Consider the following 72089-nt stretch of genomic DNA (forward strand, 5'->3'; position numbering starts at 1 on the left):
CTAGCTCCATCTTCTCCTCTGGCGGCTGTAGCAATTAGTTGTCATTACTGAATAACGAACAGTATTGCGAGACGTTTTGGTTGCGCTACGTCAGCGTACTAACAAGGGAACCTCCCCATCGCACCCCCCTCAGATTTAGTTATAAGTTGGCACAGTGGATAGGCCTTGAAAAACTGAACACAGATCAATTGAGAAAACAGGAAGAAGTTGTGTGGAACTGTGAAAAAATAAGCAAAATATACAAACTGAGTAGTTCATGGGTAGATAAGCAACATCAAGGACACAGGGACCGCAAGAGCGCTCTGGTCTCGTGGTAACGTGAGCAGTTGCGGAACGAAAGGTCCTTGGTTCAAATCTTCCATCGAGTGAAGACTTTAATTTTTTATTTTCAGTTTATGTGACAAACTCTTATGTTTTCATCACTTTTTTGGGAGTGATTATCACATCCACAAGAAAACCTAAATCGGGAAAGGTAGAAGAATCTTTTTACCCATTCGCCAAGTGTACAAGTTAGGTGGGTCGACAACATATTCCTGTCATGTGACGCACATGCCGTCACCAGTGTCGTATAGAATATATCAGATGTGTTTTCCTGTGGAGGAATCGGTTGACCTATGACCTTGCGATAAAATGTTTTCGGTTCCGATTGGAGACGCACGTCCTTTCGTCTACTAATCGCACGGTTTTGTGATGCGGTCGCAAAACACAGACACTAAACTTATTACAGTGAACAGAGATGTCAATGAACGAGCGGACAGATAATAAATAACTATCCTAAAATAAAGAAAGTAAAATTTTCTCTCGTGGGAAGACTTGAACCAAGGACCTCTCCTTCTGCAACTGCTCACGCTTCCACGGGACCACGGCACTTCTGAGCTCACGTTTTCCTTGATGTTGCCTATGTAGCCCATGGACTACTCAGTTTGTATATTTTGCTTATTTTTTCACAGTTCCACACAACGCCTTCCTGTTTTCTCAATTGATTTGTGTTCAGTTTATCAAGGCGTATCCACTGCGCCAAGTTATAACTAAATCTGAGGGGGGTGCGATGGGGAGGTTCCCTTGTAAGTCACATTTGCTGCTGAAGGGGGTAGCCTAGTCACAGACCCCTGTAACTTCAACACTCTGCAGCGTAGATGAATGATGTTTCCAGAGACGGTTTCCTGTCCCTGATTTGGTCCTCAAGACACTCTTTACAACCGTGAAAATTTGTCACAACGTTTTTGGGACTCTCTGTGCACACTGCCTGACAGTAAAAAACTAGGGAACTACTGTTCCATGCACAGGCTGCCGTTAACACAGTGCACTGGCCAGGAAGCATTAACTGCTGATTAATGCGTTCACTGATGAATTGCTGTTCTGAACTGTCACGGATGATTATCATTAAGAAGTATTCCCCACGACCGGAGGAGAAAATGGGATGATACTTCACGGACTGAGAAGGTATGTGATGTTATTTCAGTCATTACAATATGGAGTTTAAATTTGCAAAGAACTCGGGGAAAGGAGTCCAGTTATCAGTAAGCTGTGGCCACCTATTTGGCCTGTATGCATGCACTCGTTCAACTGGGAAGGGTGTCATGCAGTTGAACTGTTGTAACTGGTACTTGACATCCTGGCTACTGAGTAAACCTACGTAATGGTCCTAAACACGTTCTATTGAGGAAAGATCTGAGGGTCTCGCTGGCCACGTGAACACCTCAACATCACTCAGACAGTTCGTAGGACGCGCGCCGTGTGTGTGTGGGCATTGTCTTGTTGGAAATGGCACTACGATATTGTTGAATGAGAAGTGACACCTGAGGACACGGGACATCTGTGAAGAACCACTGTGATTTCAGAGTTCCCTTAATCGCTACCACCTGGGACATAGCTCTCCACCCCATGACGACAGGAATATCAACGCTGTGCCTCTCCAAATCACCGGAAGAATGGGACATCTCCCCGTGTTGACGCCATACTTTGGAATGATGATCATCCGGGATAGTGCAGTACAGAAATTCATCTCTGAACCCACTAATCAGCACTTCATGCTGTCTGGTCAGTGCAATGTGTTAACTGCAACCTGTGTCCGCCTGCTTAACTGGGTGGTAATGTGCTCGCATCCCATGCAAGCGGGCCCTGGTTCGATTCCTGGCCCGGGTTGGAGATATTCTCCGTTCGTCCGTTCGGGGACTGGGTGTTGTGTTGTCATCATTTCATCCTCATCACCGATGCGCAAGTCGCCCAATGTGGCGTCGACTGGAATAAGACTTTAGCACTTGGCGGCCGAACTTCCCTGGATGGGGCCTCCTGGCCAATGACGGCATACGGTCATGTCATTTCACGGCAACTTGTGCTTGCGAGAGTAATTCCCTAGTTCGTCTGCTTCTAGTCTCCGAGCAACGATGCCAAATGACAATGTTACCGGCAGTGGATTATATGTGAAGAGGCTATGATGTGTTTGCTGAATAATACGGGGATCATCCCATACACCACGAATACGATACACTGTGCACAGCCGGTGACGGAAGAGATGGCAAAGAAACGGAGAGAAAATAAGTATCGCCCAGACGTTGTACGGGAAACAAATGCAGTGCATATCCTAGTCTATCCATAAAAACGTTTAGGAGTTAAGCTACATTTGTAACAAACTACGTAGCTGTATCTAGCATAGTTCCTTAGAAATAAAGTTTTATAGTCATGGAAAGTTAATAAGTTCGAAATTTTCTTTATTTGAGGTGTGATTTTTCGTGAGAGATAGATGAAATTATTAATTCTGCAAATTGAGATCAGTGATAGGGGTCTGTAATTCAATGGGTTACTCCTATTAACGTAATACCAAAAATCAGGGAACTATATAGGTACACCTAAGTTTGCATTTCCTTATCCTACTATTTTCGCTCGATGTGGGTGTCCTCTATAAGACAACGGTGTCATATATACTATCTCACTGCTGCATATTTACTCGTGAGATGATTACGAGAAATCTATATCGTCTGCAAAGGTGGTTTAAGGCTGCCTTTCCAGCGAATACCATCAGTTTCATAGAGGACGTGCGCATCTACAGCAAAGAATAGCGAAAGAGAATTCACACTTAGTTGTATCTAGTTAATTCCCAAATTTTTCGTATCAGGTCCAGTTTGACAACGCGTGAAAGTTTGTTCACCAAATGCTGCTCATTAGTGTGGTCGACTGTTACTGGAACCGGACAGTGTTTAATCAACAAGTAGCTGTAGTAAAAATATTTGTACTTGTTCTAAGATTTTATCATAGTGCAGTCGTAGAGTCGCTGTGCAGTAGACCATGGCCATAGATTAAGTTGGCAGTTAGAACAGAACATAAGCAGAATACAAGTTGGGAGAACTGTTTTTTACAGGTGCGCGACTGTTGTTTAATTCATTTTACTGTTCGGTAATGTTTAACTGCTTGGGTGCAGCTGATGAAAACAATCACCGAGCGGTTGTAGGCGCTTCAGTCCTGAACCGCTCTGCTACGGTCGCAGGTTCGAATCCTGCCTCGGGCATGGATGTGTGTGATGCCCTTAGGTTAGTTATGTTTAAGTAGTTCTAAGTTCTGGGGGATTGATGACCTCAGATGTTAAGTCCCATAGTGCTTAGAGCCATTTGAACCATTTAAAAACAATCTAATGCGATGTGTAGAGTTCAGATGTATTGTTTGTCTTTAAAAAAACGGTGCTGTCAACAAAGAAACGTATTTTCTTGTCGAACCGGCGTTTCGACTAAGACGATAACTACAGGGATTTACAGCAGGAGGCATCTGCAGAAAAAGTGCCGGAAACAGGCTCAGTGTTAGATGCCGAACGAACTAAATGACAAACTATACGAACATATGTGGTTGGACACTTATGAGACCACGCAGCTGAAAAAAGGCAAAATCATTACGCAAGTCGGGAAAAGAAAAGATACCGGATTTGCAAGCGGACATCAAGCGGTTAGTCAAATACTGAAGTTGTTCCCGTAGGTGCAGCAGTGCGATAGTTGAAAGATGCGCAACATGGAAAGCGAATCTGTTACTGCAAATCTTTTACATCTCTCTAGTCATGTTAGCACACAAAACATAGGATTATGGTTAACGGAGACTTGTTGTGCTGTGCTTGAAACGCCATTGCACGTTGAGAAAATTGAGCTGTCGCTGGAAGCAACCAGCAGGCACGTCATTTGACCTGTTTTTTGAAGAAATCGTGAACAGTGAACGTCATTGGTCAATGAGCCACGATTTCATTGATCCGCTAAACGAAGACGGAACCAACTACACGAGGTTTCAACAAGTTGGTGCGACTGAGCACACAGCTAACAACACTATGCATCTTTTGAAAGATTTTTCTTGCAGAACGTGCCATCTCAAAAAATCTATGGCCCCTCGTTTGCCGAATCTTAGGGTTGTTAGCTGGGCCAAGTTTACGAACTACAGCAAAATAAAAAAAATATGACGTACCACAATGAATTATTGAATGGGATGGAAATTTATGATGTACATGTACAGACAAACAAATGATTACAATTGTAGAACAGTTGGATAATTTATTCAAGAGAGAAAGAGCTTCACAAACTGAGTAAGTCAATAACGCGTTGGCCCACCGCTGGCGCTTATGTAAGAAGTTATTCGATTTGGCATTGATTGATAGAGTTGTTTGTTCTCCTGAGAGACAGCGTGTCATATTCTGTCCAATTGGCGCGTAAGTTCGTCAAAATCCGGCGCTGTTTGGAGGGTCCTCCTCACAACGCTCCAAACTCTCAATTGGGGAGACATCCGGAGACGATACCAGCCAAGTTAAGTTTGGCAAGCACGAAGGGGAACAGTAGAAAGTCTTGCCGTGTGCGAGCTGGCGTAATGTTACTGAAATGTAAGCCCAGGATGGCTTCCCATGAATGCAACAGGACGGGGCGTAGAATATCGCCGATGTATCGCTGTATTCTTAGGGTGCTGCGAATACACTACTGGCCATTAAAATTGCTACACCAAGAAGAAATCCAGATGATAAACGGGTATTCATTGGTCAACTATCTTATACTAGAACTGACATGTGATCATATTTTCACGCAATTTGGGTGCATACATCCTGAGAACAACAACCAGGACAACCACCTCTGGCCGTAATAACGGCCTTGATACGCCTGGGCATTGAGTCAAACAGAGCTTGGATGGCGTATACAGGTACAGCTGCCCATGCAGCTTCAACACGATACCACAGTTCATCAAGGGTAGTGATTGGCGTATTGTGACAAGCCAGTTCCTCGGCCACCATTGGCCAGACGTTTTCAGTTGGTGAGAGATCTGGAGAATGTGCTGGCCAGGGCACCAGTCGAACATTTCCTGCATCCAGAAAGGCCCGTACAGGACCTGCAACATGCGGTCGTGCATTATCCTGCTGAAATGTAGGGTTTCGTAGGGATCGAATGAAGGGTAGAGCTACAGGTCCTAACACATCTTAAATGTAAAGTCCACTGATCAAAGTGCCGTCAATGCGAACAAGAGGTGACCGAGACGTGTAACCAATGGCACACCATACCATCACGCCGGATGATACGCCAGTATCGCGATGACGAATACACGCTTCAAATGTGCGTTCACCGCGATGTCGCCAAACACGGATGCGACCATCATGATGCTGTAAACAGAACCTGCATTCATCCGAAAAAATGACGTTCTGCCATTTGTGCACCCAGGTTCGTCATGTCTGTGATGCAGCGTCAATGATAACCGCAGCCGTGGTCTCCGAGATGATAGTCCATGCTGCTGCAAACGTCGTCGAACTGTTCGTGCAGATGGTTATCGTTTTGCAAACGTCCCCATCTGTTGACTCAGGGATCGAGACGTGGCTGCACGATCCGTTACAGCCATGCGGATAAGATGCCTGTCATCTCGACTGCTAGTGATACGAGGCCGTTGGGACCCCCGTATTACCCTCCTGAACCCACCGATTCCACATTCTGCTAACAGTCATTTGATCTCGACCAACGCGAGCAGCAATGTGGCGATACGATAAACCGCAATCACGATAGGCTACAATCCGACCTTTATCAAAGTCGGAAACGTGATGGTACGCATTTCTCCTCCTTACACGAGGCATCACGACAACGTTTCACCAGGCAACGCCGGTCAACTGCTGTTTGTGTATGAGAAATCGGTTGGAAAGTTTCCTCATGTGAGCACGTTGTAGGTGTCGCCACTGTCGCCAACCTTGTGTGAAGGCTCTGAAAATCTAATCATTTGCATATGACAGCAACTTCTTCCTGTCGGTTAAATTTCGCGTGTGTAGCACCTCATCTTCGTGGTGTAGCAATTTTAATGTAGTAACCAATGGGGTCCAGCTATGAAGAGGAATGGCGCCACTCATGGCTGTCGGGCCGGATGATGGGCGAGCGTCAGGTTAGTATCCCTCACTGCCCACCGGACCTCCAGACACAAGTCTTCGCTGATCACCTGCGCTCAGTTCGAAGCGGCACTCATCAATCAAGGTCCTCCAGTCAATCAGATTCCAGGTCGAACACGTGTATGGAGACGGCCCGGATAGCCGTGGGATACCATCGCGTTTGTCGTTCGGCGTACGGCTCGACAGCCAGGAGTGATGATCGGGGTTGCCATTTCTTTTCATAGCAGGACCACTCTGGTTATCATCCGCAACACCCTTACAGCACAGAGGTACAAACCACCCTGATCTTGTATGAATGCATGGTTTCGCGGCGATATGAATCAATAAAATTTTCTCGGACTTCCAGCCGCGTCAGGTGGTGAAAACCCCACGAGCTTTCGACCGAGCTCTCCCCGGGCACTGTCAAGTGCTGTGTCCCCGTGGCCGCGTTGTTATATAGCCGCACTGCAGGTTGTGACGTCCCTTTTGCTCTCTTCCTGGCCATATATGGTAATGTTTTCATCCCGCGTCCGTCGCGCCCGTTTTAACCTCGCGATGGCCGGGTCCCAGGCTGTGCTGAGCTGCAAACCTCCGTCCTTGTTGATTGTGTTATCAGGGGTTTTTACTTCAATAGCTTCTTTTATGACGCTATCCCAAAATCGATTCGCCCTCATGACAGATGTTTCGTCGAATAGAATTCCGTGTCCATTTTCTAAGGCGTGTTCTGCGACGGCTGATTTTTCTGGATAGCGTAGGCGTAAGCACCTCTCGTGTTCCGTCCGGAGTTGCTCCACAGAGCGTACTGTTTCGCCGATGTAGTAACAGCCACACTGACATGGTATCTTGTACACTCCAGGGATTCTAAGCCCTAGAGCGAGCAAGGAATGGTGCCATTCCTCATCACCAAGTGATTTACATGTGTTTGGACCACTCAAAGACGCAGTGGGAGGAAAGAAGTTCCGTTCTGATGAAGAGGTACTCCACGCGGTGCATGAGTGTTTGCGCGCTCTACCGAAAGAATTTTTTTCTGAAGGAATTTATACACTTTGTAAGCGCTGGAGGACTTGCATTGAGCGTGGGGGAGATTAGGTTGAAAAGTGATACAGCTTTGCACTACTTCTGCACAATAAATAATATTTAAAAAATATTTGAGGTTTTCATTTGACTCACCTTCGTATAAATCATAATTCTTTCTGAAATTGTAATCATTGGTTTGTGTCTACATGAACATCGCTCCAGCGACTTCCACCTCATTCGAGTAATTCGTTTGTGCTTAGTATAATGAGACATTGACAAGGTGATTAGATAACATTATAATTGATGTACAGGAGCGACCTCCATGTCTATGGCTGCAGGCCGGAGTGCTGGAAAAGTCTGCAGAAGGTCTTTATTCAGCGTCGATGATATATGGAAATGCTGTGTGGCTAGGGCTCCCGTCGGGTAGACCGTTCGCCTGGTGCAAGTCATCTACATTTATACTCCGCAATCCTCCCATCGGTGTGTGGCGGAGGGCACTTTACGTGCCACTGTCATTACCTCCCTTCCTTGTTCCAGTCGCGTACGGTTCGCGGGAAGAATGGCTGCCGGAAAGCCTCCGTGCGCGCTCGATTCTCTCTAATTTTACATTCGTCATCTCCTTGCGAGGTATAAGTAGGGGGAAGCAATATATTCGATACCTCATCCAGAAACGCGCTCTCTCGAAACCTGGACAGCAAGCTACACCGCGATGCAGAGCGCGTCTCTTGCAGAGTCTGCCACTTGAGTTTGCTAAACATCTCCGTAACGCTATCACGCTTACCAAATAACCCTGTGACGAAACGCGCCGCTCTTCTTTGGATCTTCTCTATCTCCTCTGTACGGATCCTACACTGATGAGCAATACTCAAGTATAGGTCGAACAAGTAAGCCACCTCCTTTGAGTCTTTCGAGTTGACATCACTTCGGCGACTTCCGTGTTGATGCGGATGAAATGGTGATGATTAGGACAACACAACACCCAGTCCCTGAGCGGAGAAAATCTCCAACCCATCCGGGAATCGAATCCGGGCCGTTAGGTACGACATTCCGTAGCGCCGACCACACAGCTACCAGGGGCGGACAGCTTCGATGATGACTGGATTACAGCGCATACCTACACGAAGAGCTGGCGAAATCACTGCAGCTGGTGTGTTTCGCAAGATGTGTGCAGCTGGTAGCGGCATCTGGCTGAGTGACGTAATTCTGCAGGGTGTGACAGTAGGCGGGTACCCGCTCTGTGTATTGCCGAACATATCGTGGTGACAGGTGATGCCGCTGCGGGCTTAATCAGCTGTAGGGAAATGTTGCTGAGTCTGCAGATACTGGCTGAGAATGGCGCGTTTCTTTTCGTCGCTGGACGAAGACTTAGTTACCTTTTTCTGAAATAAAATGATACGTGTCTCTCCGTAGTAACACTGAAAGAGACTAAAGAACACCTCGTCTGATACTCTATGAATACACTACTGGCCATTAAAATTGCTACACCACGAAGATGACGTGCTACAGACGCGAAATTCAACCGACAGGAAGAAGATGCTGTGGTATGCAAATGATCAGCTTTTCAGAGCATTCACACAAGGTTGGCGCCGGTGGCGACACCTACAACGTTCTGACATGAGGAAAGTTTCTCCAGATTTCTCATACACAAACAGCAGTGCACCGGTGTTGCCTGGTGAAATGTTGTTGTGATGCCTCGTCTAAGGAGGAGAAATGCGTACCATCACGTTTCCGACTTTGATAAAGGTCTGTTTGTAGCTTATCGCGAGTGCGGTTTATCGGAGCGCGACATTGCTGCTCGCGTTGGTCGAGATCCAATGATTGTTAGCAGAATATGGAATCGGTGGGTTCAGGAGGGCAATACGGAACGCCGTGCTGGATCCCAACGGCCTCGTATCACTAGCAGTCGAGATGACAGGCGTCTTATCCGCATGGCTGTAACGGATCGTGCAGCCACGTCTCGATCCCTGAGCCAACAGATGGGGACGTTTGCAAGACAACAACCATCTGCACGAGCAGTCCGACGACGTTTGCAGCAGCATGGGCTATCAGCTCGCAGACCATGGCTGCGGTTACCCCGGACGCTGCGATGGTGTACTCAACGACGAACCTGGGTGCACGAATGGCAAAACGTCGTTTTTTTGGATGAATCCAGGTTTTGTTTACAGCATCATGATGGTCGCATCCGTGTTTGGCGACATCGCGGTGAACGCACAGTGGAAGCGTGTATTCGTCATCGCCATACAGGCGTATGGGGTGCCATTGGTTACACGTCTCGGTCATCTCTTGTTCGCATCGACGGCACTCTGAACAGTGGACGTTACATTCAAGATATGTTACGACCCGTGGCTCTACCCTTCGTTCGATCCCTGCGAAACCCTACATTCCAGCAGGATAATGCACGGCCGCATGTTTCAGGTCCTGAACGGGCCTTTCTGGATACAGAAAATGTTCGACTGCTGTTCTGGCCAGCACAGATCTCTCACCAATTGAAAACCTCTGGTCAACGGTGGCCGAGCAACTGGCTCGTCACAATACGCCAGTCTTTACTCTTGATGAACTGTGGTATCGCTTTGAAACTGCATGGGCAGCTGTACCTGTACACGCCATCCAAACTCTGTTTGACTCAATGCGCAGGCGTAACAAGGCCGTTATTACGGCGATGGTGGTTGTTCTGGTTGTTGTTCTCAGGATCTATACACCCAAACTGCTTGGAAAGGTAATCACATGTCAGTTCTAGTATAATCTATTTGTCCAATGAATACTCGTTTATCATCTGCATTTCTTCTTGGTGTAGCAATTTTAATGCCCAGTAGTGTATATTGTCAACAAACCGAAATACTGCGTCCTCTTAGTTAAGGTGCAGCTTGTGCCAGAGGTCAGGTCGGTTGCAATTATAATGTGGCAGTAAAACTTGGTACATAGTCTAATGCGTTAATGCTGAGCGCATGTAAGCAGGAAAAAATTAATTCCAGTTGTGGCCATCTGGTATAAAATCTGGCGCTGTAGGCTGTATGACGGTATGGCATCCACACTGCCATTTGACAAGCCGTAACGAGAGTGAACGGCATGGCTATCGAGAAGTGGGACCTTGCGCTGTTGGTGAAACTATGTGAACTGCAGCAATTACTGTGCCGCATTGAGATAGTATCGGCAAATGAAAGGTCTGAGGAGAGGTCAGATGTCATTAAACGGTTTAAGAAAATGATATTGAAATTCGAAACAGAGGTGAGCTGGGTTTGTCGCATCGAAGAGGAAGGTGCCCTGACTGGCTGTAAGTTATTGACAAGGATGCTGTTGTTGTAACTGACCTTGCAGCACGTGTCACATGTGATGCTAACGCTCGTAGAGTGTCACGAGAATTGCCCATCCGTGATCAACTATGTCGAAAGTTTTGCTGTTTATTTTACAATGGCACCCGTACAAGGTTCAGACGGCATAGTAACTAAAACCTCGTGATCTGCAGCAACGTTCTGAATTTTCTCTCCTAATTCTAGCACGGATGGAAGTTGGTGAGGCAGGCCGGGGTGGCTGAGCAGTTCTAGGCGCTACAGTCTGGAACCGCGCGACCGCTACGGTCGCAGGTTCGAAATCTGCCTCGGGCATGGATGTGTGTGATGTCCTTAGGTTAGTTAGGTTTAAGTAGTTCTAAGTTCTAGGGGACTGATGACCTCAGTAGTTAAGTCCCACAGTGCTCAGAGCCATTTGAACCACTTTCATATCAGCGCACACTCCGCTGCAGAGTGAAAATGTCATTCTGGAAACATCCCCCAGGCTGTGGCTAAGCCATGTCTCCGCAATATCCTTTCTTTCAGGAGTGCTAGTTCTGCAAGGTTCGCAGGAGAGCTTCTGTAAAGTTTGAAAGGTAGGAGACGAGATATTGGCAGAAGTAAAGCTGTGAGTACCGGGCGTGAGTCGTGCTTCGGTAGCTCAGATGGTAGAACACTTGCCCGCGAAAGGCAAAGGTCCCGAGTTCGAGTCTCGGTCGGGCACACAGTTTGAATCTGCCAGGAAGTTTTATTTATTTATTGTTCCGTGGGACCAAATTAAGGAGAAGCCTCTATGGCCATGGAACGAGTCAATACATGAAATTATAACACGATAGTAGAATCAGATAAAATGAAATACAAGAAACGTATTCAGGCAAATTCGTAAGTTTAAATAAAGAAAATCGACAATGTAACACTTTAATTTGCTTAATTTTTCAGCTCTTCCAGGAGCTCCTCGACAGAATAGAAGGAGTGAGCCATGAGGAAACTCTTCAGTTTAGACTTAAAAGCCTTTGGACTAATGCTAAGATTTTTGAGTTCTTGTGGTAGTTTATTGAAAATGGATGCAGCAGAATAGTGCACTACTTTCTGCAAAAGAGTCAAGGACGCGCATTCCACATGCAGATTTTATTTCTGCGTAGTATTAACTGAGTGAAAGCTGCTAACTCTTGGGAATAAGCTAATATTGCTAACAACAAACCATATTAAAGAAAATATATACTGTGAGGGCAATGTCAAAATTCCTAGACTATTGAATAGGGGATGACAAGAGGTTCTCGAACTTACACCACATATAGCTCGAACAGCCCGTTCCCCCCAGTGAAAATACTTCGACCAAGTCTCACACCGCAATCCACTGCTCACGAACCTATGGCAAAGCCCACACTTCTCACTCAAGGTCAAATTATAAGGTTATTGAAACAAGAAAACTACTTTATCTAAGTTCCGCTAGTACAATAAGAAGATGTTAAAAAACTGACTACAATAATCACAAACTCACTCTACAAGGGAAGTAACTAGTACTATTAACAGTATTAATCAACAGCAAATGCGAATATAACAAAAGACTAACACAGAAAGAAAACCAAACGTCTAATGACACAGTAACGAAACTGAAAACAGTTGCCAAAAATTTCTTCTGAAATTATTTCACCAGAAAACACCAAGAACACCGGTTGAAGAGTACTAAAGTTCCTAAATAAACCACTATACACAAACAATTAATTACTACTTAGCTTTCGATGCGCCGCTACAGCTGCAACTGGTCAGCGCGGAATGTAAGCACAGGTAAGAGGTTAAGTTGCTCGATGCGAAACACTCACAAATATCAGGTCACAACACAAGAAAGGCGGAGTTGAATGAAGGAACCACTAATAAGTCACTTATATAGTAAACATTATCACGAAAACCGTTAAAATATGTATCTGAAACCTAAAAATAGGTGAAAACGTAGAGAGCGATCTCACATGCAGTCACGCGCTTATGACGTCACACCAAAGACCACTCGTTCCATTCTTCTTTGAACAGAATACACCCATACAGCCTGTCAGGTGTACCGTGACGTCTACAAATTACCGATACCTCCTTGTACAGCATGTGATTACTGCTTTGGAAGAACAGAACTGACCCAGTGTTTGTATGCAAGATGGGCCAACACTTCATGGAAAATGGAAATTTGTGGTAAGTTCCTATGGGACCCAACTGCTGAGGTCATCGGTCCCTAGGCTTACGCACTACTTAATCTAACTTAAACTGACTTAAGCTAAGAACGACACACTCACCCATTCCTGAGGAAGAACTCGAACCTCCAACAGGGGGAGCCGCGTGAACCGTGGCAAGGCGCCAAAGACATCGCATGGCTGCCCCACGCGAACACTTCATGTCGTTCGCCTAGCGAAAGATGGGTTTATGCAACCTTACGCGACCGCATTATCTCCAGAGGTTTTTCAGAAAAGTGGCCTGGAAGCTCACCTGATATGAATCAATGTGGCCTTTGGCTCTTGGGATATCTGAAAGATCCACTTTACCAGGGACACGTTTGGTCTCTACCGTATGTGAAGGCCGGTATACAGGAACACGTGGCTCAGATTCCACTCAAACACTTGCAATTAGCTGTTGATCACGTCGTATTACGGATGCAGCCTGTCGTCCACGTCTCCAGTGCTCACAATCAACAAATTTTGTAAGTGGCGGTTGAAATACACTTATGCCTTTCCCACTTGTTCGACTTTCTGCCCACATTCCGTTCCTAATCCACGACATATGGAACCATTTCTTCACGTCTTTCTTGTATCTGGGCAACACCCTTGCCGCAGTGGATACACCGGTTCCCGTGAGATCACAGAAGTTAAGCGCTGTCGGAAGTAGGCGGATTGGATGGTTGCCTTTTTTCGGGGTGCTCTCAGCCTCGTGATGCCAATTCAGGAGCTACTCGACCGGCTTCGGTCAAGAATACCATCACAACGACCGGGAGATCGGTGTGCTGACTCCATGCCCCTCTTATCTGCATCCTCCCCTGAGGATGACACGGCGGTCGGATGGTCCCGGTAGGCCACTCGTGGCCTGAAGACGGAGTGAGTGCTTTCTTGTATCCCGGGCGCCAGTTCTGCACATAAGACAAACAAACACCGTCCGAAGTGGCCTTGAACGCCCAAGGGTACCAACCGGCCGCCGCGTCATCCTCTGACGAGTCACCGAATTCGGATACCGAGTGTCATGTGGTTAGCACACCAGTCTCCCTGCCATTGCCTGTTTTCGTGACAGGTGTCGCTACTACTCAATCAATTAGCTCTTTAATTCAGCTCATAAGGGCTGAGTGCACCCTGCTTGCCAACAGCAACCTGCAGGCCCGGACGGTGACCCATCCAGGTATTGGTCAAGCCCGACACCGCTTAACGTCAGCGTTCCAGCGTAAATCGGTGCCACATTAACGCATCAGAAGGTCTACCAAGTTTCGTTGCCATACAATGATAAAAACACACACTGGACTTGACTGATTAGTTGTACTTTAATTATAACTACCTGTTACGAAAGCATTGAAAGAGATTTATTTGAGACACTGAAGCGCCAAAAACAAAAAAAATGGTTCAAATGGCTCTGAGCACTATGCGACTTAACTTCTGAGGTCATCAGTCGCCTAGAACTTAGAACTAATTAAACCTAACTAACCTAAGGACATCACACACATCCATGCCCGAGGCAGGATTCGAACCTGCGACCGTAGCGGTCACGCGGTTCCAGACTGAAGCGCCTTTAACCGCACGGCCACACCGGCCGGCCCGCCAAAAACACTGATGCGTATTCGAATACAGAGCTTTGTAAACAGGCAGAATACTGCTCTGCGGTAAACAACGCCTGTATAAGACAACAAGTGTCTGAAGCAGTTGTTAGACCAGTTACTGCTGCTACAATGGGAGGTTATCAAGATTTAAGTGACTTTGAACGTGTTGTTACATTGGTGCACGAGCGATGGGACACAGCATCTCCGAGGTAGGGATGAAGTGGGGATTTCCCCTTACGACTGCCGGCCGGTGTGGCCGAGCGGTTCTAGGCGCTACAGTCTGGAACCGTGCGACCGCGACGGTCGCAGGTTCGAATCCTGCCCCGGGCACGGATCTGTGTGATGTCCTTAGGTTAGTTAGGTTTAATTAATTCTAAGTTCTAGGCGACTGATGACCTCAGAAGTTAAGTCGTATAGTGCTCAGAGCCATTTGAACCATTTGAACACTTACGACCATTTCACGAGTGTACCGTGAATATTAGGAATCCGGAAAAATCATCAAATCTCCAACATCGCTGCGCTCGGGTAAGGACCCTGCGTGAACGGGACTTACGACGACTGAACAGAATCGTTAACCTGACAGAAGTGCAACCCTTCTCCAGATTGCTGCAGATTTCAGTAATGGGCTGTCAACAAGTGTCAGCGTGCGAGGCATTTAACGAAACATCACCGACACGGCTTTGGGAGCCGAAGGCCCACTCGTGTATCCTTGATGACTGCACGACACAATACGCCTCGCTGCGCACCTCAACACCGACATTCGGCTGTTGATGGCTGGAAACATGTTGCCTGCTCGGACGAGTCTCGTTTCAAATTATATCGAGCGGATGGACGTGTACGGGTATGGAGACAACCTCGTGAATCCAGGGACTCTGCATGTCAGCAGGGGACTGTTGAAGCTGGTGGAGGTTCTGTAATGGTGTGGGGCGTGCGTAGTTGGAGTGAAACGTCTGCCTACGACTCTGACTGGTCACACCTACGTAAGCATCCTGTCTCATCACCTGCATCCATTCATGTCCATTGTGCATTTCGACGGACTTGGACAATTCCAGCAGGACAATGAGACACCCGTCACGTCCAGAATTGCTACGGAGTGGCTCCAGGAGCACTCTTCTGAGCTTAAAAATTTCCGCTGGCCACCAGACTCCCCAGATACGAACATTATTCAGCATATCTGGGATGCCTTGCAACGTGCTGTTCAGAAGAGATCTCCACCCTATCGTACTCTTAGGGATTTATGGATAACCCTGCAAGATTCATCATTTCAGTTCTCTCCAGAACTACTTCAGACATTAGTCGAGTCCATGCCACGTCGTCTTGCGTGCACGCGGGGGCCCTACACAGCATTATGCAAGTGTACCAGTTTCTTTGTCTCTCCAGTGTACAAGTCTAGTCTATAGAGATACTGCACTGGAGAAACAAGATTGGTGTCAAAGACTATAATTTTGTCACAGATAGGAGTAAATGGGTCAGTCGTAATGAAATGGGGCAATGAATGTTTTTTAAGATCTTTTGATTTGATTTTTGAAGGAACAAAAGTAAGAGATCGCAATGGATGGGGTACTTTAAATCAAAGTTCGATGACGGTAGTGAGATCTTTACTGTATTCGTTACGTGTGCCTTGTGGTGGCGTAATAATATGCATAAACATTTCTGATGTAGTCATAAAATTATGAACTGCAAAAATGAAGTTGCGTCATTAAGGTTTTGGCCATTGGAGATAAATGTGTGCGAGCATCGTACACACGTAAGACCCCGGGCCACAGTAGTGAAGAATGGCGCTGGAGGAAACAAAACAGATTAGATTAGATTTACTTCCATTCCAATCGATCCGTAGTGAGGAGGTCCGCCAGGATGTAGAACATGTCAGAAAAACAACAATACATGACAAATATTTACAACTCAAACAAATAAGCTAATGTAGCATTCCACAGGCCCCAAGTGGCATGGTCGTCATTTTTTAACGAACGCTGTATGAAAGAATCATTTTACAAATACTAATGCACTGAATTTAAAATAAAAAAAGGTTTTTTATTTATTTATGAGGTAATAAACGTGTAATACAACTACTAAATACTTATTTACAATGAACACATTACTGCACTGAACTGGTGCAGAAGTTAGATTATACTTACACACATAAACACACACACACACACACAAATCAGTAGGTTCTACTGAGAAATTCATCAATGGAGTAGGAGGATTTGACCACCAATAAATCCTTTAGGCTTCTCTTAAACTGAATTTCATTGGTTGTTAAGCTTTTTATGGCTGCTGGCAAGTTACTGAAAATGTGTGTTCCTGAATAATGCACCTCTTTTTGTACAAGACTGAGTGACTTTAAATCCTTGTGAAGATTATTCTTATTTCTAGTATTGATTCCATGAATTGAGCTGTTGGTTTGAAAAAGTGTAATATTTTTAATGACAAATTTCATTAAGGTATAAATATATTGGGAAGCAGTAGTTAGTATCCCTAGTTCCCTAAACAGGCTTCTGCAGGATGTTCTTGAGTTCACACCACATATAACTCTTACTGCACGTTTTTTTGCCCCGAAAACTTTAGCTTGGCTTGATGAATTGCCCCAAGAAATAATCCCATATGACATTATGGAATGAAAGTAAGCATAGTATGCCAGCTTATTCATTTTTATATCCCCTATGTCTGATACAATTCGCATTGAAAATAGAGATTTGTTAAGACGCTTCAGCAGTTCTGTGGTGTGCTCCTCCCAGTTGGCCCAGGTACGTGATTCCAAACCAACCATTTGTGACGCCGTCTTCGAGTGAAAGTTAAAACCCAATCTCTCCTGCTCCAAATAGTTCCTCCATGTTATGCTCGGATTCCTGAGCTAGTCTTGATTTCTTCCCTTCTGGTAAATTCCTGCTACTCACTAAGAGCTATTACTAAACGGGTCACTGGTGTTACTCTAGCTCGACACACTGTTTTGTCCTCCACGTGTCGAGTACGTAAACATATGCAAATGAGCTGTATCTGCTAACGGGTGTCTAGAGTAGAAAGTCCACGGGGTAATTACCATGGAGCCGCGCCAGCGAATGTGTCCGTCAATCAAGAGCAATTACTGTCACAGCGGTAGACGAGATCCGAGGGCAAAAGTTTTATTATCTATTCACCTTACAGTCAGAACATGTGTTAACTGTGCTTGTTCGGGTGATAAAATAAAACAAATTAGCCAGTAGAGATCACGGAGTAAACGCAACCATTTCTAAGAGGCCGAACTGATGAAATTTTGAGCTTGAGTTGGTGCTAATGCAAAACAATAACTTGATACCTGCAAAAAGGCGGACGCATTCTTAATTCGTTGTTACTTTCTGCAAGCACGGAAAATAAGCTTTTGTCGGTCCAAAGCAAAACAGTAAACAAACGACAGGCGGAAGGGCATCAGAAACATAAATTTATGCTGTGAAACGTGTGTCCAAGCCACAATAACGTGAGAAGGTGCAGTACTAAAAAGTAACTGGGGAGAAACGCGAGTAAACATTGTCAAATCACGAAATGCAATGAAGCGCAAAAGAAACTGGTACGCTTCAGTCGTTATTGTTCCTGTTCTTGCAGGATATTTTTCCGGCCACAGCGATATCAGAGATTTGATGTTTTTCCAGATTCCTGATATTCACGGTACACTCGTAAAATGTTCGTACGGGAAAAATCCCCACTTCATCAGTACCTCAGATATGATGTGTCCCATCGCTCATGCGCCGGCAATAACACAACGTTCAAATTCATTTAAATTATAACCTGCCATTGTAACAGCAGTAAGGGATCTAACTACTACACCAGCCACTTGTTGTCTTATTGATCGTGACCGGGCCAAATATCTCACGAAATAAGCGTCAAACGAAAAAAACTACAAAGAACGAAACTTGTCTAGCATGAAGGGGGAAACCAAATGGCGCTATGGTTGACCCGCTAGATGGCGCTGCCATAGGTCAAACGGATATCAACTACGTTTATTAAAATAGGAACTTCCATTTTTTATTACATATTCGTGAGTACGTAAAGAAATGTGAATGTTTTAGTTGGACCACTGAATGTTTTAGTTGGACCACCTTTTTCGCTTTGTGATAAGTGGCGCTGTAATAGTCACAAACATATGGCTCACAATTTTAGACGAACAGTTGGTAACAGGTAGGTTTTTTTAAACTAAAATACAGAAAGCAGGTACGTTTGAGCATTTTATTTCGGTTGTTCCAATGTGATATATGTACTTTTGTGAACTTATCATTTCTGAGAACGCATGCTGTTACAGCGTGATTACCTGTAAATACCACATTGATGCAGTAAATGCTCAAGATGATGTCCGTCAACCTCAATGCATTTGGCAATACGTGTAACGACATTCCTCTCAACAGCGAGTAGTTCGCCTTCCGTAATGTTCGCACATGCATTGACAATGCGCTGACGCATGTTGTCAGGTGGTGTCGGTGGATCACGATAGCAAATATCTTTCTGTGGTGTCACCGCCAGACACCACACTTGCTAGGTGGTCGCCTTTAAATCGGCCGCGGTCCCTTAGTATACGTCGGACCCGCGTGTCGCCACTATCAGTGATTGCAGACCGAGCGCCGCCACACGGCAGGTCTAGAGAGACTTCCTAGCACTCGCCCCAGTTGGACAGCCGACTTTGCCAGCGATGGTTCACTGCCTACTTACGTTCTCATTTTCCGAGACGATACCTTGGCATAGCCTTCAGCTACGTCATTTGCTACGACCTAGCAAGGCGCCATATTCAGTTACCATTGATATTGTGAATCATGTATCGTCAAGAGCGACGCTCATCATTAATGGATTAAAGTTAAGTATTCCACCAGCTACGTCCGTTTTTCTAAATTGTAATTTCCTTGTCCTGTTCCAGACCTCACGCCAGTCTGCGTGAGCTAAAAAGCGTTCATTTCGGCCTCCTCTAGTAACATGGTGATGGCTCTCCTGCCAACCACAACAATTTCAACTTCCCCACAGAAGGAAATCCGGGGACATCAGACCCGGTGAAAATGGGGGCCATGGTATGGTGCTTCGACGACCAATCCACCTGTCATGAAATATGTTATTCAATACCGCTTCAACCGCACGAGAGCTATGTGCCGGACATCTATCATATTGGAAGTATATCGCCATTCTGTCATGCAGTGAAACATCTTGTAGTAACATCGGTAGAACATTACGTAGGAAATCAGCATACACTGCGCCATTTAGATTGCCATCGATAAAATGGGGACCAATTATCCTTCCTCCCATAACGCCGCACCATACATTAACCCGCCAAGTTCGCTGATGTTCCACTTGTCGCAGCCATCGTGGATTTTCCGTTGCCCAATAGTGCATATTATGCTGGTTTACGTTACCGCTGTTGGTGAGTGACGCTTCGTCGCTAAATAGAACGCGTGAAAAAAATCTGTCATCGTCCCGCAATTTCTTTTGTGTCCAGTTCAAAGTCGTCGCCATGCAATTCTTGGTGCATAGAAATATGGTACAGGTGCAATCGATGTTGATGTAGCACTCTCAACACCGTCGTTTTTGAGATTCCCGATTCTCGTGCAGTTTGTCTGCTACTGATGTGCGGATTAGCCGCGACAGCAGCTAAAACACCTACTTGGGCATCATCATTTGATGTAGATCGTGGCTGACGTTTCACATGCAGCTGAACACTTCCTGTTTCCTTAAATAACGGAACTATCCGGCGAACGGTCCGGACACTTGGATGATGTCGTCCAGGATACCGAGTAGCAAACATAGCACACGCCCGTTGGGCATTTTGATCACAATAGCCATACATCAACAGGATATCGAAGTTTTCCGCAATTGGTAAACGGTCCATTATGACACGGGTAATGTATCACGAATCAAATACCGTCCGCACTGGCGGAATGTTACGTGATACCACGAACTTATACGTTTGTGACTATTACAGCGCCAGCCATCGTATAGCGAAAAAAGTGGTCCAACTAAAACATTCATATTTCTATACGTACTACACGAATATGTAATGGAAATGGGGGTTCCTATTTTTTTTTTAAAAACGCAGTTGATATCGGTTTGCAGCGCCATCTAGCGGGCCAACCATAGCGCCATCTGGTTTCCCCCTTCAAGCTAGACGAGTTTCGTTCTTTGTAGTTTTTTCGTGATATGCTTATTTCGTGAGATATTTGGCCCGGTCACTATCAATGGACCACTCTGTTTTATAGGCGTTGCCGACCACAGCGCATCATTTTTCCTATTTACATAGTTCTGTATTTGAATACGCATTCCTGCAACAGTTTTTTTGGCGGTTCAGATTAATTTGATATTCGCAGACTCATTCATGAAAACTTGTGGGATACTTCCCTTTGGCGTAGAATAATGAAATTCAGCAAACAGTGAGATTTCACAACCAAAGTAAAAGAAACAATCGATAAATTGTTAACTTTCAAGTGTATTACAAGAAAAACGATTATTTTGCCATTTACAAACGGACAGAAATTTCTCTCAGAAATTGGTAGACGTATCAAGCTGAAATTGATGCGACATATCAAGGTCTACGGTCTTTTGGCTATTAAAAAATGGAAGTTTCTAAGTTTATGCAGTCAAAAGATACGGTCATTTACGTCACATATTTTGACACTCGCAAACTCGCTCATTAAACCCTATAAGGTACTTCCCGCTGACCTAGAATCATAAAATTTGACGATAAGCAAGTTCTCAAAGTACAAGTAACGGAAAAAAATCGGGAAACTGTGAAGTTGCAATTATATCACACAAAAATATTTCTATTGTCATTTGTTATCCGACTTCGTTACCGAAAATATTGGCATTCCTCAGCTGAAATCTAGCCGAAGAGAAAGAAATTACCGAAATTCCCTATTCCAGGGATAGATGAATATAAATTTTAGGTGGAAACGTTGGAGTTGTGGTCCTACTCGCTCCTGGCCAGTTTTCTTGCCGAAATACCTATGTACTGCCTTTAATGTAGGCTACACACAAGTCTCATTTCTTGCTTGAGCACTGGCTTCACGTTGATGACATTTATTGTTTAGTTCTCATGCAGAGTATGCTTTGTTATGAACTTCGTTGCGTTGGATCAGTTCACAAGATGCTAAAATATATCCTATCATTATAAATTTCGGATTCAGTATAAATATTCTGAGAAATAGTGGAGAATTTCAGAGAGCTCCATACCACCAAAAGGGCTTTAACCAGATCTCCATTTCAGATAGCCTCTTCCTCGTCTCGATCCCTCTTCTTCCTGTTTCGCCGAAGCAGCGCCGTCCTTCTGAGAAACTGGATAAGCATCGGCCCTCCCCGACGTGCTTCTCCGTGAATGTCGCGGGACGAATGATCCGTCGCTCTGTGGAACCGCCCTCAAGAAAACTGTCCTATCGCTCTTTAGTACAGCGTATGTGGTGTACGTAAAGGGAAACAAGAAAAAATTTGACTACGAGTAGCAATTGAACAGCAATTTTTGGAACAGGCTTTTCTTCTTCTCGCCCTTACCACATAGTCTCACAGATCACTAGAGAACGTTGCGTTAGTTTTGGGGAAAAGTAATGAGCATAACACTCTTCTACAAATTTTGAGAAGCTGACTGTTGCAGTGATTAGAAAATGATTTTTTAATGCAGTGTTTAAATGCTATGTATTGAGTTCTTTTATCCAGGGGTTGTAGTCTATTCCCAGATTCCTCTGTTTTTTGTGTCATCGTACTGATAATTCCGTTACTGGACATTGCACACCACACCCGTTGGGAGGGTGAAGAGACTTCTCGATCGCGAAATGTGGATTCTCAGCCTCCCCAATGCGTCAATTCTGTTTATTGACGAACCCACCCAAATGAACGTGGACTTCGTCGCTAAACCAAACCATGCATGCCCATACTAATTCCCATCATGCCCCGCGGCCAACCGTGCAGTTTGCACATCCTAACGCAAACGGTTCCAAAGTTATGACGATCTTATTTCCTATAGTTCAGTAATTGTCACCTTGTAGCTCTGCAAGTATAATATAAAATTCACGCAAAATTCCAAACATTTTGGCGCGTATCTCAGCTTACTCTCAGAATTTCGAAATTTCCTCTTAAGACAACATTTATTGGGTTTGTAGAAATAAACGCACAAAATTTGATAATTCTAGCCTTTCTAAATTCTGAGTAACAGGTACGTACACTTTAAAAAACATAGTTTTCAGGTAATGCAATTTAAAGTTCTACCTAACGTTTTTTCTTGTGTCGCTTCTTCAGAAGGCCGAAGATTTCTACTCAGGGTCCTCTTCCCTTCAAGACTTCTCTTCTGGTGTCTTCTTTTCTCCCTTCATTCCTTTACCAGGTCTTCAACTGACTTTTCAGCTGTAGAGAGGCGCTCAAAAAATGTTCAAATGTGTGTGAAATTTTATGGTACCTAACTGCTAAGGTCATCAGTCCCTAAGCTTACACACTACTTAACCTAAATTATCCTAAAGACAAATACACACACCCATGAGCGAGGGAGGACTCGAACCTCCGCCGGGACCAGCCGCACAGTCCATGACTAGAGAGGCGCTGTAAATCTATTTTTCTCAGGATGTCTTGGGCGAAATTTCCTATCTTAAAGACCATTTTGTCTAATACCTTCATCCTCCCTACGTTATCATCATTAAATAGTAGCACTCCATCATAAATTGCAATTTTGAGAGCTGTAACAGGTAAAAAAAATGTGGTTTAAGGGCATCTTTTCCATACGAGTGAATTTAGACACTCATTTAGATTGTGGGGTTTTCCATGAACACACGTTTTTAAAAGTTCAGGATCGACCAGAAACCTGTAAGTGGGCTTGACAACATCAAGGATACGTCTGGAAAGCCTCTCCTTGTGAATGTAGGCGTTGTTATTCGCCTGTGCCTGTAGACATTTGCACCGGGTAATGTTGCACAGATGATAACTGGGAAGTTCATCTGAAGACGCCACATAGCCCATACTGTGTTTTTCATTACACTTACTGTGAATAGGTTTTGTCTGATAGCCTTCCCATCTACGTCAGTAGCACAAGGCAAAACAACAATTGCTATTTAATAAACAAAAAAACTGGTCTGTAGTTGTTCCTAGGATACGGAATAGAGCCACAGATGATGTATAAAACCAAAGAGTACATATTACATTGTAGATGTATCCAGGGCATGTTTGCTTGAAAGCAGTTCTCGGAATCGTTGTTCACTAAGCTGGTATTGAAGTGTTGTCCAAAAAGTTTTAGTGCCTGGAAGGTCGCGTCACACATTTAATTAGTTTTGAGGCTCTCCGGACGCGATTTCATCATTGAAACTTTGGGGACCTATTGTGGGTGAGATATACTAATAAATAAAAAATTCAACCGAAGATTGACACTTCCGGTCAATTTCATGAACCTTCGAATGTACGATACGTAACTATCTAATTGACTTTCGTTGTAACTACCGTATTCGGTTTACACCGACGACGTGGTATAAAAGATCACAACGTCTCTAGGCTTCCCAAAACATGATTTACGTACAAAATTCTTAAATACATAGAAGGACTTAAAACCATACCCTGGATAAATGAGGTCAAAAAGGACCTACAAAAAGCTCAGATAATTATTCAGATATTTTGGACAGAAAGGTATTTCGCTAACTCTAAATATAGATAAATGTAAATGAATGCCGATGAATAGGAAAAAGAATCCCGTAATGTTTGAATACTCCATTAGTAGTGTAGCGCTTGACACGGTCACGTCGATCAAATATTTGGGCGTAACATTGCAGAGCGACATGAAGTGGGACAAGCATGTAATGGCAGTTGTGGGGAAGGCGGATAGTCGTCTTCGGTTCAGTGGTAGACTTTTGGGAACATGTGGTTCATCTGTAAAGGAGACCGCTTATAAAACACTAATACGACCTACCCTTGAGTACTGCTCGAGCGTTTGGGATCCCTGTCAGGTCGGATTGAGGGAGGACATGAAGCAATTCAGAGGCGGGCTGCTAGACTTGTTAGTGGTAGGTTTGATCATCACGCGAATGTTGCGGAAATGCTTCAGAAACTCGGGTGGGAGTCTCTGGAGGAAAGGAGGCGTTCTTTTCGTGAATCGCTACTGAGGAAATTTAGAGAACCAGCATTTGAGGCTGACAGCAGCACAATTTTACTGCCGCCAACTTACATTTCGCGGAAAGACCACAGAGATAAGATAAGAGAGATTAGGCCTCGTACAGAGGCATATAGGCAGTCATTTTTCTCTCGTTCTGTTTGGGAGTGGAACAGGGAGAGAAGATGCTAGTCGTGGTACGAGGTACCCTCCGCCACGCACCGTATGGTGGATTGCGGAGTATGTATGTAGATGTAGATATAGAAGTAGAAGTAGGAAGTTGACAGATGGGAAGTTAAGTCAGAGAACGAAGCTCCGAAGAAAGCAGGAACAAAATGGACGGAGGAAGAGAGCCCATGCAGAAAAAATGAGAGCAGTAGGTAAAAAAATTAAAAAAGAATCAAGAAGATTTGCTTGATCCAACACGGTCAAACCGCACATAATAATAATAAATACATCAGTACGGCAATCCATATAATTACTTCTCTATGTGAACTGACAGATATCTATAGAAACTGACAGTATCCTCCCACAAAACGTGGTACATCGATGTTGAAATCAGCTGCTCCTTCAGAAAATTTTGTGTGTTCGTTCCATATTCCCCCACCCCCTCCCCCTCCCACTTGCTGTATTGCTTATTCGACTTACTAGAACTTTTGTCCTAAGTATGGAAGCTATACCTGTGAATCTCTGATCCACTTCTGCCGCACTCTACTCAGAGACGGAGGAAAGGAAATTCCAACAGCTACGGCCTTACGGCCGACAACCGGTTCTCAAATAACTGCGTCATTCGGTTCCCAGAGCAAGCGCGACTGCAGTGGAAAGCGGCGGGAGCAGTTTTACGTAACTGGCCAGCGGCCTGCTGTCTTCACTTCACGGCACGCGACCGGCGTTTGATAACAACGGCTCAGCTGCGACTGGAAACGAACCAATTAGCAGGCCCTGTCGCCGCAACAAATGCTCTCCTAAAGCGGCCAATAAGAACAGCGAGAACACTCGCTTTTCCTTCTCAACACCAGACTCCTTCTCTGCTTCCTCCTTCATTATTGTCACAAATAACATCGTACCAGAAAAACAAGGCTAGTGCATTGAATCAGCAGCAGACACATTGTCCGAAAATTAAGATTGATGCCACGTGTTACTAACAGTTCACTGTGTAATCAAATTGCTCTTGTTTTTTTTTCGGACACCGAAGCAACTTTTATACCCAGGTAAAAAATATTTACGGTTGCTAAGAGGGTATTCATTGGGTGTCATATGTCATTATTTCATCTTGTACAGGTATTAGACTTTCCCTGTTTTATCTGACTCTACTAAGCACTTCCATCTGTTTCTTAGACTCTGTATCTCTTCGTACTGTTTCTATTTGTATATTACTTTTATTAGTCTGTCATTTTCCGTCCTACTGTGTAGGCCTACTATTTTATTCTACATCCCTCTACTTTATTACGAATCCGTGCCACAATCGATATAAACAGAACCCTTATAAGAATTAATAAAATTTTTTAACTCGAGTAATACAGATCAGTGATAATCGCGTCGGCCGGCCGGAGTGGCCATGCGGTTCTAGGCGCTACAGTCTGGAACCGCGTGACCGCTACGGTCGCAGGTTCGAATCCTGCTTCGGGCATGGATGTGTGTGATGTCCTTAGGTTAGTTAGGTTTAAGTAGTTCTAAGTTCTAGGCGACTGATGACCTCAGAAGTTAAGTCGCATAGTGCTCAGAGCCATTTGAACCATTTTATCTCCTATTATCGTATCGGATTTCCTTTTGCCCGGTGTACCGCAGAAACTCGACATGGCATGGACTCAAAAAGTTGTTGGAGGTTACATGTAGGAATACTGAACCATGCTGCCTCCGTAACCGTCCAAACTCGCGAAAATGTTGCTACTGCAGAATTTTGTGTACGAATTGACCTCTCGATTATGTCCCATAAACGGCCAACTGGAGATCTGGGTGGCCAAATCACTCGCTCGAATTGTCCACAATGTTCTTCAAACCAATCCCGAACAATTAGGACCCTGTGACATGGCGCATTGTTATCCATGTAAATACCATCGTTGTTTGGGAATGTAAGGCCATGAACGGTTCCAAATGGTCTCCAAATTACTATTTTCGATCAATGATCCATTCAGTTGGACCAGAGGACCCAGTCCTTTCCATGTAAAGACAGTCCAACCACTATGGAGCCACCACAAACTTTAAGGATCCCTTGTTGACGGCATGGGGCCATGGCTTCGTGGAATCTGCTCCACCCTCGAACCGTACCATTAGCTCTTACCAGCTGAAATCGGTAATCATCTAGGGTCCAACCTATATCGTCACGAGCGCAGGAGAGGCGCTGCAGGTGATTTTATGCCATTAGCGAAAGCAATCAGGTCTGTCGTCTGCTGCCAAAGAGCATTAACGCGTTCATCGTACGTCTGACATTGATTTTAGCGATTATTTTATGAAGCGTTGCTTGTCTGTTAGCACCGACAACTCTACACAAAGGCTGCTGCTCTCGGTCGTTAAGTGAAGGCCGTCGGCCACTGCGTTGTCCGTGGTAATGCCTGAATTTTGGTATTCTCGGCACACGCTTGACACCCTGGATCTCGGATTACTCAATCCTCTAATGATTTCCGAAATGGAATGTCCCTGCCGGCCGCTGTGGCCGATAGGTTCTAGGCACTTCAGTCCAGAACCGCGCTGCTGCTACGGTCGCAGGTTCGAATCCTGGCTCGGGCGTGAATGTGTGTGATGTCCTTAGATTAGTTAGGTTTATGTAGCTCTAAGTCTAGGGGACTGATGACCTCAGATGTTGAGTCCCATAGTACTTCAAGCCATTTGAACCATTTGGAATGTCCAATGCGTGTAACTCCAACTACCATTCGGCGTTCAAAGTCAGTTAACTCCTGTCGTGCGTCCATAATCACTTCAGAAACCTTTCCACACGAATCACCTGAGTACAAATGATAGCTCGGCCAATACACTGCCCTTTTGTATGTTGTGTACGCCGTGCTACCACCATCGGTATTGTGCTTATAGGAATACCATTACTTTTTCACCTCAGTGTATAACATACGATCTCTGCTCTCTCTTGCATATTAGTCTTGTTGCTGTAGTCGTTAATTGGAAGACTGGTTTGATATAGCTCTCTCTTCTATACTACTCTGTGCAAATGTCTTGAACCCAGCGTAATTGGTGCAGTCTACACCTACTTGAACCCGCCTGGTGTTTCAACCCTTGGTCTCGCTCTGCATTTTTACTCCCCACGTTTCCTTCCACTGACAAGGTGTCTATTCCTTGTTGCTTTATGGTTGTCAGTCTTTTACAGCCTGCAAGCAGCCAAACCTACTACATCCATTCACCTATATCGGTGATCCCTATGCCACTATGGCAAAAATTCCACGAGCGTTTTGCCCCATTTCTCTTTCGTTTGGAGACGGGGCGTTGGAAAAATCGCGACCCAAAACTTAGAATCTGAAAAGTTTGATATAGAGGAACTCCACAGCATACTGCGCCCTTTTAGGAGCCTGTACCAACACGAAGATCGAGTCCATTATGTATCAGACCGACTGAAGGTCTTTATCATATAACGTCTATCGAGTGTTCAAACTGCATTCAGTTGCAAACCAATATCAACCATCAACATAATTATGAGAAGCGGCACTCACGAAATCTGTGTTTCCTCTCATCTGGTCCGATGTCATCCGGACAAACGAGGACTATAAGTAATCATTTGTTAATGCAAAACTGAGTGCCCCAACTATTTTCCAAACTATTAAGTCTCACATATGAAAACACAACTGTGTTACTCCAAATTACGTAAATCTCAAAGGAAAAGGCAAATCACGTTTAGTACATAATGAAATATACACTGCAGCAACATCTAGGAGTTTAAATTTATAGAAGGAATACTCTACATAACGTTTATTGAATTCTAACTGCAGTGCGCGGCGTTGCCCGAGATATTTAATATCTGCTATGCGTAGTGATTGGCCCTAGAGTCTCAAAGCTACTGTAGGCTACTGTAGACATTCAGAAGTAAGCGTAGACTAACTACAGCAGTTTTCCAAGTAGCTTTTGTCAGTTACGATCGCAACCGAATTACTTGTACCTCAGGTGTGTTGCATACTTATTGGGCGTTACCTCGTTTCGATCGCTTAGTACTCGAATGCGATCAGTGTCGTAGTAGATTCCTCTAGACACCAAAAGTAGTACTTATAGTAAAATTGAAATTATCAATATTTAACTAAGGTTTTATTGAACATTGTTCATTTGTAATGTGAAACAGAGGCATGTTCTAGCAAAAATGAAGTTTATATTTTGTATGGATATAAAATACACAACGGACTGACACAAAGATGTTCGGTTCTAATATTATGATAAACAAATGCCGGCCGCGGTGGTCTCGCGGTTCTAGGCGCGCAGTTCGGAACCGTGCGACTGCTACGGTCGCAGGTTCGAATCCTGCCTCGGGCATGGATGTGTGTGATGTCCTTAGGTTAGTTAGGTTTAAGTAGTTCTGAGTTCTAGGGGACTGATGACCACAGCAGTTGAGTCCCATAGTGCTCAGAGCCATTTGATAAACAAATAAACAAAAAACAAAATGAAATCGTCGCCTCCTAGTTACTCACTCATACATTCAATTATGTTTTTTCCCGACAAATACTGCCAACAATCCTACCATTTACTACGTTATTTATGTACCAGACCAAAACCACCCAACCGTAGTTGTGGCAGACCGCAATACATAGCGAATGCAAGCCGCATGGCAAACTACATCGAAGGGCATATTTGAATCATTGGGTATCAACGAAATGCGACGAATGAATACGTCTTCATCAGTATGAAAGATGATTAGCTGCGCCATCTGTTACATTTAGCGATAGGTATGTCATTGCAAGTTTAGAGATTTCTTCTTCTATTGTTTCAGATCCATTTTCACTTTTTCAAATAGGGCTGTGTTTGAGCACGACTCGAAATGTTCGAAGAGCTTACGTCACGGTTCAGGATATCTCTGGTTCTTTCCATCTTTTGATCGGTCCGCGATCTAGCGAGTTTTGTTGGTGCTATATCCACTACTTGCCTTAGCATTTGTATGGCACTGGGGATTTTAAAAATGAAGGTAACTGTGAAACACGGAATACAATATCACCTTCGATAAATGTTATATATAACGACGGCGGCTAATCGAGAAATAAGCGTTTGCAATCATGTAACTTAAATTCTCGAGCTTTCGCTGATTCTGCAATCTAGTAACATCTGATGCTACTCGTATCTCCAAGACAGGTATTGCCGCGGTAATTTATTTTCGCGATAGGAATTACAGCCAGTTTAGCGCAATATATATCGTTTGTTAGGCATTTAACTTTTCATTAATTCTCCCAGTTGTTTCATCAGAATGTAGAAATTTGAAGTAAATCGGCCAAGAACTTTGAAATAAATCGGTCACATACTTCTTATATAGCGTATGTTAAAAAAAAAATGTATATAGCCTATGTCCGACAAATGTTCATTAGGGGATCGTGTAGAAACGTGAAGTATATCAGCCAAGAACTTTTAGAGATTTTTAGTAAAACCTTTCCCTTTTATGTGTTACATACGTATATATTTCAAGTCAGATTACGAAATCTTATGTAGATAGTGACCTTTCTCTTGTCTTGAAGGTAAAGTGCGCAAAATTTCATCAAGATCAGAACAAAACTGTGATGTGAAACAGAGGCATGTTGTAGCAAAAATGAATTTTATATTTTGTAAGGATATAAAATACACAATGGGCTAACACTGAGAGATGAGCGGTTCTGATATTGTGATAAAAGAAAATCGGCGTCTCCCAGCTTCTGTCATATACATTCAATTATGCTTTTTCCCTTCCCAATACCACCGATATTCCTATCGGTTACTATGTCATTTATGTAGCGGACGAAAACTACCGAACCGTAGTAATGGTATTATAAACAATAAATTATAAACAAATAAGCAAACAAAATGGATACTCTTGTTTGCCGGCCGGCGTGCCCGAGCGGTTCTAGGCGCATCAGTCTGGAATCGCTACGGTGGCATGTTCGAATCCTGCCTCGGGCATGGATGTGTGTGATGTCCTTAGGTTAGTTAGGGGAGAGAGAGAGAGAGAGAGAGAGAGAACTACGATACTAAATAAATTAGCTAAATATTCCCTAGACAGCAATCTGATGTAGCTTCTACGTAGCTCTGTTGCTTTAGGTTCGTGTTGGAACATTTTAATCGTTGATTGTTACTTCATTTGCGGGTCGCGGGAATATACCCGAGAATTGTTTCCTGTTACAATGTTAAGAAAATTTTTTTGCATTTAATCGGTCGAATTTTTTTATCACTTTCTTTCACCAATCGATACGAGTCTGGTTTTGAATTTCGGTCGTTGATTGCTGCTTTTTCAGGCTTCTAGGAAGATCCCTCAGTTGCATCTCCAGTTACGGTGCTAATTTCGCATTTCCTAAGCCGCAGGGTCTAGCAGTTTTTAACTAATAATCTAAATGTCCTGGGTCTCGAATTCGAACCTCGTCAATGCATAAATTTTGAATAACAATTATCAGCAATGGCGGCCGCAGATGTCCGGCACAAGAAGTCACCCTTATTATGCCAAACGTCTTGTCAAAAAGGGTGAAGCAGCGGTCAGAGGTTCACGGCACTCTCTTGCCCTTATGATCGGAAACTGGCCCTAAAAGGTGGAAGAATCGGCAGTGCTCAGCGGCATGAGGACGCAGAAGGCAATGGAAACCACTGCATTAAAGACACATAGTGTGTATCCATAGGGCATATGGCCTGTAATTGAAGAAGTGTCATGATGATCTCTCCATTGGCAAAAGATTCTGAACTAGAATGAGATTTTCACTCTGCAGCGCAGTGCGCGCTGATATGAAACTTCCTGGCAGATTAAAACTGTGTGCCGGAACGAGACTCGAATTCGGGACCTTTGCCATTCGCGAGCAAGTGCTCTACATTCTGAGCTACCCAAACACGACTCACGCCCGGCCCTCACAGCTTTACTTCTGCCAGTATCTCGTCTCCTACCTTCCAAACTTTACAGAAGCTCTCCTGTGAACCTTGCAGAACTAGCACTTCAGAAAGAAAGGATATTATGAAGACATGGCTTAGCCACAGCCTGGGGTATGTTTCCAGACTGAGATTTTCGCTCTGCAGCGGAGTGTGCGCTGATATGAAGCTGTGAGAACGGGGCGTGAGTCGTGCTTGGGTAGCTCAGATGGTAGAGCACTTGCCCACGAAAGGCAAAGGTGATTATGATGATGATGATGATGTTTGGTTTGTGGGGCGCTCAACTGCGCGGTTAACAGCGCCCGTACAAATTCCCGATCTTTGCTCAGTCCAAACTCGCCACAATCATGAATGATGACGAAATGATGAGGACAACACAAACACCCAGTCATCTCGAGGCAGGTGAAAATCCCTGACCCCGCCGGGAATCGAACCCGGGACCCCGTGCTCGGGAAGCGAGAACGCGACCGCGAGACCACGAGCTGCGGACACGAAAGGCAAAGGTCCCGAGTTCGTGTCTCGGTCCGGCACACAGTTTTAATCTGCAAGGGAGATTCTGAACTAGCCCGTCATTCGGATATCCAGAAGGAGATTGCCAAGTGGGAGGTGGCCTTGAGAAAAGGACTGAACAACTAAATAAAGGCTAACGTTCTACGAGTCGTGGCGAACGATGTTAGAAGTCTGAACATGGTGCGGAAGCTATAAAATCCGAAGAGAGAAATGCTAAGGCTCAATTTAGACATAGTGGGAATCAGTGAAGCGAAACAGAAAGAAGACAAGGTTTTATGGACAGACGAATATAGTGTAATATTAACAGTAGCAGATAATGGTATAATTGGACTAGGATTCGTTATAGATAGGAAGGCAGGACATAGAGTGAGTTACTGTGAACAGTTCAGTTATTGTGTTGTTCTCAGCAGAATCGACAGCAAACCAACACCGACAACAATAGATCAGGCATACATGCCGCCGTCGCAAGCAGAAGATGAAGTGACAGGGAAAGTTGTAACTACCTCTTTAATTATTTTTTTTAAAACATTGACCTACAGAATTTTCCCTTACAAAGTCAACTCAGACATAACCTAGTCATTTATTACCCACAGTACACAAGCCCAACGCTGACTGCTATATGTTAACATGACTACCAATAATTAACACAAAAGAATCGCCCTGAATTGCAAGAAATCCTAACAACAGCACAAATCCAAAAAATATATATAACTAAAGAAATATGAAACTACCTCCAACTCTGTTAATTGCCTAAACTCATTTCAGTCGCAAATCCTAATAATGCAAACCCCATTCTTTTTCATAAGTCACTTACCTAACAGAAAATCTTCATAACACGAACTACAGCAATTACAGCAAGTAACAACTACAGCCAGCTGAATAAAAATATTCTAGCTACTATAGACTAACTACTAGGAGGCATGTGGTTAGCGAAAGAAAGATTTTGTTGAAGAGCAACCAATGTATTCAGAAAATTTTACATTATTCATGCGACATCCTGTTCCTAAAACTACGTAGTTGTCAATAATTTCACTGCCCAAACATTATCAACTAATCATCCATCATCATTCATTTTCTTGCGTACTTTCTTATAATCACATCATTTGATCTCACTTTACAATGCATTTCCTACCAATACAGAGTCTCCACTAAGAATATCACGTCCATACACTTCCCTATCCACTCACTAACTGCTAGTCCGTCCAACCACAAAATCTCTTGCCGAGGGCGCAGAACGCTGTCAACAATATTAACACAATCTATAGCGCTACCAACACACGAACAGGCTACTTACAAAGTATATGAGGATACTGAACGGACAATTCAGTATGTAAAGGAGAAGAAAATCATGGGGATTGGAATGAGGTTATAGGAGGAGTTGTAAAAGGGAGGGCTACGAGAGAGTATGGGGCAACGGCTCTGCCGCAGTGGCTACACCGGTCCCCGTGAGATCACCGAAGTTAAGCGCTGTCGGGCGTGGGCGGCACTTGGATGGGTGACCATCCAGGCCGCTATGCGCGGTTGCCATTTTTCGGGGTGCACTCAGCCTCGTGATGCCAATTGAGGAGCTACTCGACCGAATAGTAGCGACGTCGGTCAAGAATACCATCACACCGACTGGGAGAGCAGTGTGCTGACCACACGCCCCTCCTATCCGCATCCTCCACTGGGGATGACACGGCGGTCGGATGGTCCCGGTAGGACGCTTGTGGCCTGAAGACGGAGTGCTTTACGAGAGAGTATGAGCTTGGTAGCAGGAGAAGGAAAGACTATTCCATTTCTGCAATAAATATCACCGAGTTATAGCGAACACACTGTTCCAAAATCGCAAGAAGATGAGATATACTTGGGAAAGGCCGCGAGATACGGTAAGTCTCGAGTCAGATCGCTTCATGGTTAGGCCGAGATTACGAAATCAGTTAGTGCATTGTAAGTTGTAACCAGGAGCATATATAGACTCAGATCAAAATTTAGTAATGATGAAGAGTAGGATGAAGCTTAAGAGACTTGCCAGGAACAATCAACGTGTAAAGATGTGGAATTGGCTTTTTTTCCTTTCTGACTGATTTGATGCAGCTCCTGTGCCAACTTTTTCATTCAGATTAGCACTTGCAATCTCCCTCCTGAGTTACCTGCTGGATGTATTCCAATCCCTGTGTTCCTCTACAGTTTTTAACCTCTGCATCTCCCTCTAGAACCACAAAAGTAATTCCGTGATGTCTTAATAGACGTCTAACAGCCTGTCGCATCTTCTTGTCAGTGTTTTCTGTACGTTCCTTTCCTCGCCGCTTCTGCGCAGGACATCCTCATTCCTTACCTTATCTACCCATCTAATTTTCAATATTCTTCTGTAGCACCACATCTCAAATGCTTTTATTCTCCTCTCTTCCAGTTTTCCCCATAGTCCACGTCTCATTACCATATAATGCTGTGCTTCCAATGCATATTCTTAGAAACTTCTTCTTCAAATTAAGTCCTATTTTTGCTACCAGCAGACTTCTCTTGCCCAGGAATGACCATTTTGCAACTCCTGCTTGTTCCGTCTGTCATGGGGTATTTTGCTGCCTAGGTACAGAAATTCCTTAACTTCATTTACTTGTCGATCACAAATTTTGATGTTAAGTTTTCCGCTGTTTGTATCTGCTGCTACTTCTCACTACTTTCCTCTTTCTTCGATTTACTCTCAGTCCACGTTCTGTACTCATTACACTGTTCATTCTATTCAGCAGATCCGTTAATTCTTCTTCACTTCCACTGGGAATAGCAATATCATCAGCAAATTTTATCACTGATATCTTTTCACCCTGTATTTTAATTCCACTCTTGAACCTTTCTTTTATTTCCCTCATTGCTTCTTCGATGTGTAGATTGGACACTAAGAGAGAAAAACTATAACCCTTCTTGTATATATTGTGTATTACTCGTCTTTCCCTATATCTTACCCCTAGTTTTCTAATAATTTCGAACATCTTACCCCATGTGACATTGTCGAAAGCTTTTTGCAGGCCTTCAAATCGAATGAACGTGTCTTGATTTTTCTTTAGTCTTGCTTCCATTATCAATTGCATTGTCAGAACTACCTCTCTCGTGCCTTTACCTTTTCCTAAAGCCAAACTAATAGTCGTCATATAGATTCTCCATTTTCTTTTCCCCGCTTACCCTCCCTACATCGCCAACACTGCAGTGTCCTGCTGTCGGCCGTATTACCATATACTTCGTTAGTTGTTGACACGTGTTTTTGGCACGTGTTGAGGTTTCCTAAATCGCGTCTCGTTAACTGCGTACTTGCTTTCTTCAGTATGGTACAAAGTGTGTTCGCAGTAACGAGCCACTTTTAACGATGAAATTGTCAGTCGGTGGATGGAGGGTGGTGTCAGTGATATTCATAAGAAAATAGACGAAAAAGCAGATTTCGCAAGAGCCAATGATCACAGTTCTGCTAGCGAAGGATCACTCAGAGAAAGAACTTCAGAACACTTGTGAGAGGACATTTCTGCTTCTCCAACACAATACTTGAAGTGTTAACTGAAATCAAAAGTGTTCTGCGTGCTGGTAAAGAAAAATGTAGATCTCAGCTCTGAATGCCATTTTTCCAGATTTTCCTTTTGTACCTATCGAGTGCAATTTTTATGTGCAAGTTTCAACGCTAGCGTTTAGTTTTATACGAAAATTTAGTTACAAAAGAGATACTATAATTGTTCATAACATAATTCAGTTTTCTGACAGTTCGTCTATGCGCACGATTCAAAAAATCACCCTGAAGTACGCGATTTTGTGTGATAATAAGTAAAATACTGCAAACTTTATTCAGTGCAACAAAATCGACAAGGGTACTTAAATAACGTTTAAATAATTGTAAGATAAATGATGTGTGACTGAAATTAACAATTCCAAATCGCTTGCGGCTTAAATCTCGGGTCAAGAGTAAGGGTCTCAGATCTGCAAAAAGCATTCGACAGTGTCACATGTGGCAAGATGTTCGAAATTATTAGAAAACTATGGGTAAGATACAGGGAAATATATACAAGAAGGGTTATAGTTTTTCTCCCTTACTGTTCAACCTATACACGTCACAGGAAAGTCACCTCGTGAGTTAAGGATTAATAACTTGTTCGTATGTTAAGCACAAAAAATTAAAAACAAATACGTGCGACTTCTTCGCCCCTAGGACCGCTAGTGTCTTGCAACTGTTAGGCGATAGCAACCGTCACAACTGTACATCTAAGTGTTCCCTGTACAACAGTGTTCTCTGTACATGTCTCGCCTTATTTATTCATTGTACACGTGTGGTTATTCCCAGCTGGCATTACACGTGAGTACACACTTTGTCGTATTTCTGGCACGCTGGGTATTTGGGAATTGTGTGGTCGGCGGCAGGCGGAGATATCTTGGCTAGTGACTGGGGCGACACGATGTGACTTCACCCTCCACGAGGCGAGGTCGACAGCTGCTGTCGTCTGCCGCTTATCGATACGTGGCTCCCCGGCTTGCAGCTGGCGATCGATGGTGCGTCAGAGACCGCGCACTCGTTGACACTGGCAGGAAATTTCTCCTGTGCGGGGTGAGACTACACAGGGAATATCTTAAACTGGCATGTGGAAGTTCGCAGCGGAGCTTGGAGTTCTGTAGTGTATTAAAAAAGCATCGAAGTTGTTCAGAGGTGGAAATACTCATAGACACAGTAAAATCACTTTAAATAAACTTGCCTCCGTAAAATTATTCATCGAGGAGCTCAAACACGTATTGTTGCCTATATGAGCACAATCGTTACATTGATGCTCGGTCGACAGGGTGGTTTAATGACCATGTGTATCGCAGGACACTGAGTTTACGTATGGTTGCTGTCAGGTGTAAGGTTTTTCTTGTTTTGAGACGTCTAGTCTTCTGACTTGTTTGATACAGTCCACCACAAATTCCTCTCTTGTTCCAACCTTTTCACCTCAGAGGAGCACTTGCAACCTAGGTCTTAAGTTATTTGCTGGATGTATCCCCATCTGTCTACCTCTTTAGTTGTTTAGTACCATGGAAGTTATTCCTTGAAGTCTTAACCCCTGTCCTACCATGCTGTCCGTTCTTCTTCTCACTGTTTTTCATATATTGCTTTCCTCACCAACTGTGCAGAGAACCTAATCATTCCTTGCCGTATCAGTCCACCTAACTTTCAACATACTTTTGTAGCACCGCATCTCGAATGCTTCGATTACCTTATGATCCGATTTTCCCACAGTCCTTATTTCACTACCATAGAATGGTCTGCTCCAAGCGTACATTCTCAGAAATTTCTTCCACAAATTAAGGCCTATGTTTGATACTGATAGATTTCTCTTGATCAGAAATGCCGTTTTTGCCAGTGATTGTCTACTTCTTCTGTTGTCCTTGCTGCTTCTGTCATGGTTTATTTTGCTGCCTAATTCATCTACTTCGTAATCTCCAATTTTGATGTTATGTTTAGCACAATTCTCATTTCTGCTACTTCTCATTACTTTCGTCTTTTTAGATTTGCTCTGGATAATATTTTGTACTCATTACACTGCTTATTCCATTCAAACAATCCTCCAATTCTTCTTCACTGTCACTAAAGATAACAATATTAGAACGAATCTTATCATTCATATCCTTTCACCTTCAATTTTAATGCTACTCCTTAACCTTTCCTTTATCTCCGTCATTCAACAGTAGGAGCGAAAGACGACATACCTTTCTTAGATTCTTTTTAGTCTCAGTAGTTGGTTCTTTGTCTCCCACTCTTACTGTTCCCTCTTGGTTTTTGTACATATTGTACATTATCCATATTTCCTTATAGGTCACCAATTTTTCCTCGGAAGTTCGAGCATCTTGCCCGTATTACTCTTGTCGAACGACTTTTCCAGGTCGATAAATCCTATTCACTTGTCTCGATTTTTTTTTCAGTCTTGCTGCAAATACGAGCCACAACATCACAACTGCCTCTCTGGTACCTTTAAAAACTAAAAAAAAACTAAACTCCTCCCGAACAGGCAACAGGCCATGAAGGGCCAACGGTACCGACCCATAGGCGTCACTGGATGCGGATATGGAGAGGCATATGGGCAGCACACCGCTCTCCCAGTCGTATGTCAGTCTACGAGACTGGAGCCTCTACTTCTCAATCAAGTAGCTCCTCAGTTTGCCTCACAAGGGCTGAGTGCACCCCGCTTGCCGACAGCGCTCGGCAGACCGGATGGTCACCCATCCAAGTGCTATCCCAGCCCGACAGCGCTAAACTTCGGTGATCTGACGGGAACCGGTGTTACTTCTGTATATTAATATTGTCAGTAACTTGCACGCACGATCTGTTAAGGTGATGGTGCGATGATTCTCGCACTTGTCGGCTCTTTCCATATTGTATAGTTACAGCTATGTTGTACTGAAGTTTACTGAAAGCTAAATGTAGCATACGTTCGTCCATTTCAGACGTGATATCTGAGAGAACACTTGGGCTGTTTACTTATCAGGTTGCCAGAGATCCTATGTAAGACCCTGCAAAAGAGGGCCAAACATCATCATTTTCTGCGAAGAGCGGGCAGCCTCAGAGGTTACTTTTATTTTCCAAACCATCGCCAAAACTCCGCCCGAGATATTACTCTTTAAGTAGTCGGCTTCCTTTGCTAATAAGTTGTGGGAAAGCGAAAGGAAAATAACTAAAGGGAAATTCGTTTGACTTAAATGCTATTGCCATATTTTACGACTTCAGACTAAAATTTCACGCCCTGCTGTATGAAACCTAATAGCATAAACCAACGTGACACCCAAATTTCTTGAATTTCACATGATTTATAGCAATAACAGTCACACCAGGTATTGTTTATACACCAGAACAACGATGACACAACTTGAGAACCAAAGATAGGATAGAAATACTTGAGATACCTAAAGATATACTCACTTCTGACCATAATGTATTATTATGTATATATAAAACATCTATGGCGTGAACTGTCAAAATATTACAGGAAATATTTACAATACTATATGAAAATATTACGGCACACTGTATAAAACAGAACAAAATCGAAATGAAATGGATATTTTAGAATTTTACGTGAAATATAACGAGAACAGCCACCAGATACAGTCACACCAGATGTTATATATACGTCAGGGCAACGTAGAAGTAGGTCTCCCTCTTACTTACATAATTCGGAAATATAAATATTAATTGTTTGTGTAATTCGTGATAATGATAATTAAGCTTGCAGTTTTAATTGTACCTTAATGATTTACGAAATTCTTCACTTAAAAACATTAAATCTACAATTATTGTAGAACTATAGCACATTGTATTCCTCAAACTGTATACGCAGGTACTTGAAAATGGAGATCTACCAAAAAAGCTGTCATAATAATCAATAAATGTTGTAAGCAGTGATACTGGAGCATTACTTACAATGACCTTTCAAGACATATGTTCCACTGCAGGCACAATCACCAAGAAATTAAATGAATGTATAAAGAATGAAATGGGAGTCCACGATTTCTCTTTGTATATTTGTTTCTTTGATTGTTTGTTTTGCACACAATTAGAACCGCACGTGATTCGATGTTAATCCATTGAGTATTTTACATCCTTATAGAATCTAAATTGCACTGTATTAGTAACAAAATTTAGTTGATTGCGCTATTATGCATCCAAAGGAATTAATTTTGGTGCAAGTACATTTTACATGCGCAAACATTATTGTTGTTATTTTGAACTCAATAGAAGTTCTTAAAGTACGATGAGGTATTGAAGCGATATTTGATATATTTTTGATTTTTTGTTTTTTTTTTGTTTTCTCTTTCTGTTGAAATTGCGTTAACTAGCGCTAAATGATAAATCTGTATTGTTTTCTTTATTTTAAGTACAACATACCTCTGTTTCACGTTACAAATCAACGCTTCTCGAATTAAACCAGAATTAAACATTGACATGTTCAGTTTTGCTATAAATACTTGCCAACGGCGTTGCCGCAGTGATAACACCGGTTCCCGTCAACTCACCGAAGTTAAGCGCTGTCGAGCTGGGCTAGCACTTGGATGGGTGACCATCCGGTCTGCCGAGCGCTGTTGGCAAGCGGGGTGCATTCAGCCCGTATGAGGCAAACTGAGGAGCTACTTGGTTGAGAAGTAGCGGCTCCGGTCACGAAAACGGCCGGGAGAGCGGTGCGTTGACCACATGCCCCTCCATATCCGCATCCAGTGACACCTATGGGCTGAGGATGACACGGCGGTCGATCGGTACCGTTGGGCCTTCATGGCCTGTTCGGACGGTGTTGGTTTGTTTGCATAAAAACTGTTTAATCTAAGGTAACACCTACGAGGATAGCTGTGTAGAACAAGCGCCAAAGAAACTGGTACACCTGCCTTATACGCTGTAGGGCCCCCCACGGTCACGCAGAAGTGCCGGAAGACGACGTGGCATGAACTCAACTAATGTCTGAAATAATGCTGGAGGGCTGTCCAAAATCCGTAAGAGTAAGAGATATGTTCAATAAAGTTCATATCTAATGAGTTTAGAGGCCGTCGGAAGTGTTTAAAATCAGAAGAGTGTTCCTGGACCCACTCTGTAGCAATGGACATGAATGGATGCAGGTGATCAGGCAGGATGCTTACGAACGTATCACCTGTCAGAGTCGTATCTAGGCATATCAGGGGTCCCACATCACTCCAACTGCACACGCCCCACACCATTACAGAGCCGCCAAGTGGTTGTCTCCATACCCGTACACGTCCATCCGCTCGATACAATTTGAAACGAGAATCGTCCGACTTGGCAAAGTGTTTCCAGTCATCAACAGTCCAATGTCGGTGTTGACGGGCCCAGGTGAGGTGTAAAGCATTCTGTCGTGCAGTCATCAAGGGTACACGAGTTTGCCTTCGGCGCCGAAAGTCCGTATCGATGATGTTTCGTTGAATGGTTCGTACACTTGCACTTGTTGATGGCGCAGCAATGATATTCGCAGCAATTTGCAGAAGAGTTGCACTTCTGTTACATTGAACGATTCTCTTCAGTCGCCATTGGTCCCATTCTTGCAGAACCTCTTTCCGGCTTTAGCGATGTCAGAGATTTGACGTTTTACCGAATTCCTGATATTCACGGTACACTCGTGCAATGGTCGCTCAGGAAATTCCATACTTCATCGCTGCCTCGGAGATGCTGTGTCCCATCGCTCGTGCGCAGACTGTAACACCACTTAAACCTGATATCCTGCCATTGCAGCAGCAGTAATCGACCTAACAACTGCGCCAGACACTTGTCGTCTTATATAGGCGTTGCCGACCACAACGCCGTATTCTGCCTGCTTACATATCTCTTTAACTGGATACGAATGCCTGTACCAGTTTGTTTGGCGCTTCAGTGTGTATCCTCACTCAGTTTCTTGCCAGTCCACTGCTTCCCGCTTTTAGGGGACACTGATCATATACGTAAAGGAAGTGGTCGTTATGAGGTGACGCCCAATGTATGTATATAATGCATGTAAAGTACACGTAAAGTGGGTACGGTTTTAACTGACAAAAGCTACTAAAAGAAAATAGTTGTCTGTGGTTACTTATGGTAGTTTACAGGAGCCTATGGTAGTGCTACAATCCTATTACTGAGCTACTTGTATGTACAAACAGCACAATTTAAACGCAAAGGTGAAGTTTTCGATTGACTATCTAGTTATAAGGCGCCCGATAACTTTTTTACAATCGTGGAGGTAGGTGATAACATGCAGCTTGGTCTACTATACTCGGACACTCCTTTTGTATGCCTGATTTACGATGATGATCCAAAACATTATAACCTGCTGATACAACTTTCGAATGGAATACAACTGTGATTTGCCTGCTATGGACTCGACAGGTACTTGGCAGGTTTCCAGGGTATGTGGCGGCAGATGTCCACGCATAGGTAATACAATTCCCGTGAATTTCGGGCTGGCACCCTATAGCATTGCAGATGTGTTCCATGAGGTTGAGAGAGGCAAATTTTATGACCAGTACATCAAAGTGAATTGATTGACATGCTTCTGAATCGACTATTTCGTGATTCTGGTTTTGTGCCACACTTATGCCTGGCAAAGCGTTTGACTGTGTACATCGTATTAATCTCTTAAGAAAACTAGTCCTATAGAAGGAATTAGTCACAGCTGGTTTGAATAATACTTAACGAACAGAATGCAAAAGTTGTTCTGAATAATTCAAACAATGTCGGAAACGTGGAAAATTTCAGTGACTGGGAAATAATAATAATAATAATAATAATAATATCACAAAGTGAGTCCCACAGGGTTCTATTTTGGGTCCAGTCCTATTCCTTATACAAGTGAATGACCATCCACTTAACATCCAGGACGCATAATTGGCACTTTTTGCAGATGATACTAGTGTTACAATAAACCCCATTATAGAGAAAGCAACAGAATATTTTGTAAATGATGTTTTGCAAAGAGCTATTAAGTGGAGCTCTGAAAACTGACACTCCCTAAATTTCGAAGAGAAAAAAAACTTACTACACTGAGTTCTGTACAACAAATAGAGTCATATCAACAATTGATGTAGCACATGAGTAGAAGTCGGTAAGTAGGGTAGAATGCTCCATCGTTTTGGGCATACATACTGATGAAATTTATTATAATTGACTTAGTATAACTGCTAACATATCAACTTCCTAACATATTCTGTATATCTCCACTCAGTAGTACCATCATCATCATCATCATCATCATCATCATCATTTAAGACTGGTTATGCCTTTCAGCGTTCAGACTGGAGCATAGTCCCCCTTATAAAATTCCTCCATGATCCCCTAATCAGTGCTAACATTGGTGCCTCTTCTGATGCTAAGCCTATTACTCCAAAATCATTCTTAACTGAATCCAGGTACCTTCTCCTCGGTCTACCCCGACCCCTCCTACCCTCTACTGCTGAACCCATGAGTCTTTTGGGTAACCTTGCTTCTCCCATGCGTGTAACATGACCCCACCATCTAAGCCTGTTCGCACTGACTGCTACATCTATAGAGTTCATTCCCAGTTTTTCTTTGATTTCCTCATTGTGGACACCCTCCTGCCATTGTTCCCATCTAGTAGTACCTGCAATCATCCTAGCTAATTTCATATCCGTAACCTCAACCTTATTGATAAGGCAACCTGAATCCACCCAGCTTTCGCTCCCATACAACAAAGTTGGTCGAAAGATCGAACGGTGCACAGATAACTTAGTCTTGGTACTGACTTCCTTCTCGCAGAAGAGAGTAGATCGTAGCTGAGCGATCTCTGCATTAGCTTTGCTACACCTCGCTTCCAGTCTTTCACTATGTTGCCATCCTGTGAGAATATGCATCCTGAGTACTTGAAACCGTCCACCTACTCTAACTTTGTTCCTCCTATTCGGCACTCAATCCGTTTATATCTCTTTCCCACTGGCATTACTTTCGTTCTGGAGATGCTAATCTTCATACTGTAGTCCTTACATTTCTGATCTAGCTCTGAAATATTACTTTGCAAACTTTCAATCGAATCCGCCATCACAACTAAGTCATCCGCATATGCGAGACTGCTTATTTTGTGTTCACATATCACCCAGCCAGTCTACTGTTTTCAACATATGATCCATAAATAATATGAACAACAGTGGAGACAGGTTGCAGCCTTGTCTTACCCCTGAAACTACTCTGAACCATGAACTCAACTCAGTAGTATGGTATAGAATAATTTCCTGCGGTAACTCGTCACATAGAAATAAAGTACTGATTGCACAAAAGCGAGCAGTAAGAATAGTACTTGGTAATAATGATTTTCTCCCCCCATGAACCATGGACCTTGCCGTTGGTGGGGAGGCTTGCGTGCCTCAGCGATACAGATAGCCGTACCGTAGGTACAACCACAACGGAGGGGTATCTGTTGAGAGGCCAGACAAACGTGTGGTTCCTGAAGAGGGGCAGCAGCCTTTTCAGTAGTTGCAAGGGCAACAGTCTGGATGATTGACTGATCTGGCCTTGTAACAATAACCAAAACGGCCTTGCTGTGCCGGTACTGCGAACGGCTGAAAGCAATGGGACACTACGGCCGTAATTTTTCCCGAGGGCATGCAGCTTTACTGTATGATTAAATGATGATGGCGTCCTCTTGGGTAAAATATTCCGGAGGTAAAATAGTCCCCCATTCGGATCTCCGGGCGGGGACTACTCAAGAGAATGTCGATATCAGGATAAAGAAAACTGGCGTTCTACGGATCGGAGCGTGGAATGTCAGATCCCTTAATAGGGCAGGTAGGTTAGAAAATTTAAAAAGGGAAATGCATAGGTTAAAGTTAGATATAGTGGGAATTAGTGAAGTTCGGTGGCAGGAGGAACAAGACTTCTGGTCAGGTGACTACAGGGTTATAAACACAAAATCAAATAGGGGTAATGCAGGAGTAGGTTTAATAATGAATAGGAAAACATGAATGCGTGTAAGCTACTACAAACAGCATAGTGAACGCATTGTGGCAAAAGAGAGATACGAAGCCCACACCTACTACAGTAGTACAAGTTTATATGCCAACTAGCTCTGCAGATGACGAAGAAATTGAAGAAATGTATGATGAAATAAAAGAAATTATTCAGATAGTGAAGGGAGACGAAAATTTAATAGTCATGGGTGACTGGAATTCGAGTGTAGGAAGAGGGAGAGAAGGGAACGTAGTAGGTGGATATGGATTGGGGCTAAGAAATGAAAGAGGAAGCCGCCTGGTAGAATTTTGCACAGAGCACAACTTAATCATAGCTAACACTTGGTTTAAGAATCATGAAAGAAGGTTGTATACATGGAAGAACGCTGGAGATACTAAAAGGTATCAGATAGATTAAATAATGGTAAGACAGAGATTTAGGAACCAGGTTTTAAATTGTAAGACATTTACAGGGGCAGATGTGGACTCTGACCACAATCTATTGGTTATGACCTGTAGATTAAAACTGAAGAAACTGCAAAAAGGTGGGAATTTAAGGAGATGGGACCTGGATAAACTGAAAGAACCAGAGGTTGTACAGAGTTTCAGGGAGAGCATAAGGGAACAATTGACAGGAATGGGGGAAAGAAATACAGTAGAAGAAGAATGGATAGCTTTGAGGGATGAAGTAGTGAAGGCAGCAGAGGATCAAGTAGGTAAAAAGTCGAGGGCTAGTAGAAATGCTTGGGTAACAGAAGAAATATTGAATTTCATTGATGAAAGGAGAAAATATAAAAATGCAGTAAATGAAGCAGGCAAAAAGGAATACAAACGTCTCAAAAATGACATCGACAGGAAGTGCAAAATGGCTAAGCAGGGAGGGTTAGAGGACAAATGTAAGGATGTAGAGGCTTATCTCACTAGGGGTAAGATAGATACTGCCTACAGGAAAATTAAAGAGACCTTTGGAGATAGGAGAAGCACTCGTATGAACATCAAGAGCTCAGATGGAAACCCAGTTCTAAGCAAAGAAGGGAAAGCAGAAAAGTGGAAGAAGTATATAGAGGGTCTATACATGAGCGATGTTCTTGAGGACAATATTATGGAAATAGAAGAGGATGTAGATGAAGATGAAATGGGAGCTACGATACTGCGTGAAGAGTTTGACTGAAAGACCTGAGTCGAAACAAGGCCCCCGGAGTAGACAACATTCCATTGGAACTACTGACGGCCTTGGGAGAGCCAGTCCTGACAAAACTCTACCATCTGGTGAGCAAGATGTATGAAACAGGCGAAATACCCTCAGACTTCAAGAAGAATATAATAATTCCAATCCCAAAGAAAGCAAGTGTTGACAGATGTGACATTACCGAACAATCAGTTTAATAAGCCACAGCTGCAAAATACTAACACGAATTCTTTATAGACGAGTGGAAAAACTAGTAGAAGCCGACCTCGGGGAAGATCAGTTTGGATTCCATAGAAATACTGGAACACGTGAGGCAGTACTCACCGTACGACTTATCTTAGAAGAAAGATTAAGGAAAGGCAAACCTACGTTTCTAGCATTTGTAGACTTAGAGAAAGCTTTTGACAATGTGGACTGGAATACTCTCTTTCAAATTCTAAAGGTGGCAGGGGTAAAATTCAGGGAGCGAAAGGCTATTTACAATTTGTGCAGAAACCAGATGGCAGTTATAAGAGTCGAGGGGCACGAAAGGGAAGCAGTGGTTGGGAAGGGAGTGAGACAGGGTTGTAGCCTCTCCCCGATGTTATTCGATCTGTATATTGAGCAAGCAGTAAAGGAAACAGAAGAGAAATTCGGAGTAGGTATTAAAATCCATGGAGAAGAAATAAAAACTTTGAGGTTTGCCGATGACATTGTATTTCTGTCAGAGACAGCAAAGGACTTGGAAGAGCAGTTGAATGGAATGGACAGTGTCTTGAGAGGAATATATAAGATGAACATCAACAAAAGGAAAACGAGGATAATGGAATGTAGTCGAATTAAGTCGGGTGATGCTGAGGGAATTAGATTAGGAAATGAGACACTTAAAGTAGTAAAGGAGTTTTGCTATTTGGGGAGCAAAATAACTGATGATGGTCGAAGTAGAGAGGATTTAAAATGTAGACTGGCAATGGCAAGGATAGCGTTACTGAAGAAGAGAAATTTGTTAACATCGAGTATAGATTTGTGTCAGGAAGACACTTCTGAAAGTATTTATATGGAGTGTAGCCATGTATGGAAGTGAAACATGGACGATAAATAGTTTAGACAAGAAGAGAAGCTTTCGAAATGTGGTGCTACAGAAGAATGCTGAAGATTAGATGGGTAGATCACATAACTAATGAGGAGGTATTGAATAGGATTGGGGAGAAGATAAGTTTGTGGCGCTACTTGACCAGAAGAAGGGATCGGTTGGTAGGACATGTTCCGAGGCATCAAGGGATCACCAATTCAGTATTGGAGGGCAGCGTGGAGGGTAAAAATCGTAGAGGGAGACCAAGAGATGAATACACTAAGCAGATTCAGAAGGATGTAGGTTGCAGTAGGTACTGGGAGATGAAGAAGCTTGCACAGGATAGAGTAGCATGGAGAGCTGCATCAAACCAGTCTCAGGACTGAAGACCACAACAACAACAACAATAATGATTTTGTCTTGGAACTCTTCCATTTGATTTATGTTTGCGCAGAAAAACTGCAATATCGGAAAATTGAGTGTCCTTGATGCAAAACGCCTTGTTATTCGTTTATTTCTTTATTCTCCCAAACTAGTTTTATACAAACACAGTAGCACTTTATTACATTTTTACTATTTGTTTTTTGAAATATAGTTTTCTACGGACACTCTTATACTACCTTATTTATTGTACGTTACAGCATATTTTAAGCAATTATTGTCGCTGTCTGCGACATATTTAGTGTGCGCTTTTTTTCTTTGTTGCCATTTTTTACTTAACGAAGATCATGTCATCTGCAACCATGTGAGCGGCTGTTAGTAAACAAAGTTCTAAAAGGTGAATTTCGTATGTCAGCAATATATACTTGGGGGTGTGGTAGTGTCGTGGAGACTAGTTATTTGTTGTGTACTGAGCTGTTACTTAGCTATTCGTGCACTCTCGTTCGTTGGATGGTATGTGGCTGCTTTTATGCAGAGAAAACAAAACTTTCAGCCTCTGTTTCTGATCCAGAACATTACGCGATCTTGCTGTTCGCGTGTGTCGCGAGAGGTGTATCGCATGTGGCGAGAAAGGCTTTGAAAAAACTGTAGCGCGAATTACGACTTCTGTTCATTACGATGTCTCTGTGTGTGATGGGGAAGTATTTATTTGGCGTGTGTGTGCTATATGTGCTGTGTCCTTGGTCAGTTCTCTCAGAGCGGTAACGAGTGTGTTGTTACAAAGCGTTGTGTTTTCGTTTATTATTTTTCTTTGTATGTAGAAATTTTCTTCCATTGTTAGTTGTCGGTATAAACTGTTGCTGTTTCTCAGAATGTGTAGATAGTTTTAGATATTTGTGGGGTTGTGGTTTTTGTTCATTAGATGTTCTGCAAAAGTTGAATGTGTGCTGTCACTCTTTAGAGCTGTCATGTGCTCTGTGTACCTCGTTCGGAACCTTCTGCTTGTTTGTCCTATGTATTGGGCCTGACAGGAGTTGCAAGTGAGCTGATATATTTCAGCGTTGCTGAATTTGTCTGAGGTTTTTCTGACTGGTCTTAGTCTTTTCTGAACTGTGTTGTTTGTTCTGAATGTTATTGGGATCCCTTGCTTTTTCAAGATGTTTCCTATTCTATGTGATATTTTGTTATTGTACAGGGTGATTCAAAAAGAATGCCACAACTTTAAAAATGTGTATTTAATGAAAGAAACATAATATATCCTTCTGTTACACATCATTACAAAGAGTATTTAAAAAGGTTTTTTATCACTTTAAAACAAGTTCAGAGATGTTCAATATGGCCCCCTCCAGACACTCGAGCAATATCAACCCGATACTCCAACTCGTTCCACACTCTCTGTAGCATATCAGGCGTAACAGTTTGGATAGCTGCTGTTATTTCTCGTTTCAAATCATCAATGGTGGCTGGTAGAGGTGGCCGAAACACCATATCCTTAACATACCCCCATAAGAAAAAATCGCAGGGGGTAAGATCAGGGCTTCTTGGAGGCCAGTGATGAAGTGCTCTGTCACGGGCTGCCTGGCGGCCGATCCATCGCCTCGGGTAGTTGACGTTCAGGTAGTTATGGACAGATAAGTGCCAATGTGGTGGCGCTCCATCCCGCTGAAATATGAATTGTTGTGCTTCTTGTTCGAGCTGAGGGAACAGCCAATTCTCTAACATCTCCAGATACTGTAGTCCAGTTACAGTAGCACCTTCGAAGAAAAAGGGACCAAAAACTTTATTGGCTGAAATGGCACTGAAAACGTTCACCTTAGGCGAGTCACGTTCATACTGACCTTTTTCGTACGACTCTCCATACAGTTGATTGTGGAATTTGCAGCTCTCTGCTAGCTCTGCGAATCGATTTTCCTGGGCTGCGAACAAATGCTTGCTGGATGCGTGCTACATTTTCATCACTCGTTCTCGGCCGTCCAGAACTTTTCCCTTTGCACAAACACCCATTCTCTGTAAACTGTTTATACCATCGTTTAATACACCACCTATCAGGAGGTTTAACACCATACTTCGTTCGAAATGCACGCTGAACAACTGTCGTCGATTCACTTCTGCCGTACTCAATAACACAAAAAGCTTTCTGTTGAGCGGTCGCCATCTTAGCATCAACTGGCGCTGACGCATAGTCAACAGCGCCTCAAGCGAACAAATGTACAACTAAATGAAACTTTATAGCTCCCTTAATTCGCCGACAGATAGTGCTTAGCTCTGCCTTTTGTCGTTGCAGAGTTTTAAATTCCTAAAGTTGTGGTATTCTTTTTGAATCACCCTGTATGTTAGTGCGTACCATCTCTCTCTTTTTTCGGTAGTGGTGTGGTCTGCTGTGTTGTCTGTGTGCACTACATGTTTCCGTTTTACATTGTTGTTGAGTTTGTTTTGTAGACGTTTTCAACAGCAATTTGTTTGATTATTTATAGTTCCTGTGCGCAGTTTTCCGGTTTAAGAGGTTCAAATGGCTCTGAGCGCTATGGGACTGTACTACTGAGGTCATCAGTCCCCTAGAACTTAGAACTACTTAAACCTAACTAACATAAGGACATCACACACATCCATGCCCGAGGCAGGATTCGAACCTGCGACCGTAGCGGCCGCGCGTTTCCAGACTGTAGCGCCTAGAACCGCTCGGCCACTCCGGCCGACAGGTTTAAGAGGTGTTCTGTTTATCCTGTGGAGCATGTGTGTGAAACTGGCATATTTATGCACTGTCGAGTGGTTGGATGTGGGCTTCCTGTAGATGGTTACTGGCGGTTGTTTCTTGTGACTTTAAGATCTCAGAAATTTAGTTTCTTGTTGTTTTCTATTTCCAACGTGAAGTGGATTTGTGGGTGTACTGTGTTGATGTTACTGTGTAGCTCTTCGATCCTGTTATGTGTTTTATCTACAAGACAGATTATGTCATCCACATATCGGTACCAACAGATTATTTTGTACCCTCCTTGTTTTACAATGTTATTGAATATTGTGGTCTCTATATGGTCCAAGAAAATGTTGGCTAATGTTCCACAGATGGGGGACCCCATCGGAAGCCCCTCTTGTTGCAAGTGGATGTTGTTGTTGGGAGTGAAGTAATAGGCAGAGTGATTCGCGAGCGAGGTTTGTGTATATAATTAGCAATATTTCTTGCTGAGCTACGTTGAAATGAGGCCTGGTCACGCTGTGAGAACGATGCCTTTGCTATCTAGCGGTGATAAGCGAAACGCTGCCCGACTACTGCGCAGACAGACTACACCTACGGCACGATATCGCTACTTTTATTATATTTTATGGTTTTACAGGCAAGATTAGCAAGTATCCTTTGCTTTCGAATGGTGTATAGAAATGTCCATTGAAACTAAACTCCCGTTGTGTGTGTGTCGTCGGGTGTTTATATGTTGTTAAACACGCTGTGGCACAGTTGTTGAGTGCTCGTGAGTCCTTTGAAAGTCGCCGTGTTTATTTACAGGGTCGTGCACAACACTTCCCAGCGTATCTCTGAAGCCACGTCGACTTTATATAGTAATCAGAATGATGGAAGGAAATAATATTTATGTTGGAGAGTCACCTAAATGTTTATCAGAAATCATCACTCGTTTACTTCTTCCTTGAATACAACTTTTACTATCGAACTGTAATACGTAACATTCGCAGTGATTAGTTCCCCTCGTCTTTATCGGAGCAAGAACAAAATAGGTGACATTAACATTACATTCAACAACAGAGATGATAATAATAATCAGAAGTAATGCAATGGTAATGTTCGCTTTTCTTATCCAAGAAGTAATGTCCTTGGTTCCCACACATACAGCACAGTATCTGACACAGCTATTTCCGTAGTAAAATGTGATACTACGTCCCGTACAGCATCTGTAATGTTCCAGGGCAAATCAATACTGGCAACTGATACAGGCTTGCAGTGCCATTGTTTGGGATGAGGTTCCGATATCCCACAAAATATCCGTTGAAGCGTTCCACAGACAATTCGACATTTGCATAAAAAATATTAGCCCTATGGCCGGCGGTATCATTTCCATTTCTGGAGACCGCCATCAAATCTTACCAGTAATAGCAACAGGGACGAGATCAGACAATGACAAAGCACATGCAGTTACCATAGCATGGTAACATTTAGGGTGACAATTACCGAACCATACGAAATAAAATCGTCATAACTTCTGAACGGTTTGCGTTGGGACGTTCAAACTGCACAGCTGGTAGCGGGGCCATTACAATAATGAACGTGAAATTACACAAAAATTTTAAACTTAAAACATTCCCAAAGGTCTGCAAATTCCTAGGATCGATATCTTGAAAGTATCGCTATTGATAACAGGCAAAAATCGTGCACACTCTGGATTCCCGTAATGGATCAACAATGCATGCAGGGTGTTCCATCGATCGTGACCGGACCAAATATCTCACGAAATAAGCGTCAAACGAAAAAACTACGAAGAACGAAACTTGTCTAGCTTGAAGGGGGAAACCAGATGGCGCTACCATAGGCCAAACGGATATCAAATGCGTTTTTTTAAATAGGAACCCCCATTTTATTAGATATTCGTGTAGTACGTAGAGAAATATGAATGTTTTAGTTGGACCACTTTCTTCGCTTTGTAATAGTCGCAAACGTATAATTACGTGGAATCACGTAACATTCCGCCAGTGCGGACGGTATTTGCTTCGTGATACATTACCCGTGTTAAAATGGACCGTTTACCAATTGCGGAAAAGGTCGATATCGTGTTGATGTATGGCTATTGTGATCAAAATGCCCAACGGGCGTGTGCTATTTGTGCTGCTCGGTATCCTGGACGACATCATCCAAGTGTTCGGACCGTTCGCCGGATAGTTACGTTATTTAAGGAGACAGAAAGTGTTCACCCAAATGTGAAACGTCTACGACGACCTGCAGCATATGATGATGGCCAAGTAGGTGTTTTGGCTGCTGTCGCGGCTAATCCGCACATCAGTAGCAGACAAACTGCGTGAGAATCGGGAATCTCAAAATCCTCGGTGTTGAGAATGCTATATCAATATCGATTGCACCCGTACCATATTTCTATGCACCAGAAATTGCATGGCGACGACTCTGAATGTCGTGTACAGATCTGCCACTGGGCACAAGATAAATTACGGGACGATGACACATTTTTTGCACGCGTCCTCCTTAGCAACGAAGCGTCATTCGCCAACTGCGGTAACGTAAACCGGCATAATATGCACTATTGGCCAACGAAAAATCCACAATGGCTGCGACAAGTGGAACATCAGCGACCTTGGCGGGTTAATGTATGGTGCTGCATTATGGGAGGAAGGATAATTGGCCACCATTTCATCGATGCCAATCTAAATGGTGCAATGTATCCTGATTTCCTACGTAATGTTCTACCGATGTTACTACAAGACCTTTCACTGCATGACAGAATGGCGATGTACTTCCAACATGATGGATGTCCGGCACATAGCTCGCGTGCGGTTGAAGCGGTGCTGAATAGCATATTTCACGACAGGTGGATTGCTCGTCGAAACACCATACCGTGGCCCGCACGTTCACCGGATCTGACCTCCCCGGGCCGGCCGGTGTGGCCATGCGGTTCTAGGCGCTTCAGTCCGGAAGTGCGTGACTGCTACGGTCGCAGGTTCGAATCCTGCCTCGGGCATCGATGTGTGTGATGTCTTTAGGTTACTTAGGCTTAAGTAGTTCTGAGTTCTAGGGGACTGATGACCTCAGAGCCATTTTGTGGTCCCAGCGATTCAGCTGATGCTCTGGCTGAACGGTATACGCAACTCAATTACGGGTTAGTCGAATATAATGCTCGATTGTTTCGTATAATAATTTGTTAGGTGACAATTGCTTGGATGAATAAAAATTAAGTTACCAGTTTCGCTAGGTAGTTATCTTCAGTCGTGCATAATCCACTAAAACGCTTCTTCCAGCATTTTACTGGATTAAGCACATCTGAAGATGGCAACTACTTGTCAAAACCGATAACGTGAACATTCAGATATAGCTAAGCAATCATGACACAATAAACTATCATGCGAACATGTACAAAGGTCGCATACTTCCAGTTGGCAATATGACAATTAAAAAAAAAACTCGATTGTTTCCCTGGAAAAAGGAAGTATACTGACAGTACAAATAAAAAGTGGATCAGAGATTTTGAGAAATGGAGTCAGAACGAACCAAGCCAGAAGCAAACGAAGACTATTGTACTATGACACTCGGCAACGTTGAGCAGGAAATTGCGCCTCTTCCGCAAACAGCTCTTCCGCGACACTGCTCTCCAATGCGCAGTCCTCGACAGCTGGAAAGGATTTCGCCCGGCATCGCAGTGACTACTTCCCGCCAGCAATTTCCTTTCCGCCCTTTGTCGCCATGAGGTATACTCCGCCCCTTGTCCCGGCTAAGGTCCGGGAGCTCGGGCTGTATAGAGAGGATTTGGCCCGCAAGCACCCCGCTATGGCTGCCGGATTTGCAACTTCCATCAATTTTCTAGTGGGCCCCATTCAGCTCGAGTCGCCACGCAAGCTGGGGGTCCCCCTCTTCCGGCCTTTCTTCATTAAGACAGGTCGTCGCCGGTTGCTTCTGCCCTGCCACTGGCCCTGCAACAACCCCCCCCTCCCCCCCCCCTCCCCACCCCATACGCACGTTACTATACACTGACTGTGACCACTGTCGCAAATCGGGCTCAAAGACGAGGCTGTCCCCTCCACAGCCGGAAGCCTCCAAGCGGTACAGAGGTTGCTTCACGGTTGTCATGGCGACAAAGAGCATTGTTGCTGGCGACGTCTCAATGAGTAGAGTAGCCAGCTGGTAGACGGTTGGGCCGCCGCCTGAGCCCCCCTTCTCCTCCCCCCCCCCCATTCCCGCCGAGAGGGGAGAGTGGGCAAGTGGGGGGGAGGGGGAGAGGGAGAGGCATTGAACATGGCAGAACTGTTGGTCCGTGACTTTGCACATCGTCAATACAATGCATCGCTCGTCTGCAGCGCTAAATTTGCTGTGCTTCTAATGTTGTGTTCACAGTGGCACCGACAACAATCGCCGGACAACACCCTCCGACAGCTTGCTCACAGTGCCTTTTATCTCCCTCATCAGTTTTTGACGTGATCGAGGAGATTTTATTTATTTTTTATCAGTCTACATCTACATCTACATGGTTACTCTGCAGAGGGCTCATCGAACCAGTTTCATTCTACTTCTCTACCATTCCACTCTCGAATGGCGCGTAGGGAAAAGGAACACCTAAAATCTTTCCATTCGAGCTCTTGAATTCTCTTACTTTATTATGATGATCATTTTTCCCTACGGAGGTGGGTGTCAACAAAATATTTTCGCATTCAGAGGAGAAAGTTGTTGATTGAAATTTCGTAAATAGATCTCGCTGCAAACAAAACCGCCTTTGTTTCAGGGACTGCCATCCCAACTCGCGTATCATATCAACGACACTCTAACCCCTATTGCGCCATAACGCGAAACGAGCTACGGGATACATTTCCTCATTCAAGATATATTTCGGTGCTGGACAGCCTTTAGCACAAACAGTGATGGAACTATTGAGACCTTATGCAGTGTGACATCACCTCTACATGGATAATTATTATAACAGTGTAGAACTTGCAGAGAAGTTACTTGAAAAGAAAATTCGAGTTTGTTGAACGATACGGTAAAATACAGGATTTCCGGAAAAATTAAAGTACGCAAAATTCGATGTGTTTGGAGCTTGTCCTCAACGGAAAGGTGAGAAGCGGACGTCAATCCTACCTGGTGAGGATCCCACACATTGCAGCAATATTCCAGCAGAGGACGGACAAATGTAATGTAGGCTGTCTCGTTAGTGGGTTTGTCGCATCTTCTAAGTGTTCTGCCAACAAAGCGCAGTCTTTGTTTCGCCTTCCCCACAATATTACCTATGTGGTCTTTCCAATTTAAGTTGCTAGTAATTGTAATTCCTAGGTATTTAGTCGAACTGACAGCCCTTACATTTGTGCGATTTATCGTATACCCACAATTTATCGAGGTAAATTGGAAGATGGACGAGTAGTTGGATTCTTGTAGTACGTGGAGAGGATCACAGGTGTGGATATTTTATAGCTCTTTGATGACAGAGCCCATGTGTTCGACAGTGGGTCGATGGAGCTTCACGTTTTGTTGCCTTAGATACATTTCTTAATGGGGCTGCAGCTTTGTTCTACTTGGGCTTACCGTTCTTTTCATTAAGAGACATGTTTATTGTCATGGCTGACCAGCTAGAATGACGCTACTGCGGCACTTATTAAGATAAACAAATCTCATGTCACTTACAAGGGTACATTCACAAGCGTAAATTAACGACCTTGATGAAACTTGGCGGATGTGTAGAGGGGGCAAAATAATCCAATATGTACTTGTTGGTTATTGCCAAATTTAACTTTTAAAGGGTAAGAAGCACCCTGAATGGTAATATGGCATATTGGATTCAGAGGGAATATCTCCGAAACGATGATATTTAAAAAATGTTTTTCGTATAAAAGTTGATATGTAAGTATCGTAATTATATAATATAATAATATGAAAGGACAAGGACTTTCGATGTTGGAAGAACTTTGTGAGAAGTTTTTCAGATCTAGTTTTAATGAATGATAAATCAGGCTGCAATCACTAGTACACAATCAGTTCTTTTCGTCAGGGCTTGCCGTTGTACTAAAATACGCGTGATACAAATCAGAGTATTTAGAGGATCACCCACGACAATTTATATGAAATCCTGTTGAATTTTCTTATTGTGTATATTATTTGAAGAAATTAAGTTCATTTGATGTGCATGTGTAAAAAGCATTTATTTACTGGTTACTGTTATAATGATTTTGCATCATAATAACCTTATTATTTTCAGTTAACAAAATACACATACTTGAAACGGTAATCTAAATAACGGAAGTAAAAAAAAACACATGACTGTAAAACGGAAAATAATAATGTACAAAATAAAACAAATATGAGTGAGATAAATAATTAGAATAATAACGAAAATTTAGAAATTTTAATTAGGTATGTTGGAAATACACCGTCAGCACACTGTGTACACCTTATTATCCAGAAATTGTATTTGGGAAATCAACTTTATTACACATGGAAGTATGTTGCTTGGAACCTTCTTGAATTTACGTTGTAACAAAGGTAGGCGATATGACCCACCTCTTAGTAATCGCCTTGTGGTAGCCACCTTCCGCTGCGAGCCAGATTGTAAGGCGCCGTGTGCAGTGCTGTTTACACGGGCCGTGTTAGCCGATGGGCGTGCCAGACAACGTCAGCTGATGATGATGGAGCGGTAGGCGGCAGCCTGGACCCTGTAAGCCAACATCGCTCGCTGCCTCGTAACGAAGGAGGTAGCGGCGGCCAAGCTGATCCAGCTCACGGTACCGCTTACGTATCACGTGGCCGCTACAGCGAGTTTGTTTCATTCAGAAAGAAACGATGTGTTAGGCCAGTGGATAACATCGTAGCTTATTGTTTTGTATGTTGGTGATTCGGTTACTATGGGTTTATTTATCGACTGTCATTTTTTATTTATAGTTCACTGTTGCTATTTGAGCTTAAATATTGTTATTTGGAGATAGCGAATAGAGCTGTGGGCGCTAGAAAATGGAGTGCCAAGAGGAGAAATTGGAACATTTCCTACATATTCTTCTGTTCGAGTTCATTAGAGGGGTGACAGCAGCGGAGGCAACCAGAAAGATTTGATCTTCGTATATCCATAATTAAAACGGACGACTTGGGACGTCAGCTGGTATAATATATGTTTAAAAAAACCGTAATTCTTCCAGCTCTATTAAGGTGTTGGTTTTATTGGCAACTGGTTTCGATGCTGTTACAGCGTCATCTTCAGGCCCTAAATACAACATACCATACATAAACAACCAATGCAACAACAGTAATTTATGAGTTATTATGAAAACAATTCCATTATAACCATATTGCATAATGGATAGTTTTAGTGAAACTAATTACATTTTTGGTCATTTCCGTTAAAATACCATCATTCTGGACATTAGCCATTTGCGTGTTATCACTAAACACAAATGAAGCTGTATATGAACAATTGTTTTATTATAGGTTAATATCAGGTATTATAAATAGTTTGCACAAGAAGAGAATAGAAGCTTTCGATATTTGGTGCTACAGAAGAATGCTGAAGATTATATGGGTAGAACACATAACTAATGAGGAGGTATTGAATAGAATTGGGGAGAAGAGGAGTTTATGGCACAACCTGACAAGGAGATAGGACCGGTTGGTAGGACATGTTCTGAGGCATCAAGGGATCACAAATTTAGCATTGGAGGGCAGCGTGGAGGGTAAAAATCTTAGAGAGAGACCAAGAGATGAATACACTAAGCAGATTCAGAAGAATGTAGGTTGCAGTAAGTACTGGGAGATGAAGAAGCTTGCACAGGATAGAGTAGCATGGAGGGCTGCATCAAACCAGTCTCAGGACTGAAGACCACAACAACAACAACAACATCAGGTTTTAAAAATGGGAGTATTTAAAAGCTTAAGCGACAAGCCGCTATTCTAATGGATAATAATTGGGCGTGGAACATTGTAAATTACTATTTTTTATTTTTTTAAATAATGAACTTTAAATTGGAGAACATACGCATTGCCAATCAGACATATGTCAGGTAAACTTCATTGTTTACTAGTAGTGAACGGTGGGCAAAGTAGACTAGAGTTACGTTTGCAAAGTTCTGTACTGTCGTCGTACTAAGGTAATAGTGGCGTAATTTACTTAGACAACTTCGTTCTTGACACCACGAAAGAAAAGATAAGAGGACCGAAAAAAATTGTGTGAAACCCACTTCATACAAGGTAGTCAATAGTGTAAAATACAAACTAATCAATTTAAAAAACTACTAATTCTACTCAACTGAATTATAAAGATAAGTAAAATGAATTAATCCCCATGATGTAGTAGTGATTGGCCCAGAAGTCTATTTGCCCATAGTAAATAGTGATTAAGCGCATCATTGATCGTAATTAACTTGAATTGACACTCGACGAGATTACATACTTAATACATGAGTTACACATCATGCATTTTACTGAGTGGCTGTGTTTGCGTGTATTTATTAGAGGAACAACAAATAGGCTATATATATGACCGTTTATTTCAACTGACATTACCTAGATTGCTTCTATTTGGAGCATTGCCATGTACCTGTTCGTGCTTTTGACCATTTAAGCTTACTGAAATTGATTATTTTAGACCTTGGTCATAGCATTCGATGAGATACCGACATAGAAATTATTTCAGTAACGTTAGCTTATACTTTTATTGGAATGAAGAGTTTACTAAATTGATTAGTATGTATTTTAAACTATTGACTACCTTGTATTAACTGGGTTTCACACTATTTTTTTCGGTGCCTTATCCTTTCTTGCGTGGTGTTAGGAACGAAGTTGTCTAAGTAAATTACGCCACTGTTACCTTAGTATGACGACAGTACAGAATTTTGCAAACGTAACTCTAGTCTACCTTGCTCACCGTTCACTACTAGTAAACAATGAAGTTTAGCTAACATGTGTCTGATTGGTAATGCGTATGTTCTCCTTTTTACAGTTCATTATTTAAAAAAAAAATAAAAAAATAAAAATTTGCAATGTTCCGCTCCTATATTATTATCCATTAGAATAACGGCTTGTCGCTTAAGCTTTTATAGAGTCCCATTTTTTAATACCTGATATTAAACTATAATAAAACGATTGTGCATAAAGAGCTTCATTTGTATTTAGTGATACCACGTAAATGGCTAATGCCCAGAGTGATGTCATTTTAACGGAAATGACCAAAAATGTAATTAGTTTCATTAAAATTATTTATTATGTAATATGGTTATAATAGAATTGTTTTGCATAATAACTCATAAATTACTGTTGTTGCATTGGTTGTTTATGTATGGTATGTTGTATTTAGGGTTAAAAAATGGTTCAAATGGCTCTGAGCACTATGGGACTTAACTTCTAAGGTCATCAGTCCCCTAGAAGTTAGAACTACTTAAACCTAACTAACCTAAGGACATCACACACGTCCATGCCCGAGGCAGGATTCGAACCTGCGACCGCAGCGGTCACGCTGTTCCAGATTGTATGTATTTAGGATTGGTTGGTTGGTTGGTTTGGGGAAGGAGACCAGACAGCGTGGTCATCGGTCTCATCGGATTAGGGAAGGATTGGGAAGGAAGTCGGCCGTGCCCTTTCAGAGGAACCATCCCGGCATTTGCCTGGAGTGATTTAGGGAAATCACGGAAAACCTAAATCAGGATGGCCGGACGCGGGATTGAACCGTCGTCCTCCCGAATGCGAGTCCAGTGTCTAACCACTGCGCCACCCCGCTCGGTTTGTATTTAGGACCTGAAGATGATGTTGTAATAACATCGAAACTAGACGCCAATAAAACCAGCACCTTAAGGGGGGTAGGACGTCAAACAGGCCGACTTGGAGCAGGAGAGGCACCACAGGAGATTTTATTTTCTACTGTCTATACTTTTACAAATAAATTTATAAAACTTTGTCAGCATGACCAGGAAGGATTCAGGATTCACACACATAGCAGTGGAAGTGCAAAAACATAACAAAATAATTTTTTTAGATATGAAATTTCATCATTTTTTCACTTACTGTTGGCTGCATTTGTTGCTATAGGTACATTTTTCTTCACAAGTAAGAGAGATTCTTTGATGAATTTTGCACAGCATACAAACCATACTTACAGGTGTATGAAACTCTAGAATTTTCCAAATATATTAAAAACTGTGGTAAAAATTGAGATAATTAACTAAAAAATTGGATTTTTTTCTAAACATAAAGTTTAAAACGTAACAATTCATTCATTTTTTCATAAATTAAATAGATTCTAGAGTTTCAGACACCTGTAAGTATGGTTTGTATTCTGTGCAAAATTCATCGAACAGTCTCTCTTACTTATGAAGTAAATTGTACCTATAGCAACAAATGCAGCCAATAGTAAGTGAAAAAATTATGAAATTTCACATGTAAAAAAAATTATTTTGCTATGTTTCTGAACTTCCACTGCTACGAGTGTGAATACTGAATCCTTCTTGGTCATGCTGACAAAGTTTTATGAATTTACTTGTAAAAGTATAGACAGTGGAAATTAAAACGTCCTGTGATGCCTCTCCTGCTCCAAGTCGGCCCGTTTGACGTCCTACCCCCCTTAATACAGTTGGAGGAATTACGTGACTTTTTAACGTACAGAAATATCTGCCCCGCGTATGGGGATAATGCCACTGGACAGAGTTCTGCAAGAGAATGGTTTTCTCTTTTTAAGGAGGCTAGTTTTGAAATCAGTGACTTGTTTGGCTTGGTCGATTAGAAGGGGAGAATCCAACATCGAGGTAATAGGAACCATCAGTGCAGGGAAGGATGGGGAAGAAAGTCGACCCTACCGTTTCAAAGGAACCATCCCGTCATTTACCTGAAGTGCTTCAGATAAATCATGGAAAACGTAAATCAGGGAGGCCGGACGCGGTTTTGAAGCGTCGTTCTTCCGAATGTGAGTCTAGTGTGCTAACCACGCGCCACCTCGATCGGTAATCAGTGACTCTGCACGTTCAGGAAGATCTTCGTAGTTTGATAAAGGTCGTTTAAAGGCGTTAATCCTCTGTGATCCATGTCAATCTACTAGAGAACTGACTTATGAGACGGACTGTGATCGTTCCACCATTGTGCGACGTCTGCATCCAATGGGGAAGGTTCAAACATCGGGAGTGTGTGTATCGCGTCCCCTGAACCAGTCGCAAAAATCACTGTGGCCGTATGTGCATCTCCACTTGCTCATCATCAACTGGATCGGCCGTTGTGGCCGAGCGGTTCTAGGCGCTGCAGTCCGGAACCACGCGACTGCTACGGTCGCAGGTTTGAATCCTGCCTCGGGCATGGATGTGTGTGATGTCCTAAGGTTAGTTAGGTTAAAGTATTTCTAAGTCTAGGGGACTGATGACCTCATATGTTAAGTCCCATAGTGCTCAGAGCCATTTGAACCATCATCAACTGGGACTTCAGCAACACCGGCTATTCCTACCCTGCATCGCTACTGGTGACGAGAAATGGTGTCTTTATGCCAATATAAGAAAAACGAAGAAATGGCTGAACTCAAATAAGGCAGCAACTTCCCATACGAAGACCTGCGCGCATCCACAAAAGATAATGTTACGCATCTGGCGGATCAACGACGGTGTGGTGTACTACGAGGAGTAACCATCACTGCTGTCATTTATTTTCAGCAACAGAGAAATCTTGCACACGCAATCCGAGAACAACGATCAGGAAGACTGCGTGAAGTGGTGCTAATCCGTGGTAAAATCAGCCAGCATTCTAGTAGACTGATAAAGAAACTCTATACAGGAGTTGGGTTGGGAACTCATTCCGCACCGCACGTGTTACTATTAATTCTCTTTCTTTATCTCTTTAACCCCGCCAGAAATATACACTACTCGCCATTAAAATTGCTACACCACGAAGATGACGTGCCACAGACGCGAAATTTAACCGATAGGAAGAAGATGCTGTGATATGCAAATGATTAGCTTTTTAGAGCATTCACATAAGGTTGGCGCCGGTGGTGACATCTACGACGTGCAGACATGAGGAAAGTTTCCAGCCGATTTCTCATACACAAACAGCAGTTGACCGCTGTTGCCTGGTGAAACGTTGTTGTGATGCCTCGTATAAGGAGGACAAATGCGTACCCTCACGTTTCCGACTTTGATAAAGGTCGGATTGTAGCCTATCCCGATTGCGGTTTATCGTATCGCGAAACTGCTGCACGCGTTGGTCGAGATCCAATGACTGTTAGCAGAATAGGGAATCGGTGGGTTCAGCAGGGTAATACGGAACGCCGTGCTGGATCCCAACAGCCTCGTATCACTAGCAGCGAGATGATAGGCATCTTATCCGCATGGCTGTAATGGATCGTGCAGCCTTGTCTCGATCCCTAAGTCAACAGGTGGGGACGTTTGCAAGACAACAACCATCTGCACGAACAGTTCTACGACGTTTGCAGAGCATGGACTATCAGCTCGCGGACCATGGCTGCGGTTACCCTTGACGCTGCATCACAGACAGGAGCGCCTGCTATGGTGTACTCAACGACGAACCTGGGTGCACGAATGGAAAAACGTCACATTTTCGGATGAATCTAGGTTCTGTTTACAGCATCGTGATGGTCGCATCCGTGTTTGGCGACGTCGCGGTGATCGCACATTGGAAGCGTGCACTCGTCATCGCCATACTGGCGTATCACCCGGCGTGATGGTATGGGTGCCATTGGTTATACGTCTCGGTCACCTCTTGTTCGCACTGACGGCACTTTGAACAGTGGACGTTACATTTGAGATGTGTTACGACCCGTGGCTCTACCATTAATTCGATCCCTGTGAAACCCTACATTTCAGCAGGATAATGCACGACCGCATGTTGCAGGTGGTGTACGGTCGTTTCTGGATACTGAAAATGTTCGACTGCTGTCCTGGCCAGCACATTCTCCAGATCCCTCACCAATTGAAAACTTCTGGTCAATGGTGGCCGAGCAACTGGCTCGTCACAATACGCCAGTCACTACTCTTGATGAACTGTGGTATCGTGTTGAAGCTGCATGGGAAGCTGTACCTGTACACGCCATCCAAGCTCTGATAGATGTTAAGTCCCATAGTGCTCAGAGCCATTTGTACCATTTGAACCATCCAAGCTCAGTTTGACTCAATGCCCAGGCGTACGAAGGCCGTTATTACTGCCAGAGGTGGTTGTTCTGGGTACTGATTTCTCGGGATCTATGCACCCAAATTACGTGAAAATGAAATCACATGTCAGTTCTAGTATAAAATATTTGTCCAATGAATACCCGATTATCATCTGCATTTCTTCTTGGTGTAGCAATTTTAATGTTACACTGTAGATGTTACACTGTAGTTAGATTGAACTTCCACTGCGTGGTAACGAAGCACCCGACTAAATCGCAGTAACTTAGGTTTGTTTGGTTTGTGGAGCGCTCTACAGCGCTGTCATCAGAACCCGTGCAAAGTCCCAATTTTTTCACAGTTCAATCCAGACACGGTCACGATTGATGATGATGATGATGATGAAGTGATGAGGACAGCACAAACACCAAGTCCCCGGGCAGAGAAAATTCCCAACCCGGCCAGGAATCGAACCCGGGACCCGTCGCAGTGAGTGGTCTTGCGAAGATCGGTACAATTGGTGAAAGGCATTTTTTGTTGACCTTTTGCAAAGTAGAAACGTGAGTGCGAGGTATTGCGATGAGGGAGTGTGAAGCCGTAACACGTGGACTAAACCTGTGGGTCGACAGACGCTAACGAGACTGGTCCAACATCAGCGGTCGACAACGTCTGAGGACCACCAAGACACAGGTGCTATCGATTCGAGACGAGGCCTGTCATAACAACGGCACGGGACACCGCGGGGGAATGATGAATGGCCAGCAGGAGCCCGAAGCCCGGTGGCGCCAGGGAGAGAAAACAGTTCTGATACCCATCAGCAAATGCAGCATCCACTTGAGGCGACGTCTGCAACCATCTGTCAGCTGTTGGTTGCTTCAGCCGAAATTTGCATCACAAAAAGAAAAAAAATGGTTTGGAAGCAATGTTGCAGGTGTACTTTACCCCGTTCTGTGAAGATGAATGGAGTGCCCATGTGTCAAAGAGGAATCCGGTAAGAAGTCTTTCATGCTGGATACGCTGAGTCATCTCTCGTCCATCAATGAACCGCTCCAGCGTATGACGTCATTTGTCGCGGGAACATGACGTCACTGCTCGAGTTCATTCTGTCGGGAATTTGTTCACACCCTGAGTGCGTCAGCCACGTGCTGGTAAAAAAAAAAAAGCGAATTCGGTGTCGACGATATTCAGTTGTATGTTCCAATACCTGAGAAGCTACTGAATAAATGAAAACATTAGTGCAGTATGTGACAGCGTGTTGAAATATGTCGCCGTACGTAGTTTAGCAGGCCGGAGGTGCCGAGCGGTTCTAGGCGCTACAATCTGGAACCGCGCGACCGCTACGGTTGTAGGTTCGAATCCTGCCTCGGGCAGGTTAGTTAGGTTTAAGTAGTTCTAGGTTCTAGGGGACTGATGACCTTATAAGTTAAGTCCCATAGTGCTCAGAGCCATTTGATTTGAACCGTACGTAGTTTACCATGCTAATACACATCCAAATGGTACGTTACGACATAGCTACCCAATAAACATTTGACATCATGCTACTTCTTTGAATGTCGGGTAAAGTAGTAGAATAGGCACTTGAACAAAAGTTTGGAATATCAATGAGTTTACAGTTAATAAAAGGTTCCGGGCTATTATGCCGAGGTCGAACGGATTTCACTTAAAAACGTTTCGTTCCCATCGGCGCAGGATATTTACAAGGAGGGTCGTAGCTTTTTTTTGAATGTCGGGTTCATACTTTGGCTCGCTACAGAATGACCTAGAGTTTACTACAAGGACTTCTTATAGTCCTTCCATGGAGGTTTGTAAGAAGCCTTATTAACACTGTAAACAAGAACGATTTTGGTTAGTTAAGCCGCCCGTGGTGGCCGAGCGGTTCTAGGCACTTCAGCCCGGAACCGAGCTGCTGCTACGGTCGCAGGTACGAATCCTACCACGGGCATGGATGTGTGTGATGTCCTTAAGTTAGTTAGGTTGAAGTAGTTCTAAGTGTAGGGGACTGATGACCTGAGATGTTAAGTCCCATAGTGCTTAGAGCCATTTGAAACATTTGGTTAGTTACAAAAAAATCATTAAAAAACAGTGGAGGCACTGCCATAAGTGTACATCTTAAAAACGAAAACAGTGAAAATGTTTATCTCATGACAATGATTATCATCCTTTAGTAGTGAGTATGTTCTCCCCGCACACGGATGAGTTCTTCCGCCCTGCGAGGCATGCTTTGGATGAGACCATCAAGTTTATCTTGGGATATGAGGTCCCACTCCTCAATGGCAGCTTCATTGAGGTCCTGAAGATTATCAGGTGGATTCGGTCGCTGTGCAATAGCTACCTTTTCGTTTGGTTGATGTTACATCTTTGAATATACCGAGACACTGCTAGAGTACGGTGAGGTCTTGCATTGTCATCGACTAGGATGAAGTTGTCGCAGACATCACGTTCGTAGGACCTGACAATCGTTTGTACGTCCTTTTGGAAGTATTGGGGAATTAGAACGGTCTGGTACTGGTTTCCTGTCTTTAATTTCGTGTATGTCTGTGCTGTTATTCTGAACAATGCAAGTGGTGTATTTACGGAAACGCTGTGTGGTAGGAAAAAGTCGCTAAAACTGCATAACTGTATTTGAATAAAAATTTACAAATTTAATTAGAAAACGTAAAACCGTTCGTTAAATAAGCTGTTCAGTGAATCTCTGTATCGTGCAGTGCAGTGGACAGGGCTAAAATGCATGACGTCACAATACGCGACTTGCAATTTCAACGTACAAAACTAACGGATAAAAATGCTTCAAGAAATTACAAAACGAATTTTGAGAAGATAAATAAGATTTCCGTAGAAATGCACAGTGATTCAACCTAAGCAACAGACTAAATAAAATCTCAAACGCTGAGTAATACGCACGCAATTGTAAATCTGCACCATGCGAATAAGACTGGCTGCATATGAAATGAGCCCGCATCTCGTGGTCGTGCGGTAGCGTTCTCGCTTCCCACGCCCTGGTTCCCGGGTTCGATTCCCGACGGGGTCAGGGATTTTCTCTGCCTCGTGATGGCTGGGTGTTGTGTGATGTCTTTAGGTTAGTTAGGTTTAAGTAGTTCTAAGTTCTAGGGGACTGATGACCATAGATGTTAAGTCCCATAGTGCTCAGAGCCATTTGCATTTTTTTTGCATATGAAATGAGATGTGAAATAAATTTAACCAATTGCGAAGTTGATGGTTCAAATGGCTCTGAGCACTATGGGACTTAACATCTAAGGTCATCAGTCCCCTAGAACTTAGAACTGCTTAAGCCTAACTAACCTAAGGCAGGATTCGAACTTGCGACCGTAGCGGTCGCGCGGTTCCGGACTGAAGCGCCTAGAACCGCTCGGCCACTCCGACAGGCTGGAGAATATCGACCGGTTAAAGCCGATGCTGGAGTTTAGTTTTGAATAACCGGTGTTTTGTGCGATTTGTTTGGTCGCTATTACGACAGGTATCTTTAATTTTTTTACCAGGAACCGGGTAAATAAAATGAAGCCATTGCAGCAGTACTAAAAATTTTGGTTCGTAAATGAATCCTTTTCTTGAATACGAAAAATTTTTATTCCTAAAATTTCCATTGCTTTTTAATATAGCGTACAGAAACGAGCAATAAACAGATCGCATAAGAATTGGTATAGCATTGCTGAGACAATAATATACCTCTTACAATGTGGCATGGCCTGTCGATGGTATGCTTATACATCCAGTGTGCTAGACTTGCCCCATCTGGTCTGTATGGTAGTTCTACGCTTTCGTCGTCGGACATTACTTGTATTACAGAATGGCAGCATCCCTAGTCTCCAAGTATCTTACGAAGTGCTGTACAAGTGATGTACAGTTCTACATTTGCTTTAAAAGATTAAGAACGGGAGTAACCACGACAAACTTACGACATCATATAAAGAGAAAATTTTAAACATAACAACTGATTCATAATTTACAATAAAAATAGAAAGTAGCTGACCTGTCAACTGAGTCTAAATCATGCCTTTATCTGCTTGTAGCCCTTGAAAAAGAACAAGTAAAAACAAAAATAAAAAACAAAAAAATACACTGAGGTGGGAAAGTCATAGGAAACCTCTTAAAATCGTGTTGAACCTCCTTTTTTCCGGTTTCGTGCTGCAGGTCGACGTAGCATGGACTCGACAAGTAGTTGGAAGTCCACTGAAAAAATATCGAGCCATACTGCCTCTTTAGACGACTATAACTGCGAAGGTGTCGCCGGTGCAGGAATTTTGTGAACGAACTAACTTCTCGATTACGTTCCATACATCTTCAAAAAGTCTCTCCGCAGTGCCGTGTGATTGTTCGCCTGCCTGGGTTACTTCCCTTCAAGTGGACTCTCCCAACATTCCACTGTTTCGTTTATCCCAGCCAGCGTCAGTAGTATCGTTGGTGTGTGTCGTCACGTGTTGACGTGAACGTAAGTTTAGTTCCTTTGTTCGTTTACTTCGTTTTTGTCGCTGTTAAAATGCTAACCATTGAAGAACGTGTGCTTTTAGTTGAACAAGTGCTCAAAGCTGGCGGTAAATACACAGTTTCAGTTCGTCAAAAATTTAATTCAGTTTTCCCGGAGACAACACTCCCACATCGCGATACTGTGAGAGTTTTGATTAACAAATTTCGAAGTACGGCTTCAGTGACAGATGCACCGAGAAGTGGTCGTCCTAGCGTTTTGTCTGAGGATGAACTACTCGATATTTCATATAAAATGTCCATGAGTCCGAACAAGTCAGTAAGAAAACTCCCCCAGGAAATCGATGTTAGTGTCGGAACGGCCCACACAGCTGTAAGGAAAAAATTAGAACTTTTCCCATACAAAGAGCCAGTCGTGCAAGAACTGAAAAATACTGATCATGGCAAGCGACTGCATCATAGTCAATGGTTAAAAAATTTCGTTCAACAAAATGGAAGGGATATTCTTAATGAAACATTTTTGACTGATGCGGCGTGGTTTCATTTACCCGGTTACATGAACTCGCAAAATTCTCGTATGTGTATTGATGAGGAACCACTTCATTATGTGAAAATAGGAGTTTGGATTGCAATTTGTAGAGGTCGGATTGTGGGTCCCATATTTTTCAACGAAACAATAAACGCACAACGATACTGCCGTGCCCATTCATAGGAGAACCAGTATTAAGTGAAATACTCAACGGTTGTTTTGAACAAAATGGTGGAACGCTAATGCAGCTCGCGTTTTAATGTCACTGCTTGCCGATGTTTTTGGTAATAGCTTAAGTTCACTGGGTCTTTGGCCCCCACGATCGGCTGACCTAACAGGAGGAGGAGGAGGAGGAGGAGATCAGTGTTTAACGTCCCGTCGACAACGAGGTCATTAGAGACGGAGCGCAAGCTCGGATGAGGGAAGGATGGGGAAGGAAGTCGGCCGTGCCCTTTCAAAGGAACCATCCCGGCAATTGTCTGAAGCGATTTAGGGAAATCACGGAAAACCTAAATCAGGATGGCCGGAGACGGGATTGAACCGTCGTCCTCCCGAATGCGAGTCCAGTGTGCTAACCACTGCGCCACCTCGCTCGGTCTGACCTAACACCACCTGACTTTTTTCTTCTGGGGTGCAGCGAAAGCAACTGTCTATAAAAACCGTCGAAAATCCGTAGATGAATTGAAAACTGCGATACCCACTTTCACTGCTTCTGTTACAGAAGAAATGTTGCAGCTTGTGTTTGGAAACATGATTAGAAGAATTGAACTGTGTATTCAACAACAGGGGGGGGCAATTTCAACATTTAATGTGAAAATTTGTAACTAACAATGAATATTCAATAAATTAATAACTTGTTTTTCACTCAGTCTCATTTCTGTATATTCACTGCGGCATACGGTACTCGCGGCTAACATCACACGGCACTGCGGAGAGACTTTTTGAACACCCCGTATATTCGATGAGATTCATATTGGCCGATCTGGGTAGCCAAATCATTCGCTCGAATTCTCCTTCAAACCAATCGTAAACAATTATGGTTCAGTGATTCATAAAAATTCCATAGTTGTTTGCGAAGATGAAGTCCAGAAACGGCTGCAAATGGTCTCCACGTAGCCTAACATAACGATTTATAGTCAATGATCGGTTCTGTTGGACCGGAGGATCCAGTCCGCTCAGTGTAAACCCAGCCCTCTCTATTATGCAGCGACCACCAGCTTGGACAGTGGCTTGTTGATAATTTGGGTCCTTAGCTCCGTGGCGTCTGTGCCACACTCTAACTCTACCATGAGCTGTTACTAACTGAAACTGTGGCTCTTCTGACCAAGCCACGATTTTCGAGTCGTCTACGGTCCAACGATACGCTCAGGAGAGGCACTGCACCCGATGTCATGCTGTTACGGGGATAATCCCAAAAGTAAGGTCTCCTATTTTTTTTATAAACATGTTTATTTCTGCAATGGTTTACATCAGTTTACAGCTTGAACATTTAGCTGTTTTTCGATATAATCACCATTTCTGTCGAGGCATTTTTGTAGACGCTGTGGCAGTTTTTGTATGCCCATGTCATACCATCTCGCCGCCATGCTGTACAGAAAGTTATGAACCTCTTTTTCACCTCGTCGTCGGAGCTGAATCGCTTTCCGGCCAAATGTTCTTTTAACCTAGAGAACAGATGATAGTCACTGGGCGCCAAGTCAAGACTATAGGGTGGGTGGGTGATCATGTTCCACTGAAACTGTTGCAGGGGGGCAACGGTTTGCCGAGCGATGTGTGGGCGAGCGCTATCATGGAGAATGTGTACGCCCTTGCTCAACGTACCTCTTCTCCGGTTCTGAATTGCCCGTTTGAGTTTTTTCAGAGTCTCACAGTACCTGTCAGCGTTAATTGTGGTCCCAGTGGGCATAAAGTCGACCAACAATACCCCTTTCCGATCCCAAAAAAACGGTTGTCACGACTTTACCGGCAGACTGTGTTTGTTTGAATTTCCGCGGCTTTGGCGAAGAAGGATGCCGCCACTGGTGTGATTGTTGCTTGGTATCAGGTGTAAAGTGCTATGCCCACGCCGGCCGAAGTGGCCGCGCGGTTCTGGCGCTGCAGTCTGGAACCGCGAGACCGCTACGGTCGCAGGTTCGAATCCTGCCTCGGGCATAGATGTGTGTGATGTCCTTAGGTTAGTTAGGTTTAACTAGTTCTAAGTTCTAGAGGACTAATGACCTCAGCAGTTGAGTCCCATAGTGCTCAGAGCCATTTGAACCATTTTTTGCTATGCCCACGTTTCAACACCCGTGGCAATTGAGTCCAGAAAGTTGTCCTGTTCGGCTGCAAGGCGGTGAAGAAATGCGCAGGAAGCATCAACTCGTTGCCGCATGTGGTCCTCAGTGTTTCCGTTAAAATCCTGTGAGAGGTGCTTCGGGAAACCTCAGGAAGCAACGTGCAGAGATCATCCAGGGTGATCCGCCGATCTTCACACACGCTTTGCTCAACCTTCAACACTGTCTCCTCAGAAATTGACGGTCTCCCGCTCCTTTGTTCATCGCGAATTTCTGTCCGACCAGCTGCAAACTCTCTACACCACTTTCGAACATTTTTGACATCCATGCACGACTCACCATACACTTCCGTCAATTGGCGATGGATTTCAATCGGAGCAGTGCCCTTTGCGTCCAAAAACCAAATAACTGCACGCAATTCACACTTGGCGGTAACATCCAACGGGAGCTCCATTCTCAACGGCAGCCTAGCCAAGGCAGCGCCTCAGCGCGGCATGCGCATGTTTACACACAGCGCGTGAAGCACTCTTCACAACAGTGTGACCAACTGCCACACAGAAAAAAATAGGAGACCTTACATTTTGGATTACCCTCATCGTAAAGCACTCGCGTCGATCATCTGCTGTCATAGGTCATTAACGCCAAGTTTCGCTGTACTCTCCCAACGGATAAGTTTGTCGTACGTCCCACAATGATTTCTGCGGTTATTTCATGCAGTGTTGCTTGTCTGTTAGCACTGACATCTACGCAAACGCCGCTGTTCTCGGTCGATAAGTGAAGGCCGTCGGCCACTGCGTTGCCTGTGGCGAGAGGTAATATCTGGAATGTCGTTTTCTCGGCACACTCTTGACACTGTGGATCTCGGAATACTGATTTCCCTAACGATTTCCGAATGGAATGCACCATGTGTCTAGCTCCAAGAAGCATTCCGCATTCACAGTCGTGTGGTCATAGTCACTTCGGAAACCTTTCACATGAATTACCTGGGTACAAAGACAGCTCCGCCGGCGAACTGCACTTTTATACCTTGTGTACTGTCGCGCGGGGTAGCCGCGCGTCCCCAGGCGTCTTGTCACCGGATCACCCTGGATGATCTCTGCACGTTGGTTCCTGAGGTTTCCCGAAGCACCTCTCACAGGATTTTAACGGAAACACTGAGGACCACATGCGGCAACGAGTTGATGCTTCCTGCGCATTTCTTCACCGCCTTGCAGCCGAAGAGGACAACACCGCCCGTTGGAGGTTCGAGTCCTCCCTTGGGCATGAGTGTGTGTGTGGTCCTTAGCATTAGTTAGTTTAAGTTAGATTAAGTAGTGTGTAAGCTTAAGGACTAATAACCTCACCAGTTTCGTCCCAAAAGACTTTACCAAAAGTTTCCAACTTCCCTTGTGTACCGCCATCTGCATATGCGCATATAGCAATCCCGCGACTTTCTTCACCTCAGTGTAGAGCTCTGCACCAGTTAGCATCCGCTATTCGTCACGGCCAAATAATGGTATGATCCTCGATTTACAACATGATTTTTGAGCAGAATTTCAAAAAATTAGAATCAGTAGAAGAATACTAGCAATTTTCTTGTACTATCCAACTACTTAACACTTTTCGAGAAAACCAGCGAATGGTGGCCCGACAAAGTTTCCTTTTGTTTCATATTTAATTTAATATTTTTACTAAACGTGTCTTGATAGAGGCCGAGTCGGAATTTTGTAACCATGTTCGAGTTTTAAGTTTATTACTGGATGTAAGAGAAATAAAAACCCGAAAGTCGGTTATTTGAGAAACCGGTTATTGTAAGCGGTTTTCACTATCAGGTTAAACTGGCGTTCAAGAAACCGATTTAACAAAAAACCGGTTGTTTCAGCGACAACCATCATCCATACAAAGTTATCCGCAGAGTTTCAGTGACAGTGTCGTTGTTGTTGTTGTTATGGTCTTCAGTCCTGAGACTGCTTTGATGCAGCTCTCCATACTGCTCTATCCTGTGCAAGCTTCTTCATCTCCCAGTACCTACTGCAACCTACATCCTTCTGAATCT

The sequence above is a fragment of the Schistocerca piceifrons genome, chromosome 10, assembly GCF_021461385.2.
Source record: "Schistocerca piceifrons isolate TAMUIC-IGC-003096 chromosome 10, iqSchPice1.1, whole genome shotgun sequence".
Taxonomy (NCBI): Eukaryota; Metazoa; Arthropoda; class Insecta; order Orthoptera; family Acrididae; genus Schistocerca; species Schistocerca piceifrons.